Source organism: Euphorbia lathyris, chromosome 5 (genome assembly GCF_963576675.1).
Source record: "Euphorbia lathyris chromosome 5, ddEupLath1.1, whole genome shotgun sequence".
NCBI classification, from domain to species: Eukaryota; Viridiplantae; Streptophyta; class Magnoliopsida; order Malpighiales; family Euphorbiaceae; genus Euphorbia; species Euphorbia lathyris.
In genome coordinates this window covers 56,118,010-56,189,117 of record NC_088914.1, presented here as the reverse complement: position 1 = coordinate 56,189,117, position 71,108 = coordinate 56,118,010, and the positions used below count along the sequence as shown (strand labels likewise).

Sequence of the window (71,108 nt, the reverse complement as noted above, 5' to 3'; positions counted from 1 at the left end):
TAGTCTTATACGTCTCATCCCAAGCATACACACCCCCATGGAAACGAGTCAAACAGCTTGGGAAAATTAGCAAGGTTGATGATATTGTTATCAACCTTGCGAGCTGGATTGGTGGTGAACAAGGGCCTATGTATAATGAACATAGCTATGAAGATCGCATCACCATTGTCTTCTTTTTCCCAACTTCTGCCTTCGAAGGTCTCATATATTTGTTTGTCAGTTAAGCTCAGTCTACCTTCGAAGTACAGATTCCTCAATCTGTCTGCCTTTGTGTAACGACTCATCAGCTTCAAAATTAGTGTCGGATCATCAAATCTCAACCCAGTGATGAGTCTGAATTCATGTTCATCGAATTTTAGTTCAACCTCATTGATGTTGAACCATATCTCTCTATGTTTTGGATTTTCAGGTTTAATCTCTCTTGTAAGGACCCCATGGCATAGAAGACTGGACAACGTACATATATCCATGTCCAACAAATGCCAAAAACATGTTTTCTTCAACATTTCCAATTGCACTGTTGATAATCTTTGCTTCACTTTCTTCATCACCTCATCATCAACTCTCACTGTGATTGATACTCTTGTATTCAAGATATATGGGTACTTGAAAGTGATGCCTTTGATGCCTTTGGTACTATTCTCACTTGATGTCATCTTCCTCTTCTTGGAATCAACCTTAGAATGATCAACTTTCAACAAAAAGTACTTTAAATTAGTCAAATATTGAATAAAATACTACTTCATAGAATCCATGTTTACTTCACAGATTTGAAGATATGCGAAGCAAATCTAGTGTATATGTCTTCGCAGATTCTCAATCTGTGAAGGCAGAAGATAAACTGTGAATTCACAAATTACTTGTAGCTTCGTATTTTTTTATAATATGCAAAACAAAATACTACTTCACACATATGATTATGCTTCGCATATTGCGAAATCTGTGAAGCAAAATCATCTTTGCGAAGTAGTATTTTTTGCAAAATGAAGTCATCACAACCATTTTGAACTATTTCTAAGTTTCATTTCACAAAATGTAGCTATAAACAAACAAAAAAAAAACACATAAACCCTTAACCAAAATCATTGAAACAGAAAAAACGATAAGAGAACCCTAAAACCAAATGGAAATCGCATAAACAAAATAGATACATGCATTCTTGCCGCCTTTTGCCATTGAAATTGATTTGAAAGACTTTGGAAGAAGAAATGCAGAGATTCAATGGCACTAGAAATTTACAGAGATTGGGAACGAAACACACTTCGAGTTCGCAGGTTAAGGATGAAGAAGAAGAAAGGAAAATTTGGCTAAGTTGTTATATATATATGAAGGGTATTATGAGTAATTCATAATGGAATAGTCTAGATATGTAAGTTGTTTTCAAATGGGTCTTAATATGTAAATGAGCCTCTAATTTGGTCCAGTTTTGTAATTTTTCCTAAAAAAAATTGATAGAAACATTATACATACTTTCAGGGAGTGATTGATGGCTATTAGAATAAAAAAAAAAAAATTATTAGAAATATTATACATGTGAAGGAGTAGTTGTAATCAAATGATGAGAAGGGTTCGAGACATCTTGTAGTGAAAAGCATCAAAATGGTATTGTTGGAAAAATGAGCTTTTTGCTACGGAATCAACTATAAGCAATTGTTTTGGTTTATTTACCAAATATTGTTTTATTTGAGCAAATATTAGTTTCAAATAGAGGAAATAAAAGCCCTCTAAATTTAGGAAGCTCGCAATAAATATTTTTTTTCACCAACTTATAGTAATTATGTGAATTTTAAATCTTCTCAAATTGGACTTCAATTTGAAAGCTAAAGTTTATTTATTGCATATTATTATTTGATAAATGTATAATTAATTTAGAGAATTTAATATTTAAATTTTGACTATTAATTTTATAATTAATATAATATCTTAGATTACAACAACACGTCTAAATTGAAACTCAACTTAATAAAATCGCAATCCATAATATATATTTTTTTAAAGTTGTGCGTAATGCACTTATATTAAACAAAGGAAAATTACATTAAAGACAAAAGGAAAACTCTCAACTCATCTCACACATGTGATTCGAACTCATGACCTCTACAATCATAGGTAAGCTCTCAACCAACAGACTAAGAGCTTCAATCCATAATTATATATTAACATACCGAAAAATGCTTAGAGTTCTGTTAAATATAGAATTATTCAATACCTCCAGCCGCAATTATTTTAACTTTGTGTCCCATTGAATAATATTATGATAGTAGTAATTTTTATGTTAGGCACTCGAGCAGATAAGAAAAGGAAAAAAGATAAATGAAAAAAGGTAGTTACAATTAGGATTTTGTTTTCCAAAACCTAGTTACGTACAGACAAAGGAGGAGAAAAGAAAAAGGTTTAAAGTGAGTAGTCATAGATGAAATTAAAAAAAAAAAAAAGATATTTGGGAAGAAGTTTCTATTCTAAAGTATGGAAAAAGGATATATACATAAATATGAATGAAAACAACTCGTATCAACATCGATTTTATTGCAGTATAGAATCTATAATCTAAATACCTGTTTTTACCGAATCTTATTTCAATATCCATCTTTTCTTTTCTTTTCTTTTTTATACTCACACTTCCAAAATTGTCTCAAACTAAAAATTAATGTCACGTGTACAAATGGCTATAATTGGTCAATTAATTATAAGATCTTAATTCATAAAACTAACTATTTTTATTTGAATCTTTTTAATTGAATTTCAATTTGAGAGTTGATGCCATTAATTAATTATAAAATGAATGATTAAGATTTAATTCTTAAATAAATGAATTATTAATTGTTAGGATTTAATAATCAAATTTCAATCATTAATTATAATGGTTAAGGTTACAAGATAAACTCCAAAGAGTCATTTGGCTCAAAGGTGATGGGTATGGGCACATGAGGACTAGAAGCCTTTAGATTTAGGTTCATAGTTTATTTGGGACAGACAGGACAGGATAGAATAGGGTCTTAGAGAATTGTTTACTTTCATCTAGGATGTGCAATAACCATTAATTTAATCCAATAATATTGAATTATCATATAAAAGAAAAACAAGATTCTCTTATATACTATTATATGCTACACTACACCAAACAATCACACGCGGTGTGGGTAATCTAAACGGCGTGTGGCCGAGGCAGTAACCTCAGCCAGCAACTCACACGACGTGTTATTTGGGGACATGTTGCATGTCATCCGTTTTAATTATTATTTATATATTGAATTATTTATGTTTGTATTTATTATTTATTTTGTTATTGGTGAAAAAATGGCAGTAAATGGTTATTAATGATGTTTGAAAAATTGGAAAGGTTTATGGCGAAGGTAAAAAGATATAGGTAAAAAGCATCCTGAGGCCCCTGATCTTTCATTGTTTGGTGCATTAAGCCCTCGATTTTTTATTTAGACACATTGAGCCTCTGATTTTTCACCATTTGGTGCATTAAGCCCTCGATCTTTCATTTAGACACATTGAGCCCTTGATCTTTCATATATGGGTGTATTAGGTCCTTCCATAAATCAATTAATATATAGGTTTATTAAGGACATGTTTGGTGTGACAACAAATGATGTTCTAAAAATAACAAATTCTAAAATAAAAAATATATTATACAAATTAATAAAAATAATTTAAATAAAAAATAAAAAATTTATTGAACACAATAAAACCTTCTTTTTCGATAATTATGTTCTAAAAATAAAAATAATGTTAAAATTGAAGCACATTTTGTGGAAATAAGAAGGGTAATTTTATCAAGGGTAAATAATTTATTAGTCCCCTAATTTTTATCTAACGCACTGTTTAGTCCCCTTATTTTGAAAAACACATTTTAAGATTCCTATCTTTTACCAATATTAACCCTGTGGTCCTTTTATCTATTTTTTTTATTTTTAACCTAACACATCTTAGCTTTTAGGACAACCATAGTACAATACATGTTGACCATGTTACTCTTTTATTTTATATATGTCTATTTATGCTAAAATATAACGGTTATGAGTCTAAAAAAATTAGACAAAAGGACCAAAAGGTTAATATTTGCAAAAGATAGAGACCTTAAAATGCGTTTTTCAAAATAGGAGGACTAAACATTGTGTTAGGTAAAAACCAGGGGACTAATAAATTATTTACCCTTTTATTCACACCAAACATGCCCTTAATAAACCTATATATTAATTGATTTATGGAAGGACCTAATACACCCATATATGAAAGATCAAGGGCTCAATGTGTCTAAATGAAAGATCGGGGGCTTAATGCACCAAATAATGAAAGATCAGGGGCTCAATGTGTCTAAATAAAAGATCGAGGGCTTAATGCACCAAACAATGAAAGATCAGGGGCCTCAGGATGCTTTTTGCCAAAGATATATGGAAAAGAGTAATAGGATTGATGGGAAGGGAGAATAGGATTGACATAAAAAAGGGAAATAAGATTGTTTTGACCTTAAACAGCTTTTGGGAGTTGCATTTCACAACTCCCAGTTATCCACACGCCATGTGAAATTTCCCACACGACTTGTGGATTTCATCATCGTGGCTAAAGCCTCAACGATTTGTCACACGATGTGTTGCTTAGTGACACGCCGTGTTAATTGCGTCCTGAACTTTTATCCTTTCTTTTTCTCTTTTGTTCTCCGTTTTAAAATACTCACAATTTGTGGTTGTTCCACACGCTGTGTGGATTTATTTTCACACTAATTTTTTTGATATTAATGGGTTTTTTCTTTTTATTAATTTATAATTTTTCATTTATTGTTTTTGTAAATGATACGGTAGAAAAAACAAAGTAACCATAGCCTAACCCTATATATATATAAAGAAAAATATGCATAAAGGTTCAAGATATTCAAACCGCTTGCGAGGGGCCGCGGAACCTGACTACCCTTCTATCGCGAGGGATTTCGACAAATAGAGTTTCGTTTTTTACATGTCACTGTCACTTGCCTTTTTAAGGACGACGCTTAGCGTGTTTTTTTCGGTGCATGCATTCTTTTAATTATACTTTAACCTTCTTATCATGTTTTGAATGTTGGAATATTTATATCAGAGTCGCCACCCAATTTTTAATGCTCGTGAACATGTCAAATAATTAGATGACATACGGGTCCACAACATGCCATCTCTTCAGAGTTAGGTTGGTGACTTAAACGGTTCAAGAGTCTGATTAATAAACATGTAGACTTGTCTTTATTAAAATACCATTTTGGTCGAAGGTCTAGATTGAACCTTTGCCAAGTCGGCTTCTACTTGAGCTAATTGATCATTTAGTCTCCTAATTTCAGCTTCCTTCTGGTTGAATTCTTGGCCAAATCTTCGTTGAGAAATCAAAGTGCGAAGATTGTTGTCAACCTTTTGGATCTGTTGGGTAAGATCCTTTTGCGTTTTTAGCGCAAACTCTGTCAAGGAATCAACCTTTTGGGACATGTGATTTTGGGAGGAAACTATATGGAGCTTGTGATCAATCTTTTGGAGGTAATTATTTTGGGCAATGGCATTTTCAGTTTTCCAGTTTAGCACAGACTCAAAGGGTTTAGGTTCTTTAAGGCGGCCAATGTGGGTAACAATATTAGAAGGTACGTAGGGAAAGGATATTGTTTTAGACTGGGTGTTGATCTGTTTTGTCAGAGGAGGGAAATCTTCTGGGGTAAAACTGGTGTTCATTATGCATGGTTGTACAAGAGATGGTAGTTCCGGAGAATGAACATACGAAGAAGGATGACACAGTCTTTTCAGTTTTGCAAGGATTTCAAGCTCCTTTTTGTAGATTAGAAGAGGTTTCAGGTAAGCCGAGGTGGCCTTAAATTGAGGTTCTGGAGTGACATCTTTTCTGGGATGGATACTGATCCAGGATGCATCATCATCATCATCAGGCTTTGTCCGAGCTCTGGTTGAATACGAGCGACAAACTCATTTCTTGGATGGTTTTGTTGTTTTCTTGCGAGAGTAATCATCACAATAATCATCATCAGTATCAAGGTCTTCTACACATGTACACGACGAATCACACATCCCACTACCAAGGACATCCCAGATGAAATGACCATCTATGTGTGAAACATAGGTGTGTCGGCCATCAGGCCCAAAACTATAGATGAGAATCTTCTTTTCTCTAGGAAAAGAAGATGGAGAGATTATCATGGCTTGGTGAAAGGAGTGCCTTGGGGGCTCGAAAACTGTCTTTACCAGTCCATCTTCTCTATTCTGGAAAGATGAAGAAGTGGTTTGGACAGGCTGAGAATTCTGGTGTAATTTCTCATATGTGGTAAGCCATTCAAGAGGCATCAACTGAGTAAGCTCTTCCCTGGAGATCTGTCGAGGGATTTGTACAATTGTTGGATTGTCATCTTCTTCTGCTATAAAAAAACAGGCAAAAAGCATCCTGAGACCCCTGATCTTTCATTGTTTGGTGCATTAAGCCTTCGATCTTTCATTTAGACACATTGAGCCCCTGATCTTTCATTGTTTGGTGCATTAAACCCTCGATCTTTCATTTAGACATATTGAGCCCTTGATCTTTCATATATGAGCGTATTAGGCCCTTTCGTAAATCAATTCATATATGGGTGTATTAAGGGCCTGTTTGGTTCAACTGTTAGCTAATAAATGTTGTTGTTGCTGTTAGCTGTTTGCGGTTGTAGTAAGCTATTTGTTGTTGGCTGTTTGTTATTAGTTGTTTAATTATTAGTGTTTCACTTCAAACTGCAGGAAATATAGCGTTTGGTTAGGTTTATATAACCGCAACGATTAATATTTTCTCTGGACACTGCAGCATTTTGGAGCTTTTCACGAAAAAGCTATTTTTTAGAGCTTTTTCATACACAACTGTTTGTAGTTACTTGTTATTGACAAAATTATCATTCTTATTTCTACAAAATGTGTTTCCTTTTTAACGTTATTTTTATTTCTAGAACAAAATTATCGAAAAACAAGGTTTTATTACGTTCAATAAATTTTTTATTTTTTATATAAATTATTTTTATTAATTTGTATAATACATTTTTTATTTTATAATTTATTTATTGATTAATTTTAAACATGTCCATATTAGAAATAAATACTAACAGCAACAGTTCAGTATAATTTTACCAAACACTAATAATTAAACAACTAATAACAAACAAACAACAGCAACAACAAACAGTTTACTACAACAACAACAATAACAACAACATTTATTAGCTAACAGTTAAACCAGCCAGGCCCTTAATACACTCATATATGAATTGAGTTACGGAAGAGTCTAATACACCCATATATGAAATATCAATGGTTCAATGTGTCTAAAGGAAATATCAAGGGCTTAATGCACAAAATAATGAAAGATCAGGGGCTCAATGTATCTAAATAAAAGATCGAGGGCTTAATGCACCAAACAATGAAAGATCAGGAGCCTCATGATGCTTTTTGCCTAAAAAACAAGGCTTCAATTAATTGCACTTGGATTTTAAAGGTGGAAGGAAGGTTAGGATCATGTAATAATATGTTGAAGTTCGGAAAAAATGTTAAAACAATATTGCCGGCATTTAATGTTTTTAAAACCGTGCCGATGACAACATATTCGAACTTGAAAAATCTAGTATCCAACAGACTCCCTCTTGCTGTAAGGCCCCTCCTACTATGAAAAGTCAAAATAATCGAAATTAAAATTGTACTACACGTGATGGCTCAATTGATTGTTCTAAAGATCTTGAAGCTATTTTTTTGACACTTCATTCCTAAAGTTAAGATAAAAAAAAATCAATGCTCAGGATGTGTTTTGCTATGTAATTTATATAAAGAAACATGCAATAACATTAAAATAAATGAATAAAGAAATGGTAGATAATCCAATGAAGTGGTGAACACATGTGGCCAAATTAATTTGAGTTTGCGATAAAAATAAATAAGTAAAAAAAGTGGAAAATGGTTAGTTGATATATATAATAGTATGATGATGTCATTCCTCATCCCATTGAAGACATCAAAGGCCAACCAAACCAAATGGATTATTTAATTTAATTTAATTTGTTGTGATTACATTAATCATCATCACTCAACTTTCAATCATATTATTACTCTCTTTTTTTCTAAGAAAAACCAATTTACAACTCACAGTACACAAACCAGTGATTAAAAAAAACAGTAACAACACATCTTAAAAAAAAAAAAAAAATCAGTAACAACATAAGTATTAAAAATCAGTCATAAAGTTTCATATACAAGTTTTTTCTAGAATAATTTAAACAATATAATTAAAATTTATATTATATGTTAGCTAATTATATTTACATATCACACTCTTCAAATTTTAAATAATATACTCTTTGTTTTCTTCTCCTCCGACCTTCATTTCCGCTTTGATCTTAGAGGATATGGTGGGGTCAGTTTTCCTAGGATGATCCCGAGTTGAGTGGCTTTCTGTTTGTTTTTCTTTTCCTTTCCTACCAAAAAAAAAATATACTAGCCAATTGAATTTTAATTTTCTATAAAAAAAATATAAAAAAATGTTGCCCAATTTACAAACACACATGTGTTTAGAAGTTTGCAAATAAATATACGTAGTATATTTTATTTACAAAACAAAGTATTTTATTTACAAAACAAAGTATTTTAAATTACACTATTAAGTTTTGATTATAACCAATGGAATCTTTATTTAAAAAATATATATTTACATATCGATAATCATAGTCCTTCTAAAATACAGCTTCCTGAATTGAAACAATATGTCAGATGTAATAATAAAATATGTTTTTGAACCATAACTACCAGCTTAATCTTTTAGTTCGATTGGTTCATTGATATGATATTAAAGCCTCTGGTCGAGGGTTCGAATCTTGATAATCCCATATATTGTTGGTCCCGTATAACAGGACAATATTAGTTCCAAGAGGAGGTTATGAACTATTTAAATTTTTTTTCCGTTAAGGCTGACTTCTTTTCCTGAAAAGACTTTAACTCAGTCTTTAAGCACAGCAGTGCTGAGTAGTTTTAGAGGCAAGCTTAGTCAACTAGTGACTAAGTCTGTTTCTATCCTTGAGTCAGGAGTTAACACTTAAGTCTATTCCTGAACTCAGCTTCCCAGTTCACTCAACTCAGCGTGTGTTCGTTTTAGTGTTTTACTAAGCAGTATTTAAGCAAGCAAAAAGGAGTTAAGGGTTAGAAAGATATTACTCAACAGATGTATTCTGGTTCGGCCTCTCCGCCTACCTCTAGTCCCCGGAATTCCTTCCAAGCTTTTCAGAATCCTCTACTGAGCTCTTTAAAGGTAGAGCACAAACCTTTTACAATATCAGCTGAGTATACAAGAGTACCTTCCTCTATTCCTCTACTTAATCCTATTTCTACCGCTGAGTACTATGACCGAGTACTCAACTTCTTCTTTCTATACTTCTAGAAATGATAAGTGTTTGTTTGTCCTAAACAACAATTGCTAAGACACTTTAGATGAATAAGATCACTCTAGACTTTTACACAAGATTGGAATTGGTGTAAGATTTGCTTTGCTTTTCTCACAGAACTTCGAATATCAATTTGGTCAGCGTTTCGACTTGATTGAAGATCTGCATCGAATGAAGCGTTTGAGTGGCCTATTTATAGTGACACTTGATGCACCGGTAATTTCGAATTTCGAAAAAACCGTTGGAGGGAAACGGCTTCCTGTCGCTTTCACTCAGTACGTGCTCAGCGTTCTCGGCCAATCAAATTCTTGTATCTTTTGTCTTCGGCAGTGCTTAGCAGCTTTTCATCAGGCTGGACAGAATGTTTCCACATTGATGGCAAAGTTTTCCAGACAGCTTCCTGCGTCTTCTGAACTTTACTCAAAGTAGAAATACTTTGTCTTCAAGTTTGTTCAGGTCAGCCGCTGACCTGACTTCCTTGTCGCACAACTCAGCAGCTTCGTCTTGAAGCTTTTGGACGAAGGCTTCTCGATCCTTCTTCTTGCTGGGCTTGCGTTTCATTCAACTTGAGCTGCGTTTTGATCTGCTTGGGCCGTGTGGTTTTGATCCGTTGACTTGGGCTTGACTTTCTCGTATGGGCCTTATAACTTAATGTCTTTTAAATTGAATAACTCAACATTGAACAAACACATTAGTATAAATAAATCAAAGCATTTAAATTTAATATGTTAGAATATTTTTATCATAGAGATTTAATCTTTGTTAAATAATTTTGTCAAATCAAAATCACGTGGAAAGGTGTTTGTCAAACCCATATATCACTTTAACCAAGTACACGGGATCAATCACTTTAGGCTCTAATACCATGTAAAATAATAATAATCACATGGGTTTGTTTCTCAAAGAGGGTATGACAAAGTTTGTCATCTCCATAATCTCTCTATATAGGTTTAAACAAAATCCTCGAGCAAGATTTGAGAAGTTTAGTGAAGTAGTTTTTTGGTTCTAGGTCGAGTTTCCCATGATTTATTATCTGTCTTGTGAGTAGTTTTTTGGTTCCTAGGTAGAGTTTCCCAGGATTTATTATCTGCCTTGTGAGTAGTTTTTTGGTTTCTCGGCCGAGTTTCTCCTGATTTATTATGTGTCGCGTGAGCAATTTTTGGTTCTTTTTGGATCAAATGTCCTATGATTTATTCTATATGGGGTATCTAGAAAAGAACATCATTTGTTCAACCTATATCAAACTGATGGCCAACTTGGATATATCTTCATTAAAGCCTTAAATGGGGTTCGGGTAAACTATATCTGTAACAAGGTGGGCATGATAAATATCTATGCTCCAGCTTGAGGTGGAGTATTACAATGTGAATAGATGTAAATATTCAATAGCCATGTTCAATGATCATAGCCACTAGTCAATAGGTACAAATTTATTAGCTTTTTTTTATTAACTTTCCTTGTTTTTCTTTTTACCTATGTATAAATACCTATAGTTAATGAGTAATAATGTATACAATAACATTTTTCAATATTTTTTTCAAAGATTTGGGATTTTGAGGAGGATTTTGTTTATTGGGGCCTGAATTTGAGAATTGTTGTAAGAGGTTTGATCAACAACAACCAGGTTTTGTGGACGACGAGAATTCTTCATTCTCAAAACTTTCATACAACAAAGGAACAAAAGTAAGGAGAAAGTAACTTGCTGATGATGAGCTCTAGAGAAAATCTGGAAATGGAAAACCTTCTAGAAAATGAAAGAATTAGCAAGATGAAACCATTCATCAACTCCCCTTTTTATAGAGTTTTCACACCAGGGTGATGAAACAACGCATTTAATAGGTTATCAGTCAAGTGGCACTACCCAAAGACCTAAAAACCTTTCACCTATTAGACAATACATTATCGAAATGTGGCATTATATATCTAAGGAGGGGTGGTGGCTATTTGAGGGGATGCCTATAAAGTTGGCATGCTCTACGAAATGATGTAAATTTTGGGTAGTGCACTAGACGTCTCACCTACCATAAGGAAGGGATCAAGTGCTACGCAAGAACATGGTATCATGTTTAATCATTAAAAGACCTAGATTCGGTTAGGAACTCCTACTCCGGTTATCATCAGACCCTTCATTAGCTTTTGGCTCTCTAGCCTCACAACTAAATGAAGATCTAAAGAACTTCAGAGACCGAATGGGGGCATCTGTTATTAGACAAATATACAAAAGTGGACACGTGTTCCCATTAGAGGAAGAAAGGACATGTGACAGGAGAAGAGCCTCTAGATCAAGGTAATTAAAGGTATTTAACTTCTAAGCCATGTGGACCAATTGGAGGAGGATTCTAAAATCACATCAGCACTTATCCCCGATTCCACGCCTTGAATCGCGTGATGAAAGTTTTTGCAAAACACAATTTGTCATCAGTAGCCAGCGAGCACTCCCCACTTAAAGGATGACACGTGTGTAGGGGATAAACTAGGGCATATCTTTGATCGACTACCATATTTATCCCTGACATCCTATAAATGTAACAATTTGCTACACAGTTAAGGTACACATACATTATCTGCTCAAAATCTCTAATTCCATACTTTTCAGTATCAATCCTCCATAACTCTACTAATTTTAGCATTGGAGTTGGGTTGCCGGTCCCCAACCTCTCATTTGATCTCATTTTTTTGTCTTATCCCAGACATCGAAAGAATCCTAACCGACGTCAGAGAACTAAGATGTAATCATATTACATAAGAATGACATCAATTAATTTATCAAATATATTATTCCGAAATTATTGTATAATTCTACCTCCTAGATTATAATAAATAATACTCATTTTGTTTTTGTTTTTTCTTTTCAAAGGGGAAGAAAACTATCATTAAGAAGAAGGATGAACATCCTTAGAAATTACATCTTCTAACCAAAATGAAATAAGAAAACAAACAAAAGGCTAGCATTAGAAAGTTCATTCCTAGCAAAACTATGGGCTACTCATTTGCTAATTTTGTACAAAACGTCACCTTTAAATCATATATATGAGAAAACATATCCCTCACTCCTGAATCAAACCTCCAAACGCAGATAAATCTTGTTTCCTTGAGTGAAATTTATCAATAAAATTTTAACATCCATTTCGAAAATCAAATTATGAAGGCCTTAAGACAAAACCCACTACCCACTATTCTTCAAAGCCATTGCTTTAGTAATATTCAAATCCACCACACATCCCAAGTCGAGTTGCTTGCTAAAAAAGACATATCAACTCTGTGCAAGATTGCACCCTAACCACTAACCCTATTAGTAGAAAACGATGAAGCATCTAAGTTACATTTAAGAAAACACATAATGTGCTTCTACCACAGAACCACTGAAGCTATTCTAGGTGTTGTCCCCATAGAGATGCAGACACACGAGACTTTCAATGAGAGAAAAAGGAACCGCTACGCTGGACAACAAGCGATGGAGGTAGTAAGACTCCATTCCAAACAAGGTTATTCATTTTTCCCATACCGTCCAAGCAATGAAAGCGATTCTATCCACCACTTCCGATGACCCCTGACTACAAATTTGCAGGATATAATCCTAAAGCCCTCCGCAAAATCAACTAGTTTAGATTTTAACGGGAAAATTAAAAAATATAATATTTTTAAAATGGTATAATTTAGTTAGAATTGTTCCTACTACTATGATAGTGTGTGTATATATATATATATATATGAACATAGGAGCCAGAATATGAGATGCATCACACTACTTTTTCATATACACACATTTTTCTACTCCAAACTTATGGGGAAAAATTGAAGTACAGCCTATATGGATTGGATTTAATTTTTGCACTCTAAATAACTAAATGCTAGACTTATTATTTTGACCAGGTCAAATACATTGATGATAAAATTTTACAATTTACTAATTTAGAAGTATTATCTGCACTTCCATTAAAAATGTTAGTAAAATGAAAATTGTCTCTTAGAAGCTTCTCCGACAGACGGCATCAGTTATGTCCCGTCCGATGATATCATTCAGGAGGTTTTAGACTTTGAGTTAAATAAAATTGGAGAAGAAAGTTGGTATGGAGGTGCATAGGTTAAGCAATAGAGTGGAGACAGATACCTGGTGCGCACATTAGCGATAGTGGAAGTGCATGTGCAGTATTTGACTCTCTGTAGCTGACGATAAGCTAAAACCACATATATTTAATCAATAATGCAAGTTTTTTATTATTAAAATTGATGATGGGACTTAGATAATAAGTATATGTTTGTGCATGTCACTGTGTTATCCATTTTAGTTTTTTTTTTTTTTTTTTAATTATACCATAATTGAATCCTTATTTCCAACATAAGTCAACATTATTTTTCATTTCCTTTTTGAATTATCACTTTAATTTTATTAATTAAGAGCTTATAACACATATATTTATTTTTCAAAATAATTGATAATTGGGAGAGAATTAATCTGATGAGAATAAAAGGAAAACAACACTATACAATAAAATATAAATTATTTTTGTTTTGATATGAATTGATGAATATTGTGGGAACCAGATAATTTCTTAAATGAATTGATATGAATGAATGAATGATATGAGAAATAAAATATAATACTAATATTTAGGGGAAAAAAAAGGAGAGAAGAAGAGTTGGAAGAAAGGGGAGTGTCTTTTAAGCTGTCGTGTTGCTATTTGATTCTTGTTGGAAATGATGATGAGAGAATGGATAGTGAGAGAATTCCATTTTCATGAACAAGGAGAATCACCATTAGCATTAGGGTTTCAATTCTTTTTTTCTGTTTTTCCTTCTTCTCTCCAAGGCGGGAAACTGCTTTGACTTTCATATGCTTTCATTTTCTTCAGGTTCGTCTTTTTTTTTTCTTTTTCTCTTTTCTTCTTCAATCTGTATCTGTTTGGTTGCTGTGGAAGATACAACGATAAGAATATGAAATTGGAGTTTTCTTACTGAAAGAAGCAGGCAGGGTCTGTTCACTAGTTCAGCTCATCTTCCAGATTGGATAATCAATTCATTTCAACTGAAATAAGAGCCTAAATACATCTTTTACGTGTCTATATATATACATCTTATATGTATGTACATCTCTCTTATTCTGCTTTCTTCTTTCTGTGCTATAAACAAACGAAGAGGGGTGATTTGATGGACTATTTTTTTGTTACCTGATTTTTAGTACTGGCTTCTTGCTGTTTTGATTATAAAAAGAAGCATAGAAGATGTTTTCTTTTGAATTTCAAGTATTCAGATTGGGTTTTCATGATGAAATAATAATGAATTGATTCATTCGAATGATTGTTGTTGTCTGTATTGATTTTTGTACTCACTTTTTGGGTTTTTAATCGTCTCATACCATGATTTGGATTTTCTTTTTCATCTGCTAAACCTGATAATTTCTACTTCATTTAGAACTTCCTCACTAGACTTTGGAAGTAAAATTTCTTTATATATGATTGCTGCAGTTGGTTGAAATGAAGGTGCTACTTTCTCCCACTTTTTCGAAATACATATTATGGTCAGTGCAAACTGGAAACACCATATTGCGAGCTTGTGAAAATCATCTGCTATTATAGCTTTTTTAAACATGAATCGTCATCTACCAGATTTTTGCTTTGTGTATGCTCTTTCAGTGATAGTTAAAAAAAAACAATTAAATTGTTCGAGGATTTTTGGGGTTTGCTTGCTTGCTTCATTCTGCTTATGATGATTCTCTATGATAGTAACTTAAACATTGATTTTTCTCCATTTGACTTTCTTTTATTCCCATTATCTCTCACCTGTTTGTTGTTGCTCATAATAACTGTTTTTACTGTTATAAGGCTAGTAATGTCTTCATAGGATATGTGTGTTTTGATTGTGTTGTGCTTGTAAGACGAATGGGATCTGTTCCTTCACTCTAGGTGATTGCTTTTTCTTTGTATAAAATCTACGAAAATCTGGGATCCTTTTCCTTTTCATTTCTCCAGGGGCTTAATAGTCTCTAGATCTGTCTCTTTCTTCCTTATCATTCATTTTTGTTTTCAATTTGGTAGAAAAGCATCAAATGTTTGAAATATTCTTTCAATAATGTCAAACTATAAACTTCTAGGTCCACCATAAACAGAGAAGTATACAGTTACATCCAATACGGAAGGAAATGATATGGTGGTCTATGGATGAACATGGACATCATAAACTAAGAAGACTTTTAATGCTTTGTGATCTTTCCTTCCCCTGCAAACTTTATGAATTACAATAGGGTACACTCATGTCCTTTTTCCTGGGAGACTATACCCTTTAGTGGAATTGGTATCAACTAGGCAACTTGGAGAAATGACAAATCGTCCTTCCTTATACAACAAAAATATCATGTACCTTTGAATATCTGTATGTTCAAGTAATGGTATAAAAAGATATTGAATAAAGAAGCTCAATACAGATTTGATTTGTACTTTGGTGCAGTATCAGTTCATTGTGGGTTTCATGTGCTTGGTGTTAGGAAACTTTTGTTCTGAACTGCAGTGCTGTTGAGTTACAATTAGTCAGTCTGCATCTGCCATTTTTCTTCTTAAATCTCTGTTTTCACCCCTACCATAAGATATTATTCAATATGCAAAGCTCTGAGATTTGTATGCATGAATTTCAGTAGATATTTATGTTCTTCTTGTGACCACATATTTGCAGTTATTTGGCAAGCTTATTGAGCTACTTCCAGTATCAGTCAAGAAACATGAACTCTACGTCTACACAGTTTGTCCCCTCAGGAAGGATGGGTATGTATGAACCTATCCACCAGATGGGAATGTGGGGAGAAAGCTTTAGGGGTAATGGAATTCAAAATGCATCTGCTTCAATGTTTATACCTGGCAATCCAAATTCAACTCATTCAATAATTTTGGCAGCAGAGACAAAGCTGGACACGCAGGTGCATACTATCCTTCAACTTAGTTCCTGTAGTTTGGGATATTTAATTTTTACTTGAATGCTGAAGCATGCAATATAATGTCTCCAGTCAGAAGACACTTCACAAGGGACTCTTGGGCCTTCTAGCAAATATGATCAAGAGGCAACTAAACCCATTGATAAGGCAAGTCTAACGGTGTCAATATATCTCTCTGTCTCCCTCGCTTCTATCCTGTATTAATAATTTTATTCCCTCATTGTCCAATTTAAAGTTTAAGTTTTTGATTCTACCTCTACTGCTTTGGATACCTGTCTTTATTATCAAGTCCCTATATTCTACTACTCATGTGTCTATTTTTAATGCAAATAGGCACAAGGTAATTAGTTTGTTTGTGCGCTCTTTGTGAAGTGACATGAGTACATGAGTATTTGGTTCACAAATTTACATTTTAATATATACAGGTACAAAGACGTCTTAAACAAAACAGGGAGGCTGCACGTAAAAGCCGTTTGCGCAAAAAGGTCACACAGATTGCACAGTGAAAATGATCATCTACAATAAATTAGGTTGAGTGGTAATTTAATTTAATTTAATTTGTTTTTTCAGGCTTATGTTCAGCAGTTAGAATCAAGTCGTCTAAAACTAATTCAGTTGGAGCAGGAGCTTGAAAGGGCTAGACAACAGGCATGTGGAATGTCATTTTTTTTAGATAACGAGTTCTTTTCCTGTTGCTATTATTAACCCAATAAAGCACCTTTTTTTTTTTTTTATAAACTCAATTAAGTGCCTTATTGCAGGGTGTATATGTTAGCAGTGGAATAGAAACAGGTCAGCTGGGATATCCTGGAACTATAAATTCAGGTATGCTCATCATGCTGGCAACATCATGAATTTATCTATCTGAATTTCCATGTCTCTCCCACTTATTGGTTGGTCTAGCAATTGATATTTGGGAATTTGTGCTTTGACTTGTCATAAATTTGGTACCTTCCCTTCTGCAATTAGCTAGCATAGTTGTTGTTCTACATGCAATAAGCTTTTAAGTTCAAGTTTGTAGTTGGTTACTTTTCGATGCTTCTCAGTTTAGGTCTTCATTTGTTATTAGGATAAAGGCAACCAAAATATAAGAAACTATCTGATCAGGATAACAGCCTTAACTTGAGGTCATGCGCATTTTTCTTCTGAAATTGAGGCCTTGTTTGGTTGGGAGAAAGAATGGAAAAGGAAAATATATCTGGACATGCATATGTCCAGATTTATGGAGGATGAATATATGCAAGTCCAAATTCAATTTTCCATTTCGTCCATCCCGACTTCCTCCCAAGTCTAGGCAAATGACAATAGAATTCAGCTGACAACATAAGTAACTTTTTTGTCCAAAAATCAAACCTGAGCTACATATGAAGTTTATTTCTCGGTTTATCCGGTGCTGCTTAGCATGAGAGTTTATGCTCGTGATCTGTAAGAGTTGATGTATCAATTTTTTTCTGTTTGTTTCTGATGACATATCTGTCTTCTTTTCTTTTAATTGTTTCTGTTCAACTATAAACATTGAGTAATTTGCAGGGATTGCCACGTTTGAGCTGGAGTATGGACACTGGGTGGAGGAACAAAATAGAAACATCATTGAGCTAAGGTCTGCTCTAAATTCTCATAGAAGTGATGTTGAGCTCCGCATACTTGTAGAAAATGGTATAGGTCACTATTCTGAACTTTTCCGGATGAAAGCAACCGCTGCAAAAGATGATGTTTTCTATGTAATGTGTGGCATGTGGAGAACATCTGCTGAGCGGTTCTTCTTGTGGATAGGAGGATTTCGTCCTTCCGAGCTTCTTAAGGTGATGTCTAAATGAAAGTTATGCGTTGTTTAATTGCATGAGCCTTGAACTTAGATTAAAAAAGTTGCATGGGTCTGTTCTATAACTATAGTGAGCCAGAAATAGAGAAGTGTCCTAGTGAACAGGGCACCTTGCACAACAGGCTCTTAGAATGACTACATCTACTCAGGTGCACACATTAAGAGTTGAAACTATAACATAATTAATCCAATTCTATTGGGTCAACTGATCTGAATTGCGCAACTTCTTTATTTTATAAAAATGCTGTGGTTGGTATTTTTCTTTTGTATTAAGCAATGTTGGGCAATATCCTTGAATCAAACAACCAGAGAGATCTTTTATTGGTTAACGGCATGCTCTTTGATGTATGTCTATTTTAGTCCTTGACATATTCACTTTGCCTCTTTTTTCTTTTTTTTTTTTGAAAAACACTTTGCCATATTTTAAAAAAGGGGTTTTGGGTTTCTTCTAGCACAAGTAAAAATACACTTGTTTAGGCATTTCTTTTATCTTATATGTAGTTCACTAATCATATTACTTCAGAAATTTTGACTGGGCGCAGTCACAAATTCACAAACTTTCCCTTCAAATCCATGAAGTATTTGTTATCAGTATACTTATAAATGTGTGTTTCTTGATCACATTGTGTGTTTCTTGATCACATTGCTTCAGACGTTTTAAAAAAGAATTGGCTTGTTAGTGTTATGGTATTCATATGTTTCGGTTCTTAAATTAAACTGATTCTTGAATTAGTCAGAGTGAATTTAATGTCTTTATGTTGCATTTCTTTATTCGAATTTGCTGTCATATTTTTCATGAATTTGGGATCCAACTTTATTCTGAGATGTATTTTTAAGGTTTTGATGACAGGTTCTTGGGCCTCAGCTTGAGCCCTTGACAGAGCAACAAGTTCTGAATGTGTGCAACCTTAGACAATCATGCCAGCAAGCAGAAGATGCTCTTTCACAGGGTATGGAAAAACTCCAGCAAACTCTAGCTATGACTGTAGCGGGTGATCGACTGGGTGAAGCAAGTCATATGCCACAGATGGATACTGCTATGGAGAAGTTGGAAGGTCTGGTTCGCTTTGTGCAGCAGGTAAATATCAGCTATCCTCTGCTTCCTCAAATGCTTTTGAAATTCTTAGTCACTCAATAAATATCTCTCTCACTTTCTTCATAATTTTCTTAGTCACTCGATGTTTACTGAGAAGGAACTTTTTTTCTTTTAACAAATCAAAATAGGCAGACCATTTACGCCAGACAGCTCTGCAGCAAATGTTGTCGATTTTAACAATACGCCAGGCAGCTAGAGGTCTTCTGTCTTTGGGGGAGTACTTCCAAAGATTACGAGCGCTGAGTTCGGTGTGGTTGAATCGGCCTCGGGAACCTGCTTAATGTGGCATTAGAAGTGCAATTAGAACAAGTGGAAAATCTGGGATAAACATCAACAGAGCCATGTTGTGGCAGCCAAAGGTGTGCCTTTTGGTAATGATGTTGTAAAAACATAAGCATACAAAAATCAAGCTGCTGACATTTTTTTAGCAGCCTCCACAATTGAGGAGTTGTACATGTAAGTAGCCATTTGATCATTGAATCAAATTTTCTGTATCCTTTTGTTTTCAGCCCACTATTATTATAATTCCCTGTATTATTGTCACAATGATAAGTGATGTTCTTAGTTCTTCACTGGAAAAGTTTCATGTAAATTTTTGCTGAATGTTCTCTTCTTTTTTGTATCTTGAAAACATGTCTTGTAAATAAGGTATTTTTTGTTCTCTTTTGTTTCAATCTGTAAATAGCTTCTTTATGTGCTTCCAACCGAAATATTAGTGTAGCCATCAGACCAATAGAAATATGATGAAAATGTTAGAATGATTCAAAATAAGTTGTTAAACGTGTCCTATTTTCATGGTCTTAGTTTAGTTGTTTAAATCAATTTGTCAGTGGAATCATGGTTTGATATTATTGTTGATTTTTTTCCTTTTAAGTTACTTATAAGCTTATATAATAAGCATATGATGCACGGTTTTCATTGTATAGAATGTTGATCAAATAACAATTTTTATTCAAATACTTTTTTTTTATTTTCTAGTCCAAAAAACCCAAGAAATGGTATCAAAGCATTAAGGATCTTGAGGAACTTGTGAGTGTTGGAGAGGCTATTCTTATATCCGATATAATTGAAAGCACAGTAAGAATGTTGTCTGCTGCGGACGTCACTTTGCATTAGCCACAAAGTGGAGATTCATGTGAAAATATAGTGGAGAATGTGGTGATACATAATGAAGTAGCACAAGGAGATAGGAAGACTTTAGTAGGGGCAAGTAATCAAATTTTGGAGAAGAATGATGAAGCCGAGCAAGGAGAAGGAGAAATTGGCGATCGATGCGTGGTTGCAACATTAGAGAAAGTGATATAATCGGGAAAAGCATTGAAGCAAAGGGACAAACAGTTTTGAAATCATATTTAGAATCAGATTTGCAGTTTTCGAGAAACAAGAGAAAGCGTTGGGCGAGGAAAGCTGGTTCGGTTGGTTGGAACAAGCAGACTCAGGAGAAACTTTGTAGGTTCAAGTTCTTTCAGAGATCACTTGATGACAAATGGACTAAAAGTTGATGATAAAATACATCAACAACTATTAATTGTAAAGAAAAGTGCATCGTGCAGTGATTGTGAAGAGAAGTGCTTCACAAATATGATAATAGAGGGAGATGATTTAAGATTGGTGAGAAGTGCATCAACAAAATCGATTTGGAGAGAAGTGCACTAATATAAAGGTTTGGAGAGAGAGATGCTCCAATAATAGAATGATGATGGGAAGTAGTTAAACTTGTCCTATTTTCATAATCTTAGTTTAGTTGCTTAATTCAATTTGTTAGTGGGATCATGGTTTGATATTATTGGTGATTTTTCACCTTTTAAGTTGCTTATACGCCTATATAATAGACATATGATGTACAGTTTTCATTGGGTAGAACGTTGATCAAATAACAATTTTTATTTAAATACTTTTCTTCTATTTTCTAGTCCCAAAAAAACCCAACGGAAAAGGGTTGGTTTACTTATCATCTGACCTTGTTTACTTGTCTACTGTTTAATCAATTCATATATACTAATGTCTTATAAATATGAGGAAATTATATCGAAAATCAGATTTTAATTTTTATTTACAATTATGAAAATCCTTTTTATGTGTTTTATCATTATATAATTTTAAATCTTAAAATATCCGAATATCATAACTTTATTTTTGTTTTTGTAAAATTTTCAGTTAATCAATTGAAGGGAAAAAACAGTTTAAAAAAAATCATCAAATCTGACATTTAAATAAATTTTTTCTTTAAGAGTTTGAGACACTTATAAATAATTTGTTAATCGTGACTATTGTGTAATTTACCCTATAAATGTATCAATCTTATTTAAATTCCCTTGTGAATTAGCGTAAATGAGTACATAAATGTATTATGCATTGTGTCATATGTCCACTGATTATTGGTTTAGCAATCGATTATTGGGAAAATTTAGGATTCAGCACTCCATTACACATTGACGTACAAAAAATTATGCTCCAAATTAAATAAAAGAATCCAATGTGATTTAACTGAATTTCTGACTGAGTTGGATTTAAAATTTCATGTTTGCAAAGTAGGCATGACAGACACCAAAGTACATCTTCCTCACCTTTATTCCATTATTTGTAGAATAAACGAAAAATCTTGTGATCTGAGCAACTGTTAGAACGAATATAGAAATATTAAATGGCCATAAGATATTCCTCCAAATCTTCTTTCTTACAGTTTATATAGATCTTCTGCTTATCATTGACTTTAACAACAACATAATTAAATTCTTCACAGCATATTGCATGTATACACAGAAATGAAAATGAAAAAAAAAAAAGAGGAAAAGGAATCCCATAGACAGGAACAAAAACTATTTCAGGAGACAAGCAATAAGCTATAAATATAATATTCTAGAAAATTGCTTGATTTTATTGAAAATAACATATTTGAGTTGAACATTACATGCTTCTCCCAGCCCTTGCTCAACATTTTATGCTTACAATTTTGACATTGAATAGTCCAATGCATCCACAACAAAATCTGCACATTCGAACATTATTAATGTCATTTTGCTATTAAAATCTGCACATTAATCTATTTTACATCCATTATTTGTTTCTTTTGGTTTAAATTACTTTTTCTTTTTAGAAGTGTACCTGCATCATCTTTCGTGAAACACATAGGTGGTTTTATCCGAAAAACATTGCCATGTAGTCCGCCCTTCCCAACTAGGATGCCAAGCTCTGCAATTACAATATATATGAGAAAAACATTTGATATTTGAAAGTATATCGCTTTTCTATCTTTTATTTGTGAAGCAGTGTCTCAATACCTCTAAGTTTCTCAAATAAAACTGCTGTTTCTGCCTTCGCAGGTGTCTTCTCCTTTCTGTCAGTCACGAGTTCTATTCCAACCATTAAACCCCTTCCTCTTACATCTCCAATCACTGATAGGAAAATACAAAAATATGAAAACACGAGATATTTTCAAACAACAAGAGTTTACAGCACATTTGCATTACTGCAGCAGTAATAATTAAACTGGTCAGGTGTAAAATTCAAGGAAACACCAAAAGTCCTAGGAGAGGTCAATAAGGATCACACTTGTCTTCTTGATCTCAAATGTTCACAGGAGCAAGACTACTCTCGCTCATGGATTCTATAAGGCTCTAAAATGTGCATGTTGATTCTGTTTTTCCCAATAGGTCTTATTGAGATATACCATAAAAATAAAACACTCAACTAGACAAACCTAGAATGCAAAAGGTATTCTATTAGAAAAAGTAGCAAAAAATGCCAAAAATAGAGGTTCACTAGTGTTCTAAAATTTCAAGCAATTTGACGATTGAGACAACAGATGTTTAATAATTAGGCTGAACTTTCTCTCTCTCACTCTCTCTCTCTCTCTCTCTATATATATATATATAGAGTGAGAGAGAGAGCAAACAAAAAAATTCATTTGGAGATGCAAAGTCGAATGAAATTACAATCATGTCTTTGCTGAAGATGTTTCAAGCGGCTAATCAAATGGGAACCAACATTGGCACAGTGTTCTTGACGTTTTTCCTTGTCAATAACTCTTAATACAGCAAGTCCACCAGCAGAACAGACTGGATTCCCACCAAACGTGTTGAATTGGATTTTCTGAGCCATCACATTTGCTATTTCTGGTGTCGTCACTACTGCTCCTAACGGTAAACCATTACCGATGCCCTGAGAGATTCTAGTAATATGTTAAGGGCTGACCAACAAGAATCAGAAAGCAGTGAATGTTAAGACACTCAAACATGGAATATCTAAAGAAAACTAAAATATAAAACTTAAAAAGAGAGATTATACAGACCTTTGCCATGGTAACTATGTCAGGAATGACACCTTGTGTCTCAAAACCCCAGTAGTTGCTTCCCGTACGACCAAATCCAGTTTGCACTTCATCAGCAATGCAGACACCACCAGCCTTGCGCACAATGTCATAAACCATTTTCAAGTATCCAGGGGCTAATTCAACTGTTCCTCCAACTCCCTAAAGTTAACCATTAAATATTAGAGAAAAAGAAGGTTGAATTCATAACTGAAAAAAAAATGGCAACATTGAACGCCAACCTGAATTGTTTCAGCTATAAATCCAGCAACTTTTCCTGAAGTTCCATATTCAATGTGATCTTGCACATCTTTGGCATACCCAGTGGGATCAGATCCAAAGATCCCTCGGTAAGGATCTGGGTTAATAACATGATGAATTTCACCCTGCAACATTTAATCGTTTAGACTTAATGGCATGTCTTACCAATTGCCCCTATAAGGTGAGAATTTCATAATCATAAGAGGTGTAAGAAAATGAAACTTTATGGAACCACATGTCTTGATGTATGGGATCTCGAATAACAAAGCCTAGGACATATGTTCTCTTCTTTTGGGTCTGAACAAGAGCCTTAAACAGTCTCCGTTTTCATACATCGGTTTTCTGAAGGAAATTAAACCACTAAAGAAGATCAATTACATTTTTTTCATTTAACACTTATTTGCAAGAGCAGAGACTAAGAAAGATAGTTGCTGATGAAGAAGAATCTAACAATTTCACAGTTCTTTTTGGCACACAGTTCATCATTAAGCCAGAAATCTCAACCATAGCTGTTTCCGTGTTCCAATATAAGGGTGGGGCAACTAAATCACTTGTGGACGGAAAATCATCAACAATAGACTTTTCTTGGTCAGTATGTGAGATTAAAATGATCTGAATAATCTGTAAACCGCCAGGAAATGTGGAAAACTTTACTGTATGATTCTATTAGAAATAACAACAAATTGCATAGTGAAATTTGACACATAGTTATGACTAGGAACTTGAAAACAAGGGGATCGAGGGGAAGATATGGCTATCAGCAATGCTTGCTCTAGGAAGGATCAAAGCTACACATCCCGATTTTCATGGTTCTCAACATCATATTAAAGGACAAGTTTGAGCATTTAACATGATTATAATAGTGTGCTCCTGCTAAAAGGAATCCCATTCAAAATTCGCCAAATCAATAAATTATAGCATATTAAGAAGCAAACCATATGCGAATATGGGGGATGAATTGTCTTAAGGGTACAGTTTAGAAAATAAACAAACCTGTGGTATAGGGTATTTCCACGTGTTTAAAGCAGTTAATCCAATTGTACTAGAACTTCCACCATGATATGCATTTCGCAAAGAAATCATCTCTAGATTACCACTATATAGTCTGGCCATTAGCATGGCTAATTCATTTGCTTCTGACCCAGAATTCACAAAATACACAACCTGCATCTCCACAAGTAAATTGAAAACAATGAGACCAAAATCATTAATGATTATCTTCCAAAAAAATGAACGATTGACGAAGAGTTTATATGCACATACGGTGATCCAACTTATAAATTTTTTCCATTGCAGTTCATGCCAGAAAAATAGTAATTCTCATTAAACTCTGAACTTTAGGTTTTGGTTAATCAAATGGCTAAAAGTTAGTCTTGCATGTCATTTCTCACATCAACCACCTTAAATAAACATAATGGCATGCCATCCATAAGTCAGATAATATTTCTAGTACAGGAAATGGCTCCATCTAGAGTAATAGAATCCTTAAACCAGACAAAATTCAAAATCACTCTTCAATATGATCTCTTGACACATTCAAATCAGGATTGACAGTGGTGTCTTTCCATTCTGGTGTTAGCCAGATGGCACAAGTTGATTTTTCTTTAATTGTGATTATAGTGAAACATTTATGCAACTAAATGTAGTGCCAATTATAAAGTTGAGATTAACCTTCAAGTTTCCTGGCATCTTGGCGGCTAATTCCTCAGCAAAATCAGCAATGGCGTGGTGCAAGTAGATAGTAGTAGCATGCTGTAGAAGCTTGCACTGGTCCATAATAGCATTCAAAACATCAGGATGACAATGCCCACAAGAAACCGTCACAATTCCAGCAAACGCGTCAAGATACCGCCGCCCATTTTCATCAAACAAATATTGCATTTTCCCTTCTACAATATTCAGCTATACAGTAATAGTCAGTCAGTCAGGCATAGATTGTGATCATAGAAACAGAAAGAAGTGATTGATTATAAAAATGAAAGTGACTCACAGGCTTTTGATAGTAGTGGAAAAGAGAAGGCCCCAAAAACCTCTTCCGTTTCTGGAGAACCTCATCCGCCAATGGTCCCTTGTAGGGGTGAGGTTGATAATCGAAGGGCGGAAGGTGAGGAAGAGAAGCATCGGCGGCAGCAGCAGAAGAGGAAGTAGAGAAAGAGATCTTATGGTGGCGAAGAAAGTGAGATTTGGATTTGTGCAGTGCTTTCTTCAAGAATTGGGAGTTGAAAGCCATATTGAGATTTCACAGAGAGAGAGAGAGAGCAGGCTGCAGCAGCAGTTATAGGAATTGCAAGTGCGTATTTGAGTTCATAGTTGATACATGATTTTGTGTTTATTCCTATCGGATCGTATGTCTATTCATTACATACGCGGACTGATATCGAAACCAGTCATCATAAGATTCCTTCTTGCTGCATCCAAATATTATTTTTATAATCATTTCATCCTATCCTATACAGCTATCACATTTCCTTCAAAACGTATGAATTTGTCCCCATTTACAAGGGCTCATTTATATATAATCTTTTTCTGGTTCCGAGGTAATTATTTTAATCACAGCTACATTTTTATTTTCAGAATTGAAAACCGGATTAGATATTAAACTGATTTAGTATCTTAATCTTTTAGACCACACATTTAGAAATTTTATACTTTAACATATGAACAAGATCAATTTTATTCAATGTTTAAAGAAAACCCGTCTAGACACTCAAATTGTGAATCTGTTCCAATTAGGAGTGTTTTGGTTTTTTTTGGCAGTCTCGGTAACATCTAGACGGTGATCAGAATAAAAAATGTTTTAATTTTTTTCTCCGTTATAATTCACTTTGACCCTTGTTAAATATTTATTGATGAATTGCGTTTATTATTTTCGGATGTTTTTATTTAATTGAATTATTTACTTGATTTAGAGGTCTTTTTGTTTATGAGAGACTTCATTCAATAAAAGGTTAATTCCATATAGATGTTCTGTGATTTCGCCGATTTGCAAATGAGTACTTGTGGCATTTTTTTTTTCAAACGCAACCATGTAGTTTGCAAAAATTTGCATTTGGACTCACTTTATCAGAATCTGACTGATAACAGCCTCGAAATGAAAACTTTCAAGCATTAAATGATATTTTAAGCAAATTTAATTCTTCAAATTTTTAGGTTTGAGTTCATTTAGGTATTGTTTTTTATGAGAGAGAAAGTTAATGTTAGACAGAGAAAACTCAAAAAATGATTTTAAAAAATAAAAAAATATGGTTGTATAGTAAGTATGTTACTAAACAACTTTAATTTTTGAAAATTTCCATTTTGATGTCGTTATCAGCCAATTTGGCAAAGTGAAAAAAATGCAAATTTTTTCAACTAAATGGTTGCATTTGTAAAGAAAAATGCCACAAGTACACATCTGCAAATCCGTGTAATGACATGGGATCTATTTGTAATTAACCCTTCAATAAATGCATTTTTTTTTTGTAAGACGCTTATGTTATGTTTTTTCATTTGAAGCTCTTCATTAGTACATCAATATTTTGTCTATTATTCTTACACGTCAATCCTTCAATATAGACTGTAGGAGATCTTTTTATTTTTATTTTTCTTTACTTTAATTATATAGAAGTGTTCATGTAATAATATTGTGTATCTCTAAGTATTTTTGTATTTTGCTATTTGATTTCATACTTACAATAGTATAACATATATTATTTTTACAATTGCTAATTTACTTATCATTCATAAAATATTTACCACTGTGGTGAATACTTCAACTATTACTAAATAGTATTATCATCGAAAAATTTCATAAGTTAACAAAAACCTATAACATACTTCATATTAGTTTAAAGGATTAAAAAAAAAAACAAAAACAAGAACCAATCACCTGTTGTGGCCGAGCTCTAAGAACAGTAGTTACTGCTGGTAGTGGAAAAAAAACTCACAAATCGAAAATGGCTTTATTAACAACAGAGTTGCTTACGTATGTACATGTATAAGGTGGCAATTGCTCTCCTTAAGTTTTTGAGATTTTTTATGTATATAAATCTTCATTATTAAATTTAATTGTGTTATATTACACCTTTTATTTTTGAACTTTGCTTATTTCATTTACTAAACGAACTTTATTTTATATATAAATTTTAGGGATGATAATTGTCGGGTTAGTTCGTGTTTATGTCTTGTTAAAATAAGTCAACCGTAATCCAACATAAAAGAAATTCTCCCTCATAATCGTGTCAAACTAATCTGATTAATGTCGATTTCGTGTCATGCTTTCGGATCATATATACTTTTATTATTTACATATTTTAATGGAGTTATAAGGATATAATAATATTTATAATATTTAGTAGGTGAATTTTTATCATCCAAAAGTGTGCTAATATAATGTTGGGCTTGTATAATGTATTTACAAATCACTTGTGATTTTACTAACTCTATTAGATATGACATATAAAAATATATAAAAAAAAAAAAAAGTAGGTGTCAGCTATGGTTACTTTGTTTTAAACAAAGTAATCACAGTTGACACCTAAAAAGTTAATGTTGTGTTTGGAAATGATAATAATTATAATTTTATGACCTTTATTAATTAACTTGAGATGTCAAAACACGATACATACGATAATAATTGAAATATTTGTCTTATTTAGTGTCATTTTTCAAGTTAACATGTCAACTCTATAAACCAACCTAAGAAATTTATATGTCAAGAAAAAAATGACTATTTACCTATTAAGCTAAACGCAATGATGTGTCGATTTTCATAACGTGTAATCAGATGATGTGTAATTTTTCTACCCCTAATAAGTGCTTATATTTTCATGCCCTTAATTTGAAATCTTGGTTTTACTACTGCATATGTACAGTGACAGTTAGTATTACTGGTGTGGATGACAAAATAGATAAAAAACTTAACCTGAGAAACATATTAGTTTTTTTTAACAAAAAAACGTATTAGTTTTTAGATTTGTGTTTTCAACTTTTAATTCCTAATTTTTGGATTTGTCAAAGCTCCAAAGGAATTAAAAGGGTGTTTGTTTACCTACTTTTCACCTCCTGTTTGCCTTTTCATTTTAAAAGGCAGAGTTTAGGTGTTTGGTTAGACACTTTCTGTTTACCTTTTACAACTGTAAAGTAGCTTTTTACAAAAGCATGGAATCTCAGTTTTTTGGAAAAACAGTTTTTTTTTTCCAAAGGCAACCAGTAAACAGAAACAACAACCAGCAAACAGGAACAACAAACAGTAAGTAGCCAAACAGATCCTAAGTATTTTTTTTGTGTGTGTGGATCTTATGAATTCTAACTAGTTGAAAGTTGTTTCCAAAAAAACTAGATGAAAGTTATTACTAATTTTCTTTTCCTTCTGATCATTAATTATTTTAGGCATAAGGTGTCAAAATAGGTTTAAGATTTTTGGAAAAGTATCAATATAGATTCTACGTACAAAAATAGTATAAATGTAGGCTTAATGTTTAAAAAAGTACTAATTTAAATCTTGATAACGAAATGTGATACGTAATTCATATTACTCCGTTAAGTTTTGATTTCTCTCCTTACATACAATTGACAGAACTTAACGGAATAATATGAATGACGTGTCACGTTCCGTTATAGGGACTTAAATTTGTATTTTTTTTAATGTTAAGCATGTATTGACGTTATTTTGTATATGAAACCTAAATTGACACTTTCCAAAAATTTATAGATCTATTATGGTATCTTATCTCATTATTTTATTTTAAATTAAAAATTAATGAAATATATATCAATTAAAAAATAATCGAAATTGTTCGCACTTTCGTGTCGAAAATCAGGCTTAATTCATTAATGTTCCGATTTTGGAGCTTGAACCGAGTTCTATCAGGTCGAATTTTGACTCAGCCGATCTCGAAATTTGAAGTACCTTTCTTTCTGCTGATATATTCAATTTCAAAATTTCTGAATCAGTACTCACATTTCTTTCTTATTCTCTCCAGTTCCCAAATTCCCAATTTCAAATAAAAAATCAAATAATAAACTTAGCCAGTTTTTTTGGTTCCTCGTTCATACTCCTCTACTCTTCTCTCCTACGCGACCCACCCATCACACATTCACCATTTCACCCAAGCTTGAAGTCTCCCCCAGATTCCAGTCCACCGCCATTTGTCCATCCCTTGCAATTGCGTATCTTCTTCTCTTCCATATTAGCGATTTCGTGCAATGCCTATCCCTCATAGAGATATCGTCCTTCGTTGAAGCCGCGTGAAGTTTAAGCCAGTTGTTTCCCTTCTCTCTCTCCACAGGACAACCACATCGCCGGTCACTGTGTCAATTTCATTAAGGTAACGTAAAATTCGTTACCCTAAATCTCTAATTTCACTTTTGAGTGATGGGATTCAGTGCAAATTAAATCTTTCCTTAATATATATCCATTGTTTGGTTAGCTAACTCAGATGCGAGCTGGCTATTGTTTTCCCATTAGTGGAATTCTCTTCACTTCTGAATTTGGTTGTTTCAACTTTCTTGATTAATTGATTTACAACAGTGTATATGTTAGGCAAGCGTAAAATTGGAATTTTGTACCATTGGTATAATGGGAATTATAATTTTTTCCTTCAATTTATTCATGAAACAATGGATACTATGCAGAATTTTGAAAATTTTCTGGAATTGGCTTAAAATTTTCAACACTAGGAATAAAATTCGATTATTTCGGTTTCCTACCGAACTGATAAGTTTGGTTCGTTAGGTTAAGTTTTTTAACTTAGGTGCTTAAACTGTGTAAAGAAATTTTTCCTCTTAGTGAACCCGAACTGACTGATGCTCAGCCCTACATTATTGTTCTTTCTGGATTACTGTCCTTTTACTATGATTCCCCTTATGGTCTTGTTGTCAATGGTAACTCAAGTAGATTAAATCTTTTTTTGGCTAAGATTTGTCTTGAAAGATGGCAAGACGAAGAGCAAAAAAGACAGTGAAGGAAACTGCATCTTCATCAGGGCATAGTGCAGATGGAAATCAACCCCAAATTGAAGAAAAAGAAAAGCAACCATCATTGATATACCAAGAAGGTTACTGCTCAAATTCATCCTTCTTTTTTACTTAGTTGCGTGTAATTGGGAGCTTATTAGCTTTTATATCAATTTTGGGCTGTTAAATTATATATTACATCATTTGCTATGTTTGTGATTTCTTGCATCATTTTCTCTCCACTTCATGATGTCACTTGCCTTCTCCAGTGTGTAATTTCTAAATAAATGCTGATGTTCATCTTCCTTGGATTTAGTAGAGCTGCTACTAAATGTTTCTTGTTTTGGCTCTTGACTTTTGCCTGCAAAAAAAAGTTGAGCGCCAAAGTTCTGCAATCAGGGCTATACGAGATATGGAGATTGAACATTCATTAATTAGATTGCGGTTGCTTCGCTCATACTTAAGCGAGGAAAAGTTGCAAACCCCTGCTATTCAGTTCTTCAGAGAAAACCTTCCTAGCATATCTGTCTTAAAAAACTGTGAAAATGGTCAATTTGAAGTGCAGTGGAATGATAAAGAGGATAATATATCAATTAGCCGAGCTCCTGATGAAAAAGATGTACATGCTTCTCTTCTACGTCGCCTATCCATTGCATATCATGACTGCTCAGCTAACCCATCTTTTGGTGGCTTTGGCTTTGCAGGTGATACAGGTGATGCAAAATCTCTCTTGGTTCTTTTTTGCACATAGGGGTTGAATTTGATTTGTGAATTGGTTTTATCTGACTTGGGTTCCATGACTACTTGCAGTGAGGACGAGCCTCTTAAGTGTTGATGATCTGCAGATAAGAGACTTTGTATGTTCTTTATTTATTATGTTTTTCTCTTTCTGAAAGAACAATGGGACACTAATTTTTGAGTTCATTTTAAACCTTGAACCTGCATTACTTGATATGTTTTGGAGGTATTTTTCTGTTATAGTTCTTCTGCCCTCAGTTGGAGGAAATTATTTTCTCCTTGGAAAAAATCATGTTTGTATTCCAAGTGTGGCTGTAGATGAAAAAGCTGAATATAGAGCATATTTCTTTGGTAGTTAAGAACCTCTGCCCCACACAGGAGTTTTCATGTTTAGGATTGTTTCTCCCTTTTATTTTACTTTAATTGTGGAGGATTGAAATAAGTTGAGGTGTAAGATTTATTTCTAATTGCTCTTAAGTGATCAAATTGCTAGAAGGATGCTTAGGTTGTTGAAACAGCCCGTGATATTTAAGATTCAGCATAGTTGGATTTTAATTCAAGTCGAGATGCATTATACATCATTTTGACATATCTATTTTCCAGGGTTTGGAAGGGCCATCTGATTCACAGATGTTCATCGACGGTCTCCATACTCCAGGGGTTTGTATTTTTCTCATTTTACCATTTATTTCCTGATCTATGAGTTTTAAGTTTTGCTATTTACTTTTTGTAGAAAAAGCATGCAATGGATGCTAAAACAGGATAGATAATGTCCATACTCATTTTTCGGTTTAGAATTTCGAAAGACCCTTTTATGAGGGGGCTACAAGTTTTATGATTTTATCTTATTGTGTGCTGGGAAACCCTTCTAAGGCCTACAAATAACTTTTATGCCGGTGTAGTTTGAACTTCAGATAGCGAACAAGGGATCTTATTTGTGCTCGGAACTATTCTTATACTGATAAAACATATTGTGATCCACTTGCCCAGATTAGAAAACGGTAAGGAATAGTTGTTTGCACCATGACAAGTTTTAACCTGTATTTGAAGAGTAAGTTAGTAACAACGTAAAGATGGATGACAGTGTTTTCGAGTTTGTAGGCTTTTCCTGGAAAAGACGACTTATCCAGGCCCAGACGTTACGAAATAGATTCAGAAAGTTCAAATGGTTACTTATTCTTAGAAGCTAACAAGCATTTGTTCCTTCTTTCCCTTTATCACATAAAGTGATTAAGGTACCTATGTTTATTGATGATGCAGGCCAACAGCCAAAGGATGTCTGTGGGGATGACCCCCAAGACATTGAGGTTGCCTAAACCCGGTGAGATGCTTCTCTCTGTACATGGTTCACCTCTTGGTGTCTACAAGGAAGATAACATGGAAGCTATACATGGTAATACAAAGTATATTCTTTTATTGCTCTTTTCTTGTTTTATTCATTGAACATATCATCATTATTTGTAAACTGATGCTTTCTATATGTTGCGTTCTCTCTTAGTTTCGTTCTGACGTGTCAATTTTCCGGTTGCAGAGTCAGAAGAGGGCTGATCAGTTTTGTATGATTGAGTTAGAGTTAACAAAAACTAAAGGGTCGACGACTGGGTAGTGTGAGTCCTGCCGATAATAGAAATGGGCAAGGTGTAATACAAGAAGCTGTTCTAATGTGCAGTTAGCTTGATCCAGAAATGTAATTGTTCTAATGTAGCAAATTAAGTAATTATGTCTCTCTATATCTGCAAAAATGGATGAACAAGTGTTGTTTTATTCTTTGTTTGAGAGACAACTTTGGTCTTACCTATTAAAGGATCCACACTCATCAGTCTGACACGAGAGGGTGTGGACTATGTTGATGCTTCATGAATGTTTCATATCATATCTAGTTACTGGTCCCAGCTCATGAAATGTGGTTATTGTTGACTGACCGATTTGTATCCTTGTTACAACTTGGATGATACTTAAGGTTAGGTTCTTTGTTTTTTTTTGATTGAAATACAGCACTATGGCAAATGTAATTTGATCTTTTTATTTTTTTACGAGTTTAGAGTTTACGGGTGAATCCTCATACTAAGGGAGAGTCCATTACTGCCTCAAACCTCCCATTGCAGATTATCCATATCAGAACAAATATTCTGATTTCTGTGTAACTAATCAATTTGAAACTGAACAAATTTACCCTTTGATATGTTTCTCAGATTATAAATATGAGGCTTGGAAGTCACTAATTGACTTCACATTGCAAAAATTTCACTGTTAAGAGCCGTTACTGTGATCTTTTTAATCGTGAGTTGGTCCTCACACAAATATTTGTCACCTTGAATTCAATTTGTGTGTTGGAGACAATGTTCGAATTCTCCGATCCTTAATTAAACTCGGATTTGGTCTTTAAATTAGCTAGTATGATCAATTTAGTTTAAAAAACTAAATTAAGTTTTGGTATCAATTTAGTACTTTAATTTGACATCTGGTGTCAAATCACCTCAAAGTAACTCTCTATAGTTGGTAATTTTTAAATTTGACCCAAGTAACACTCTATTGTTGGTATTTATTTGATCCATGTTGCTTCCTCATGACGTGTAATTTTAAACTAATTTGTTACTGAATGCCAATTTAAAGTACTAAAATGGCATCCAAATTTAATTTTGGACTAAATTGATTATACTAGCATAAAAGGTAAATTGATCCATAATTAAATTCTCTTCTTAACAGAAGTAGTCTTCTTACAAAGAATGTAGTTTTCTTACTTCGAGGCTTATGTGGCATCTTTTACGGTGAATCCGAACACTAAAATTCGAAATCAAAATCTATAACTTAAGCAATTTAATGCTCTTAACCATTCAAACCAACCTTAATTGGTACAAAACATGTGGATTTGGATCTAATTTTCCCTAACAAACTATATATATATTTTTTTGCACAATCAATTTGGGATGTCTGGAATTATCTTCAAATGGGGTGACTTTAATTCGGTTCAGGAGGTGCAATTATCTTCCTTTGGGAAATAAATGGTTTGGAGATCAACTCATGTCATGGTGTCTTGGATGGATGGTATTGTTTTGTTCATCCTCCTCATTTTGGTGAGGCTTTGACTGGGTATGTTGCTGCTGTGGATAGGAGGATTCTGTCATCCCTACATCATGTATCTTCTTTGGTTGTTTAATCAAAGTGTGTTTGTTTTCAAAAATAAATAAATAAGAAAAATTGAAAAGCTCGTGAATGTCAATACAGTTGTCTCTTGAATTATTTATTTGATCCAAAAGAAAGTGGAAATTCTTGTAATTTCATACTCTACAACAAATGTGTTAGCAAAATCAGTCTTGCAGACCTGTAATGCAAAAAGTCTGAAGATCCCTTCCCTCGCTCTTGATTGACAAATTTTTGCAGCAATTCAATTTGAGCCTTAATCTGTTTTCTTGTACAGGCTGGCTATAAGCAACTCCTGCATATATGCAAGGACATACAATATTTTTATCAAAACGGAACCATAGGTATCTCAACTAAATCAATACTAACTTCCAATCCCCCCAAACGTTCAGGTTGGAACAAGCAAGGATAAAACATATAGAAAAGTAAACAGGGAGGGAAGCAACATTTCATAGGAAAAACACAAATCAACCAGTATACTTCCCAAAACATTGACTAGTCCCTAAAGTTTATATGGTGACATGCACACCATGCTCTGTTAAATTGGAGTTCAAATTTTTTGAACTTAACTTCTCTGTTTAACCTTAAGTTGTTTAGTTAGTATTTAATATAATTCTTCCCAGTAAATAAATAGATAAACCTAATACTCCAGGTGTTACAAGTCAACAATTTGACAAATACAGGGGTCTTTTGTAGTGTTTTGCCAGCTTCCTATGAGCCTGAAAACAAAATTATCAAAAGTCCAAAATCATACCAATAATCTGTACTGCCCAAGTTGTTACTTTCAATGCGCAATTGGAATTCATGACACACAGAACTAAGATGCAAAACACATTCAGAAACTTGAGACAATCTGTGCTTTGAAATAAAAATGAAATTTAAGTATGAATGCTGTTTTAGGAAGAGTATGGACATGGTAGGTATCAGGCTAATCAAAGAGCAAGAAATACATACAGCGTCAAATGTAGTCCAGCCCGCCGTTCATTCCTTTACAAATTGCAATATGAGCTTTACATAGGATGGCTCCTTTCACTGGAAGAAGATAAGAATAATACACCATTGCCAATAGTTTCATCTAAGTCTTAGCATGATTCTTTGGACTGCTTGAAGCAGGAGTCGCAGAATCTGAACTTGCAGGCGAAGACCTATGAACTCCCAATGCTTCCAGGAAGAACTTCTTATTGGGAACTATACCATCTTTGTCCATATGATTTAGCAGTTTCTGTACAAGCTCCTTCCTGTTAGCTTTAGTATATGCCTTATAAAGGAGCTTATAAGTTGAAGAATCAGGTAGCACACCAACACCTCGAGCATTTTCGAAAAGTAAATCTGCTTCCATCGGTAAACCATTCATACAGTAAACATCAAGCATTGCATTTAATGTTGAAGCTTTGACTTCCTTTCCAGATTCAACCATTTGATCAAATATGTCCCTAGCCTTTGAAACGCAATCGCAAAATCCATACATCATGATCAGACTCTCATATGTGATGAAATTTGGTGCATGCCCCATCTTCATCATCTTCTGAAAAACACTCTCTGCTTTCTCACTCTTCCGCGCCTTCCCATAGTTTCTTATCATGGAATTAAAAGTAGGCAATGTTGGTGTCCCCTTCGTATACAGTAAGCTCTTATAAACTTGCTCCATCTTATCAAATTCTTGTTTTTTACCATAGGAGTCAATAAGCAAATTGAAAGTAATGATGTCAGGCTTGCATTTGTTACTTCTCATGAGAGAAAGTACAGATTCCATTTCTCTGATCATCCCATTTTTACCATAGCCATCCATCACACCATTGTAAGTATAAATATCAGGGGAAATTATGCTCTGATCAAGTTCTTTAAACAAAGCATTAACTTGATCTACATTTCGAGCCTGAGCAAAAGCTCTCAAGAGGATATTGTAAGTGACCACATTAGGTTGACATCGTGGGAGGCCTTTCATTTTCTCGAAGTAACTAAGAGCCTTAGATAAAGCCTTTGCTTTATCCTTGGAATGGAGGTGAGCTGCGATGAGTGCATTATAAACAGAAGGGTCTGGTCGGCACCCACTATTTCGCATCTCTGAGAAAAGCCACATTGCCATTCGAGTTTGACCTTTCTTTCCCATAATTGATATCAACTTGGAAAATACACCAGTATCAGCTATATACCACCGTTGTTTCTGCATCCATCTGAATACCTGAATGAATGTGCGACTTTTATGCTAAATAAGACAACAATGGCTTCACTTAATGCATGTAATTGACATAGGACTTGCAAATATGAATAATTCTACACCATTAAAGACCAGAATATTTTTACCTTTTCAATTATGTCTTCATAATGATTGTGATTATGATTATGCATACTCCACACAACAAGGTACAAGAATCAGTGAAAACCATTGCAATTTGTTCTTAACAATGCACAATTAAGAAGTAAAATTGAACCATATGCAAATGCCAGAAATTGAATACAGAAATGAAGTATATTAACAATGAGAAGCTAAAATAAAAGAAAGATTGGACCGGAGATTCAAAAGACATCACCTCAAGGCATTGAAGCCATTTGTCACGTTTACCGAGTTCTTCAAACAGCAAAAAACAGTGCTCAGTCCTTATAATCTTCACATACTTGTCCAGAGTACGCACCAATGGAACTTTATCATTGAAACCCCTAACCAATACCCGAACCAGCTCTTCGGTCTCCGACGTCTCTGTAATGGGCGGCCGTTTCTTCCTGGGTCGGGTCGAAACACAAGGTATACGGGTCTGGTGGAGAAGTTTCCGCGGACGCCATGGAAGGGAAGGATTGTGAAATTGTAGAAAATTGTGAGAAAAGGAAGAAGAATTGAGGGGTGAAAGGTGGATAGAGTATGGTGGCTGATTCAGTATCATTTCTTGCTGCGTTTGGTCCAAAGGGATGTGGAGGAAGTTTATGTTGGGGAATTGAATAGAATATGGGGGCTGAAACAGAAATTGGCTACGTTTGAGGGGTTTATATGTAAAAATTATTAATTAAGAACAAGGTTAAAAAGTTGAAAGGGGCTGAAACAGAAATTGGCTAAGATTGAAGGGTTTATGTGTAAAAATAATCAATTCAGAAAAAGGTTAAAAAATCCGAAAAAATGAACCTGACGTGAATCGAACACGCAACCTTCTGATCTGGAGTCAGACGCGCTACCATTGCGCCACAGATCCACATGTAAGATGCATTCAAAATATATTATTTAAAATATGTCTACGATATTCTAAGGTAGGATTACGGTGAAAATTTTGGAAATCTATATTAATAATAAATTCTTAAAAGGTGAAATGAAAGACATTCAAAATTTGCTACATCAACCTAAATAAAAATAAAATCTACATTTGCAAAAACTTTCCTTCTCCCTAAAATTAATTATCATATTTTATAATATATTTATAATGTCATCAAAATTATGAAAATTAATTAAAAATTATTCCTCATAAACTACTAAAGAATCATTGTTTCATTTTGAGGAAAAAGTAATTTAAATTGTAATAGATTGAATTAGAAATTTAATTTGGGTTTTAAATTATATTATACAAAAGGTAGAGACTGAATTAAGAGGTGTTATGTGAGTTTTCAAAAATTTAAAAATACAACATAAAATATAGAAGATGTTAAAGGTATATGTCTAGAATTTTATTTAATTGAATTTTTCAAATTATAATAGGAATTGAAAATTTCATGAATTTTATTGAAGAAAGATTATACTTTTAGATCTATATAAATGAAAGGTTGTTTGTTTATTTATTTGCATTTGGAGCTGGTAATATATATATATATATATATGAATGGTTGGATGTAATAAGATTTCATTAGGTTTTGAGAGTTAAATGACTTAGATAAAGGATGAGATTTTGTTATTGTTGTATCAATTTGTCGATTACTAATGAATAATGTGTTTCTCGACCGTGGATGTAGGTAAAAATAGCTGAACCATGTAAATCTCATGAAATAATATGACAAAAAATTTAAATATTCGTGTCATTTTTGAGTTAATAGATTAACCTTTACCAATCCAAATATTTGCATGTCAATCTTAAAATGATAATTACTTGCTATGCTAAACTTACGCACTATAAAATTACATGTTCATTTCATGTGATGTGTTCCACATCTTATATATTACTAGTTCTTTGCACTTGTTAAGAAAAGTCAATTGATCTCTTATACAGTAAAACCTTTATAAATTAATATTCGATAAATTAACAAGCTCTCTTTTAAATAATAATTTCTTCTGGTCCCGATTTGGACTATTTCAAAAAATGATCAATTTTAATAAATTAATAAGAAAATAATTTTTTAGAACAATCCTTTATAAATATTTTTTTTATTATCTTTATAAATTAATAATTTCTCAAATACATATGCCAAGTATATATAGATATATACTTAGGATAATTTAGCAAAATATGACTCTATAGTACTTTTATTTTTTTTTTTGAAATTTAAATCTAGTTGAATTTCATCACTATTTTCAGTGCATTCAAAAGTTTTGGTATACCATTGTCAAATTGTAACAAAAAATTGTAAAAAATGATTGATGCTATAATTGTTTCATTTCTTGTGACTGATTTTAAAGGTACTGAATCATCATCAACTTCATTCTCATCTTCATCATTCTATAAATTGACAATTTTATTAATTAACATCTCTATAAATTAATAAAATTTCATAGTGCCAATATTATTAATTTATAGAGATTTTTCAAAATATCTTATTTACTCTCTAAACTTGCTTAAATATCTATAAATAATTAACTAAAAAATATATAATTAATTAATGGAAAAATTACAAAACTAGGTCAAATGGGAGGTCCATTTACATATTTAACCCATTTACTCAACCTACTACATATCTAGACTGATTTTGTGTGACTTTCCTATAATACCCATAACCTTTCCCCTTCCCACAACGCGAATGCCACTCCCCCTTCTCATTGGTTACGCAAAAAGTTGTTCATCCATTAATGATTTGAAGACTCTTGATCTTCATATCTTCCTTTAAATTGCACGAAATCTGCACTATTTCGCCAAATCACAATAAATTTCTCTTTTTCCTCTCTTCATCTCTTGATTCTGCAACTTCCTAATCCTAGAAAACGAAGCCATGGTTCATCTTCCTGTTTCTGCTCGTTACTTGGTTTCTTTCTTCTTGTTACCATCAAAGAAATGGTTATTCTATGTTATTTCATTCATTTTTCTCAGTTTATCATATTGTTATTGTCGCTTTTAAGGGTGAAAGGCACGAAAATGTAAGTATCTGTTGTTTTTTCTGCGTTTTTTCATGAATACACTTCGCGTAGTCGATGATTTCGTGAAGATCTGCGAAGAGAAAGAGCTTGAAACATGACAATCTACTTCGTGAATCAATTAGTTCGCGAAGTCTGCGAGTAGAAAAGTTCATGATTTGACTCGCAGACTTCGCGAAAGCATCGATATGCGACGTAGATCGTCACGTTTCAGACCTCACATACCTCGCGAAAACATCGATTAGCGAAATAAAATCACCTCTTTCCCTACACATTTACATTCGCATGCTTCGCTAATCCTCATTTCGTGAAGCCAAAATCGTCTTTTTCCCTGCCTAACACGATTAAATTTTTCTGAAGGTGGTTGATTACATAACATCCCTTTCTAGAAGGCGGCGTATTGGGCTGCAGGGGAGATAACTCTCCTTCATGTAAAGGGAGAAATTTCCCTCAAGATTGACACATTCACACTTAAAATGGTTGGTTAGGAGAGATTGTGCAAATCTTGGTGTGCACCATGGGACACATCCATCCCAAAAAGTCTGGACTTCCATTTCTCATTCCAAAAGGTCTGGACTTCCTGTAGAGAGAGAAATTACTCATCCGCTTCAAAATTGGTACCGGATTAGTTAGGTTCACTTTGAAGTGATTTGTTAGGAGTTTATTGTGGCAATCTTGTTGTAAATTTTGATAATGTTATGATTTTAATGTTAGAATCCGTTGTTGTTTGCCATTTTTTGTTATATACCACTTCGCGAATTAGCTTCAAAACACATCCAGGCTTCGCATATGCTAATTAAATTCATCAAGTAAACCAAACTTTAGCTTCGCATATGCTAATTAAATTCATCAAGTAAACCAAACATTAGCTTCGCAGGCTTCGCAAGCTTTGTAGGTTTCGCATATGCTAATTAAATTCATCAAGTAAACTCAAACATTAGCTTCACATGCTTCGCATAATATCAAATCTGCGAAGTCAGACGGGAGGGGGCGAGACACGCGTAAATATTGAGGGTATTATGAGAAAGTCACACAAAATCAGTCTAGATATGTAGTAGGTTGAGTAAATGGGTTAAATATGTAAATGGGTCTCCCATTTGATCCATTTTTGTAATTAATCCTTAATTAATTACACGCTATTAATATATATTTTAGGAAAAATTACAAAACTGGATCAAATGGGAGGCCCATTTACATATTTAACCCATTTACTAATCTTACTACATATCTAGACTGATTTTGTGTGACTTTCCCATAATACCCTCAATATTTACGCGCGGCTCGCTCTATCCCATCTGACTTCGCATATTCGACCATATGCGAAGCTGATGTTTGGATTTACTTAATGAATTTAGTTCGCATATGCGAAGCCTGCGAAGCTGAAGTTTTTTTTTGCTTGATGAATTTAGTTCGCATATCCGAATGCTGGATATGACTTGAAGCTAATTCGCGAAGTGGTATATAACAAAAAATGGCAAACAACAACGGATTCTAACATTAAAATCATAACATTATCAAAATTTACAAGAAGATTGCCACAATAACGACATTCAAATCATAAAATTATCAAAATTTACAAGAAGATTGCCACAATAACAACATTCAAATCATAACATTATCAAAATTTACAACAAGATTGCCACAATGAACTCTCCTAACGAATCATTTCAAAGTGAACCTAACTAATCCGGTACCAATCTTGAAACGGATGAGTAATCTTAGTGTGCACCGTGGGATACGTCCATCCCAAAAGGTCTGGTCCAGACCTTTTGGGATGGACGTGTCCCACGGTGCACACCAAGATTACTCATCCGATTCAAGATTGGTACCGGATTAAGTTAGGTCCACTTTGAAGATTGGCACCATGGGATGGACGTGTCCCATGGTGCACCCCAAGATTGACAAAACCTCTCCTAACCAACCACTTTAGGAGTGAATGTGTCAGTCTTGGGGAAGTTCATCCCTATACAGGAAGGAAAATCATCTCCCCTGCAGCCCAGTACGCCGCCTTCCAGAAAGGGATATTACGTATTCAACCATCTACAGAAAAAATTAATCGTGTTAGGCAGGGAAAAAGACGATTTTGGCTTCGCGAAATGAAGATTAGCGAAGCATGCGGATGTAAATATGCAGGGTTTTACTTCGCATATCGATGCTTTCGCGAAGTCTGCGAGGTCAGAAACGTGACTATCTACGTCGCATATCGATGCTTTCGCGAGGTCTGAAACGTGAGGATCTATTCGCAGACTTCACAAACTAATAGATTCGCGAGGTAGATCCATACGTTTCAGACGCTTTCTCTTCGCATATCTTCGCGAAATCAACGATTAACGAAGTAGATCGTCACTTTCCAGGCTCGTTCTCTTCGCAAAGCTTCGTGAAACCATCGATTGCGAAGTGAATTCATGAAAAAACGCAGAAAAAAACCAGATACTTACATTTTTCGTCCCTTTCACCCCGAAAAGCGACAATAACAATATGATAACATGGGAAGAACGGAGGAAATAACGTAGAAAAGCCATTTCTTTGATGGTAACAAGAAGAAAGAAACCAAGCAACGAACAGGAACCATGGCTTCGTTTTCTAGGGTTGGGAAGTTGCAGAATCAATAGATGAAGAGATGAAAAAGAGAAATTCATTGTGATTTTGACTAAATGGTGCAGATTTCGTGCAATTTAAAGGAAGAAAGGAAGATCAAAAGTCTTGAAATCATTAATGCAAGAGCAACTTTTCGCATAACCAAGGAGATAGGGGGAGCGGCGATTCGCATAACCAAGGAGTAGTGGAAGTGGGAAGGTTAGGGGTATTATGGGAAAGTCACACAAAATCAGTCTAGATATGTAGTAAGATTAGTAAATGGGTTAAATATGTAAATGAGCTTCCCATTTGACCCAGTTTTATAATTTTCCCTATATTTTATTGACTAACGTCTCATATAATATACCGCATGAATAACGTGGTGAGACCAACGTATAGTATAATCTCTCTAAAGTGCTCAATCAATGGAGTATAATGGTACAACAGAGTTAACTAAATTGAGGGGAACTCATAGAATTTAAAGCTTGGTAAGAAGTGAATATACCTTGAACATTTCAACCTGTTATCCTTGTAGCTACTAGACAAAATATGGTATTTTGCAATTGTAGGCTTGCTTCTTTTATATATTCCTTTCGGCAAATCTCAGACAATAATACTCTTTGCAGTTACCGTCACATGTGTCTCTTTCTATAAATTAAACCTAAACATTGAACTTACCTCTTTTTTGTTTTGCAATTTGTCACCTTCTATTTATGTACACTGTAACTTATGTCAAATCTCACAATTTCAATGCCTATATATTATCTCATCACTTTTTTTCTTTTGCTACATTAATTATGGCTTTCTTATATACCACACTAATCTTACTTGCCTTGCTTTTTCTACTCCAAGCATGGCTCAGAATTAGAAACACAAATAAGTCTAAGTATAAATTGCCTCCCGGTCCGACCGGACTCCCCGTATTCGGCTGCCTTCATTTGTTAGGGAAATTCCCCCACCGAGCATTGCATAAACTAGCTAAAACATATGGTCCTATTATGCATTTACGCTTAGGCCTAGTGTCGACAATTGTTGTTTCGTCACCACAGGCTGCCGAGTCATTTCTTAAGACTCATGACATTGCATTCGCGAGCAGGCCTCCTCATTCGGCAGCCAAGTACATTTCCTACGAGCAAAAGAACTTAACGTTTGCACCATATGGCGCGTATTGGCGAAACGTACGCAAAATGTGCACCCTGGAATTGCTAAGTAACCTCAAGATTAATTCCTTCAAGTGTATGAGAAAAGAAGAGGTTAATCTGTTGATAGATTACATTAAGGCGGCTGCCTGTGAAGGCGTCGCAGTTGATCTTAGCGCTAAGGTTGCGTCGCTTAACGCGGGTATGAGTTGTCGAATGGTGTTCGGGAAGAAGTATTTGGATAAGGAAATTGATGAGAGGGGATTCAAAGCTGTGATTCAAGAGGGTATGGAATTAGCAGCAACTCCTAATTTGGGTGATTATATTCCTCAGATTGCAGCATTGGATCTTCAGGGCCTCAATAAGCAAATGAAGGCTCTTAGCAAGGTGTTTGATAATTTCTTTGAGAAAATCATTGATGAACATATTCAGTTTAAGGATGATAATAATCGAACAAAAGATTTCGTTGATGTCATGTTGGAATTTATGGAGTCCGAAGAATCTGAATATCGAATTGGTCGAGATAACATCAAAGCCATTATGTTGGTAAGACATTCTGGATTTCTTTTTCTTAACCAAATACAACTTAAATATCATAATGCATCTAAACAATGATCAAACGTGAAGCATGCATTAATATACATTAATGAAATTTTCTACTGAGTAGATCAATATCAAAGCTCCAATCATAGATCTTATATTAAGATCTGACACATCCCCAAAACGCAGATACCTTTTGGGCTTGCTGCGTGCAGCACACAAGCACATCCCGTCATGTGTTTTTAATTCCACAAATTAATGAGGTTGTCAGGACTCAAACTTTCGACCGTTGGGTTCAAGAGACTATGATACCATGTCATTGAACCGATTTAACCAATGGCTCAAGTTGATAGTTAAGCCTAATCATAGATTTTATACTAATCTGTGACGATGATTAATGAGCAGGAAAATATATAATTGCAGGATATGTTAGCAGGGTCAATGGACACATCAGCAGCAGCAATAGAGTGGACACTGTCAGAACTGATGAAACACCCAAGAGTTATGAAGAAAGTACAAAATGAGCTAGAAGAGAAGATAGGAATGAAGAGAATAGTTGAAGAATCAGACTTGGAAAATCTGGAATATTTAGACATGGTTATAAAGGAAAGTTTTAGACTTCATCCAATAGCACCATTACTAGTACCACATAAATCAACACAAGACACAATTGTTAACGGATTTCTGATCCCTAAAAATTCAAATATATTTATAAACGCATGGGCCATAGGAAGAGATACAAGTGTTTGGTCTGATGTTGAGAAATTCATGCCGGAGAGGTTTATAGACAGTAAGATTGATATTCGTGGACGAGATTTTGAGCTCATACCGTTTGGTTCAGGACGCAGGGGATGCCCTGGAATTCAGCTGGGAATGACAGTGGTTCGGCTGGTGGTGGCACAGTTGCTACATTGCTTCGATTGGAAGTTGCCAAATGATATGTTGCCTAATGACTTAGACATGACTGAGAAGTTGGGTTTAGTCATGCCAAGGGCTAACCATCTTCAAGCTTTACCTTCTTATCGTCTACATGTTTGAATCATCTTCATATTTCGTTAAACGAATATCTTAATTTACCATTACGTATACATTGAATTAGACATCCAGATCTATATTCCCTTAGTTTTTGCACTTTTTTTATCAATTTTTATTCATGTTTCATAAGTTAAGATCTAAAACGAGGACAACATGAACTAATAGAAAACCTAAAAAATTGATTTCTAAAATTGAATTCAAATTGAAAAATAAGTTAACAGAACCTGCGCAAAGGGACATGGGTCACAAAGGGTTTGTTAGTGCAGGAACAGGAAAAGCACAATTTACCTAACATACTAATAGGATGAGTCACGAACAAGGTCGCGCTCTTTAAGACGTTCGCAGAACTGTCCTTTAGTAAGTGTAAGTCGTCTCCAGGATAAAACAATCCAATCAATAAAAAATACGAGTTCGTATTGCATTGTATACAACTCTATAACACTTTGAAGACAAAACTTTAAGATTTTTTTTCTTTGTAAATTCAATTTGGGCCAATTGGACTAGCCCAACAGGTTCCTTAACACTCCCCACTACTGGGAAAATAACAAAAATTAGCATTGCCGATGGAAGTATCCTTCGTTAAACCTAAGTATTTCATCTGTAATTTCTTTATTTTATCCTATTTAGATTAATAGTCTCCACTCTTATATAAAGGGGTATAACTCTCTTTATTCATGTACAATTTAATATCTATCTAACACATATTGCTTTCTTTCTATATCAGCTTAATACATCATTTGCCCCTTAACTTTGTCCAAAAAGCTTGATTGGCCTCCTAAATCCTCAAAGTGTCTTGATAGCCCCCAACTTGCATAAAATGTTCAGTTATCCCTCTGAACTTGTGTAAAATGTAATTAATTAATCACTCAAGCAAAAAAAAAAAGTAAGATGCATTCAGAATATGTGTTGCACACATCTTAAAATGTTATTACATAATTCTTAAAATAAATTAAAAACGAAGGTCTTAATTGCTTAATTGTAAAGCTTGTCTTCCCTGAACTCTCAAAATGTCTCGATAGCCCCTCAACTTATATAAAATGTTCAGTTATCCCCCTGAACTTGTGTAAAATGTAATCAATTAATCACTCGGGAAAAAAAGTAAGCTGCATTCAGAATATGAGTTGCACTCATCTTAAAATATTATTACATAATTCACAAAATAAATTAAAAATAAAGTTCTTACTTGCTTAATTGTGAAACTTGTCTTCTTTGATATTAAAACCACATACTCCAACTTTAGTCGTTTTACTTTTTTTTAAGATGCGTGCAATACATATTCCATATTTAACTTAATTTTTTTGCAACTGAGTGATTAAGTAATTACATTTTACGCAAAATTAGAGAGCTAACTTGATATTTTATTCAAGTTGAGAGGGCTATCAGTACACTTTGAAAGTTCAAGGGACCAATCAAACTTTTTGGACAAGTTCAAAAGGAAATGATGTATTAAGCTTTCTATATAATTTCTCTCCCTTTATGTCTGGGTGGAAACCAACATGGTTTATTCAAGCATTTATATGACTTAGGAGGCGTTTGGTTCACAAGGGGTAAGGGAAAATGAATCAAGAAAGGGAAACTAAAGGAAAGGAAAGGAATGAGCATTCATATCCCTATGTGTTTGGATATGTTTAGGAAAGGGAATGCAATTCCACCACATTCCCTTTGTGGATGTTTGGTTTAAATATGGAATCAAAACTATTTTTTTTAATTTCATATATAATTAAAAAAAATTCAACTCTTTTACTATAGTTTCCATAAAACGTGAAATAACTTCATATATAATCTCAAACAATCCAAAACGTCACTCACTTGCTACCCTTATTAATAATAATATAAAGTTCATAAAAGTTAAAATTAATCAAAGAAAATGCATAAATATTATATTTAAAAAGAAAATAATTAAAAATAAATATTAAAACTGAATAATATGATAAAAGAAAAAAATTTGTTCAAAATTATTTTTCAGGGTAAAAAGGTAAAAATAAATAATTATAAGGATCAAAAGTAAAATTAATCTAGTGATAAAAAAATATAAGGATTAAACAAAAATAAAAAAGTAAAATTTAGTCAAAAAAATATTTTTTGAGTAAAAAATTAAAAATATATAACAAAAATGAAATTAATCCAAAGATAAAGAAATGTAAAAAAAAATATAGAGACCAAAATAAAAATAAAAAATAAAATAGGGAGTAAAGTAGAATTTTATAAGGAGTGTATGTTCGAAAAGAGATGGGAAATGGAATAGAAAACCTTAGAGGGAAGTGGGGAATGGGTTAGAGGAGTTAGGGATAAACCCAAAACTAAAAAAAGGGTAAAGGGAATCATTTATTTAGCAAAACAAACACTAACAAATGGAATGAAGCCTCCGCTTTCCCTTACCCTTTCCTGAAACCCCAAACCAAACGTCCCCTAATATTTTGGAATTGGTTTTAATTACAATTTATTACATGGAAAAATGAAATGTACTAGTGTACTGAAAATGAGTGTGACAGTTCACATGCCTTATATAAAACTATTTGTAAAATTTTAAAAACCCTACAACTATATCTTTCTTTGAATGGGCCGGATTACCAACTCTGGGCTCCAACTGCAATTATGGGTTTTTCTCCATTTGTGCTTTGTCTTCAATTACATATGGAATTTATTCTAAACTATTTAAATAAATTACAATGAAATAAAACGACATGTATGCTGATATGAGCATATTTAACAAGATTTATGGGCTATAACATTAATGGAGAAGAGCATAAAAGACCAAATTTATAGCCAAATCCAAGCTGCAAATAGCTATTATGACAAAACAGCCAAAGTCAAGCAAACAATTGTGTAGAAGGATCGAACAACCTGTTTCCATCCAGATTCGGGTCAAAAAGTGGGTAAACAGACTTACATGCGGATTCAGCGTCTGCAAATAACAAAACATCCAAGTTTAAGTGAACAGTTATGCGAAAGGATCGAACAACCTGTTTCCATCCAAATTCGGGTCAAAAAGTGGGTAAATGGGTTTACATGTGGATCTACAAAGGGTGAGAGAGAGATAAGAAGTGGGATACAGTTGTATTCAACCATCTTTCAACATCCCAATACATCTATGTAATCTAATGGCTAGGATTAGTTGTTTTTTACTATTCAAACAATTGTTTGACAGTTTTACCCTTTTAACCTAGATTAGCCTTTTGTTTTAGGATAAATAGATTCATGTTTCTGTTTTGTAAGGATATTATCATCTTCTACCTCCAGCCATATTCTCTTTAGGGAGCTTTTTTTTTATGGCGTTCGAGGTTGTTCTCTCATGAAAATAAGGGAACATTCATCTTAGCAAGTTTAGCCAGCCTTTAACGGTGATCGTAAGTACACTGTTTTATTAATGAAACATGTTTATCTCTGAATGGTTATGGATAGAATTCTTTAAATTCTTATATTGTGATCAGATCTATGTGATAGCAACAAAATCTGACACGACAGTGCTCTTGCATTGTGGAAATGTCTATTTGTATATGTTGTTAGGAAGAGACACGCGGATAACCACATACCGAGGTTTTCATCTGTGAATGCTTTCTGGAACTTAATGCTTGAATATACTTAACACAATGACACTTGGTTATGCTGTATTCTTAGTATCTTTAGAAATGGGACATCGGACCTTAGTGACTTAAGAGAAAGTTACTTGAACCAAGAAATCTAAATATGCTTATCTTAGTTGAAAAGTTATGCGAAGTAATTGTATGTTCTGAATTTGTGCTAATCTTGTTATGTTTATTTATGTATTTATTTACTTTTAGTATAAAAATCTCACAAAACCAACCTCAAATACATTTTGCACATTCGACAGCTATTCATGGTAATCTTTCACATAATTTCCATCTCAATTCCTATGGAATACGACACATGGTCTTACCAACACTACATCCAACCTTGTACACTTGCTAGCATCCATATCATACACACCATATGCCGTATTTGAAAATCACAAACCAATTGGAAATGAGGTCATGAATGCACAATATAATCAATTACATTTTAATTATCTTATTTTAATTTTATATCTTAGCCGATTTAATTTTAATTATCTAGACGGTCAGTAACATGCTATTGAATTATGTTAGGGGATTCCTTGATTTTGTGAAAATCTAAGAAGCAATGTACAATTACAAGAAGTTTAGCTGAAGCTGAATATAGGGCAATAACAACTAATTTTTGTGAGTTGAAATGGTTAGTTTTTCTATTGAAGGAGTTCGGTATACAACTGTTTTTTCCCATATCATTGCATTGTGACAACCAATCAGTAATTTACATTGCTTTAAACTCTTTATTCCATGAGCAAACCAAACACATAACAATTGATTGCCATGTTATTCGTGAGTGTTTGCAGGCTAGGTTTATTTCTACACCTCATGTTACAAGCTCAAAACAGTTGTCCGATGTGTTAACTAGACTCTTAAGTTCGAATCAAATGAAATTAAGTTTGGTCAAGTTGGAACTAGTTGAGCTACCACTCACAACTTGAGGAGGGGTGTTAAAATTAAGAAGTGAAAACAAAGAGTTAATATAGACACACATGTATAGGATTTAAACTTAACTTTTCTATTATTATTGTTTGTTTTGTAAGAGCTATAAAATCTCATTTTGTTTGTAATGTTTGGACTAATAGGATTCAATAAGAAAACTATCAAATGTTTTGTTAACCATTTTAACAACAATTGTTATTCAATTATTCAACACATTTAGCCATTTGTTTTAATACGTCAATAGACATATAAATTGTCATGCCACATAATTTCGTAACTATTTTACTTTAAAGGAACAATAATATCCTAACAGTTTTACACATGTTAAACGAGATTTAAAGTATTCACATAACTAGCCCATTAAATTGGAGCTTAAAAAAATTATTAATCAAGGACCGATATATTCATTTAAAAGATCAAAGCTTAATGCGCTAAAAAATAATTGATCAAGAACTTAATGTATCCATTTGAAAGATTCATGGTTTAATCAATAAATTAAAATGAATTGGTTAGGGGTTCAAATATTCATTTTACTTTTTTTTTTGTATTTTCCCTATTTTAGGAAAAAAAAAATATAAAAATAAACCTTATGTTTCACCGATTTATTATCAGGATTTAAAAGTTTATAAATAAGTATGTATGGTTTGTGTAGTTTTCAAACTCGGACATTCCGTCAAAAAATGTTGTAATCAATATTTATTTGAAAATGCAACAATTTATTAATTTATTGCAATTAAAAAGACTCAATTTGCAAATTACCATACAATTGTTTTTACGAATTGGCCGACTCACAAAATTTATTTTTATGTTTTTTTTATCTATTCTTTCTCCCTCGCAAGCTTTCTACATATATTTATATATAGTTTGTCATTTTTTCGGTTCGAGACTCTCGAGACACCATTCAGGTAGATCATTTTTCAATTAAAGTTTTTTACATGTATTAAACTTCGAACTCAAGATCGCTAACTTAAGCGGTTTGAGACTCTTAACCACTCGAATCTATCTTAACTGGTAGTTTTCTATGTATTTGTTAGCTTGTTCTCTTAACATTTTTTTTATTAAGATTTCACATTCAAATGATAATTAAAAAAATATTCATACATTAATATAATTTCCATTACGCGTCGGTGATTATGGATAGTTCGGAGAGATAGATTTGTTCTGAAGGTGTAATCGATTAAAGCTATGGTTAATTACAAATAAGTACTATGTGGTTTGGTCGATTTGAAAACCGTTACTTGTGGTATTTTTTTTTTTTTTTGCAAACACAAGATATTATAAAATTTTACATGTTTTTTTACTTTGCCAAATTTGGCCGATAACGACCTCAAAATGAAAATTTTTAAGAATTAAAGTTGTTTGGTATCATATTACTATGGAACCATATTCTTAATTTTTCAAAACCATCATTTTTGGAGTTTTCTCTCTCTAAATATTATCTTTCTCTCTCATAAAAAAAATACCTAAATGAGCTCAAACCTAAAAAGTCGAAGAATTAAAATTGCTTAAAATATCATTTAACTCTTGAAATTTTTTATTTCGAAGTCGTTATCCACCAAATTCCGACAAAGTGAACTGAAATGCAAAATTTTACAAACCACAGAATTGTGTTTGTAAAATTTTGCAAACCACATGGTTGCGTTTGCAAAAAAAATCACAGGTAAAGGTCTGCAAATCGGCCAAATGCAAGGTAGTTATTTGTAATTAACCCTTAAAGTTAAAAGGTAGAGTATATATTTGATATGACTAATGCACATCATAGGGGTGGTGGCGTAGTTGGCTAGCGCGTAGGTCTCATAGCTTCTGAGTTATCCTGAGGTCGAGAGTTCGAGCCTCCATAGTTCAAAAAGCTAATAAAGTAAAACAATTGTTCAGTCTAAGATTAAACTAATCCTAGCCAGTGGATACAAAAGAGTAATGATTACATTTAGAAAGTTGTTGTTAGTTGTATTGCAATCCATCTCTCTCTCTCTCTCTAGATACGTGTCTAAAACCCCAACCCGTCCAAAAGATCTGATTCTGGACTGTTGTAGACTATTCGACCATTGCATATAACTGTTTTGCTCCAAACTTATTCTGATTCCGATCTTTTCCATAAATGTTCTTCTAATTAAATCTTGTCAAATATGATTTGTATACCTTAGGTTCCATAGATTTGGAGTATTTATATAGATTTTTGTAACCTTTTGGCATTTAATGGATATATAGCTGAATAGTTATGCCTTCATTGCTTATTTAATGGCTATTGATTGCCATGTAACCGTTTTCAGCAGCAAGGACATTTGTTTAGTTTAATCCTTTACTGTTCTTGTAATAGTCTAGGGATACGATGACAAATCCTAACATTGAGATGGTGGATTCTTTAGACGTATCTCCTTTTATGGATCTTGTCGTACCTCCTTTTTTGGCGAGTCCTTGCTTCATTACACGTGGCTGGTTATAATATTGGCGACTCCTTATTTTTTTTGTCTTTTTATATTTTTGCCTCATGGATTAATTCGGATGTTATCAAACTTGATTAACAAATTATAACTTAAGTCAGAATGAATCCATTTTTACTTGAAATATCATAAGTATATCTTCAATAAAATTTATAATAAGTTAAGTTTTAAGAGTGCAATTATTTATTAATAAATTATATCCAAAGTAGAATCACACATTCTGAAAAATTTGTAAATCACTTTTGAAATCAAGTAAAATTTATTAAAATTTAAAATTTAATCCGGACAAAAATAGTTATCAACATATTGGACACCCAAGACTCTAGAAAGAGTTCTGGTTTCTTAGAAAAAGCATCCTAAAATAACAAGTCTCCTCTAATTTTAAGGCTTCAAGTTGTTGTTTTTTCTTCTATGATTAATAATATTTTGCTCATTAGTGAAATATTTATTTGATAGTATTCAGAGATACAGACAATATTGATTGAACCTCGTTACTCGTTAAATTTTAGTGTACTCTCTATTTATTTTATGCTTTAACTTTTAAATTGATGATTGTTTCCGTATTATATATTTTACAGGTATGAAAATGGACATTATCTGTAACTCAAATCGGCAACATGATTATTTGTAACTTAAATCGGTAATATAGAAGACCGGATATTTAATATAAAAACTCTATAGTATAGAGTCTGATGAGAGTGAATTATGTGCGAGTGTATAAAAGATTAAAAGTGAAATTTCATTTGTTTTATAGATGAGTCAATGAAAGGTTACTTAAAGGTTTGATACACAACTCATATTGCTAATCTCATTTTCGAAAGCTAGGTTGAAACTAACCCTTCAATTGTATATAATTTCTTCATAATATAATCTCATTTTTTCATATTCCAACCACATTAATTAATTAATTATCCATCACTTATTTGGAAAATTATTAGAAGCATTCGATTCTCCATATTAAATGAATGACCTCTCATACATATTTTGTCATGTGTAATATGAATCCATATGTATTATAAAAGGTTCCACTATTTAATTATTAAGTGGGATCATAATATACATATCTAAATGTGAATTGGAAATCCTTAAATTCAAGTAATATAGAAGATCAAATTCTTATTAAGAACTCTACTTATCCGGCGCTCATGCCTCCTTGTTACAAGGAAATGACAAACATTGTAGCAGTACAATGATGCCAAACTGGCCCAAAGAGTACCACAAACCATACTCTTTTCCAAATTTCATTTTTTACTATTAGTTGAATTCATATTTTTGTTCTAATATATCAGAGATTTCCTTAACTTGGTCCAAAACCCGAATTGACTTCTTGAACTTATAAAAATATCGCATTTATCTTCTGAACTTGCTTAAAATGATATATTGATTAATTGAAATTGTTTAAAGTGGTTAGTTATCGTCTTAAAAACATATTAACCTCATGATGATGAACTTACTTAAAGCGATATATCTTTTAAATTGTTCAAATTCTTTATTACCTTGACACGTAGACTAGAGGGTTAATAATATCATTTTAAACAAATTCAGTGGGCTAATGAAATACTTCATAAGTTCATGAGTCTAACGGGTTTTTTGGATAAGTTTAGGTGACTCCTAATATATTAAATCTTTACTCTATTTAATTATATTTAGAAAAACCTCACCTCACCCCAAAGTGATTTGAATCTATGACTTCTACATTCATAGATAAACTTTCAACCAAGAGGTTAAGAGCTTCACTACTAAAACAAATATGTAATTATAAAGCAGATAAATATAAAAAATATTATAGATATATATATATTTTTTTATAGAAGTTGGTAACTAAATAATTAAACTAATGGGTGACTTCTAGATTTACAAGTTAAAGTTTTCTTATGAATAAGAAAAAAACATGGTTACTTATAATACTAATATTGTCCCACAGTAATCCAATCCAATAAGAAAGCAAGAAACGTATAATTAATATTTAATGAATGTTTGGTTGAAATAATGAGAAACAAAAGGCTTAAAAAAATGAGCAGCCTGAGTCTCCAAGTAATCCAACTGCTCTTTGAAAAGGTGCATATACAATACCCAATCACCATTTCCTTTACTACTTCCCATTGGCATAACATACCCTGTATTTCCTCCCCATGGAAAATCATACGAACCAAACACTGCCTTACCCCATCCAAATTCCACTTCCCTTACCGGAAATCTTTGCCCCGATGACACCACCACCGCCGGTCCCTCATCCCTACCATTCGTATATATCTTCGACACCGCTGTTTCTGGCCGGTGTGCCTCCACCCAATCTATCAGTCCCAAAAAATGTTCCTCCGTCCCCGCCTCTTCCAACATTTTATGAACCTTGTTCCAAGATGATAAAACATTTTACAAGATCATAATTAAATGTACATGATAAAACATTTTATGAACCTTATTTATTCCAAGGTTAAAAATAATACTAGTACCTTATTCGCCGCCCAACTCAATTCGTTATAGCATATTTCATCAATTCTCCGGCTATCATATGGAATTGACAGCACATTTCCGAAATAATTACATAAGTTATCGCTTATCCGACACCTTCCGTTCACAACAACGCCGATCTTCGAATGCTTCATTTTTCCAATTTGGGGATTTTTATTGTTGTAACATTTGGCAATCAATTGCCATAAGAATGCAGTAAACGACTCGAGTTTGGTCCTCTTGTAGCCGTTAGAGCTAGCAATTGATTGAAGATGGCAAAGTTCGGCGGCTTTGACGTAATATATCCGGCTAATTAGATGATCGGCGGGATCAGGGAGAGATTCCGGTGGAGGTTTGAATGAGGAAATAGGAAGATAGAAATTATCGAGAGAAAGATAATCGGAAGTAGCCGGACGTCTAGGGTTGAGCAAAGATCGCCGGAAGGATGGAAGTTTTGAAAGTGGTTTAGATTGAGCTGTTTCAGCCCATGATACTATAAACATGTCGGTGGTGTGTGCGTCTGCTATGCGGTGGTCGAACGTCAGCGCCACCACTATGCCTCCACATTTTAGCTCTGTTGCCTGAAAAATGTTTCACGTAGTTTAGGTTAATTCAGTTGCCTTTCTGATCTTGATTGATTATATTAAAGGGAGAACAATTTTTTGGCCCTTGAAATTTGTCCTAATTTGACTTTGAGTCAGTGAATTTCGTCCAACTTTCACTATCGGTCCTTGAACTTCAATTTAATGAGATTATCACCTACATCTTGTTTTTTCTTTTTCTTTTTCTTTTTTGAGAAATACATCTTGTTTTTTCTTAAAATCCAACTTTTGTGGATGAATTGTATTCCTTAAAATGTAGAATTTTAATTTTCTACATTTTAGATGTGATAATGCGTAGCCATTCTATAGTTTGTGGAGTCATTTTTTTTTTTTTGACAACGTTTGTGGAGTCATTTGATCCTACTGATTTAGTATATAAATATATATATTTATAGATTTTTTTTTGTCATTCCCATAATCATTAAATTTTATAGTATTCTATGTTTCTACCATTATGTAGTACTATATTATTTCATTTGATTTCATATATGAAAATATAAAATTGCTTCTAGTTATATAAAATTTATTTTTTAATTTTCATTTTTAATTAAAATCTTAATAAAATTTGTGTATATTGTATATACACCGATATAAATATTTCTATACTTATGTGTATTAGTTATAAAATAATAAAATAAAATATTTTTTTTTATAGAAATTGGGACGAGACAGAATTTGGATGGGGTGAGCACCCATGGCCCAAGAACTGACAAACCCGCAATAAAATAAAATATTATTCTCTTAAATTTTTAGTTCTTATTTATTTTATTATTTAGTATAATATATTTATAAACTAATATTAGATATGAATTTTCGTGGAGACACAGTGCCTTTTACGGAGCCGTCTCAACGAAGTTTTATAGCAAATCATCCGTTTTTGTTTATGATCAGAGATATGAATTTTCATAATATTTTTAAATGTTTATTTTTATTTTATTCGTAAAATTTATTAGAAATAAAAAAATTCACGTTTATATTTTTATATTGCTCTACTTCTAATTTTATGGTTTTCGAAATATTTTTTATTAAATAAGTTCTACAACATAAAATTAAAATTTTATAATTACATAAATATTAATATGTAATCATTTAAGTTTCGAAAAATTAAAATTATGCGAGAAAAAAATATAAATATTAAAATGCGAACTCCTTCACCATTATTTTATTATTATTTTAGTATAAGATATGCTGTATGCTTAGGTAGTTGATGTAAAAGGTCACCAATAATCTGGAAACTAATACAATTTATATAGTTAAAAAGGGGGAGTTCATCTAAACAAGAAAATAATTGAAACTAGTTCAATCTTGAATTTCGGGGCAGTAAATATTAAAATATGTTGTTATTTTTATAATGAAAGAATGGACAAGCAGGTAGGATTAAATATTTAGGGTTTAAGTAATGGTAGACATTTCAAAATCTTCAACATTAATTCTTAGGAAACTTCTTTTTTTTTATATATAATCCTTTTTGGGGGTAAACATTAGTAAACGTTTTGAGACCAAGTTGGCATCCACCAACTACGGAAAATTATTGGGGTCATATCAATATCAATATGTGTAATGAAGACTTGTTGTATTTATCATGAAATTCCAGAAACCATAAAATATTTATGATAGATTTCTGGACGCCACAAATAGTTACAACACAAGGGTCTTTTTTGGATTCAAATATTAGTAAATCAAATTGAAACTTAGGTTAATTCAAACTCATGGATATTTAGGTTAATAGTTTCCATTTAGATTTAGGTTTCTAAAATCTATTACCAGAATTAATTGTATAATTTAATTGGTTAACAAAATCTAATATACATGTTAATATTTTCTAAAAATAAAAAAGAAAATCAAATTTAAGAGTGTTTGTTTCGGATTTTCAAGGTATGGTTTAACGTTTTAATTCAAACCGCATGAAATTTGGTGTTTGGTTAAGTTTATACAACAACTGTTTTGGAGCTTTTTCATGAAAAACTTCATTTGGTGTTGACAAAATTATTATTCTTATTTCCACAATACATATTTCATTCTTTTTTCTAACGTTATTCTTATCTCTATAATATTGCTGAAATCATAAGGTTTTAGCTTGTTAAATAAATTATTATTTTGATTAAAAAAAATAATTTATTATTTAATTTTTTATATTAATTATATTTAGTTATTTAGATTAATTTTATTAATTTGTATAGCAATTTTAAAGTCTAATAATTAATTATTTAATAACAAACAGGTAAGAGCTAACCACAACCTCTAACCAAATAGGTGCTCAATTTAATAAAGTGATTCACTATGTGCAATAACAAAGGTTAGTGTGACTGCATGATGGATTTAAAATAACATATATAAAGTGAGAAATAGTTTGTATTTCAGTGCAAAATGAAAAATAGTTTAGGTTTCTTATCCCCAAATGTGTAAATAACTCAAACTTTTAATTTCAAGAATAGAATAGGAATTATATGTGAATTTCTAATATTTTTTTTTGTAATTAAACAATACCTAAATAATTTTAAAAAAAAATTAAAAAGTTAAGAATTAAAGAAATATCATTTTCATCAGTTTTATAATAGAAATTACTTACTATTAGAGTGCTCATCTTGTTCAATATTAAAAGGATTGTAATATTTTTAATAAAGTATAAAATTCATGTTCATAATGTCCAATATTAAAATTGAGTAACTAAGTAAAAGTAAAATTCGAATGACATACTTCACTTTTATGACCGCTCAAGATATTATGAATTTCAAGATTGAAAATTAAGGATACACTGCATACATGGGTTAGGCTATGCTTACTTTGTTTCTAACAAAGTAAACATTATGGGTTAGGCAGTGTATCCTCACTTTTCTATTATAAAGTAAAACTTACTTTGTTAGAAACAAAGTAAGTATAGAAGACACGCGACACACATATATCACTCAACTTCATATATACTAACATTATAACCACTTAATTATATAATTATATAAGAGTCTTTGATTTAAAAGATGTCATCCGGCGATAAGAGCTGGTGTGAGGGTGCTAATATTAATTTGAGCTTGAAACAATGTTAAATCATTAAATCTTGGACAGCTAACATAACTAGGGGTGTGCATCGGTTCGGTTTAAACCGCATACTGAACCGAACCGAACCGAGAGAATTCGGTTTTTCAGTTCGGTTTTTTTAACAATTCGGTTCGCATCGATTTTAATTTTAAGTGTATTTCGGTATTTGGTTTGGTTCGGTTCAGTTTGATAGAAAGTGTAAAAAAACCGAGCCGCACCGAATTACACATATTATATATATATATATATATATATATATATATATATATATATATATATATATATATATTTGATTATACAAGTTTACTTTTTTTTTATTATTGTTGAGATAATAACTCAATATAGATATATTTTTTCAATTTTTGTTGTTGTTGAAGTAAATTTAATGAGAAAATATAGTGATTTTTATTTGTTATTTTTAACTTAATTCCGTTTGTTCGGTTTAAACCGAACCGAACCACATATTTCGGTTCGGTTTTAATTCGGTTTTACCTATTATTTTGATCATTTCGGTATTTGGTTTTTTAGGTTCTGTTCGGTTCGGTTTTGTACTGATGCACACCCCTAAACATAACAGTTACTAAAAAAAATTAAATTTAGTTCTTGCAGTTCCCATTTTGAAATTGTTTGGAAATCGTTGGGTAGTCATTTTAAGTTCCGTTTAGTTTTAAGAAGGGCCGTAATCTTAATAAATAGTAAAATTAAGTGAGTAATTTAGTGAAAGTGAAAGTTACAAACCTGGATAGAAAGTGCAGCTTGCTTGTTTTTGGAAGGGACAAGTTTAGATTGAACAGTTTGATCAGGATTATAGAGATTAAGATGTTGAAGCTCAATATCACCATACGCCTCTATAAATTCAACGCCATGGTTATTGCACAGAAGCTCCGGCTCACCCATACAATTAGCCACAATTTCTCCGGCAAAGGCGTAGTAGGAAACCAGAACTTGAGCCATGGCTTTCTTTAGAATACTAACCATAGACCCATAACTCATATTTGGTTTATTGTAACAGAAAAAAACACCAACATCAAGTGGAGGAAGAAGCAAATCTAGATTCGATAGTGGCAGCCAATGTTCCTGCATCGGTAGCACCGCCGCCACCACTTCCTTCTTCTTCACTGTCACCATGAAATCGCCGTTACTACACATTTTCTTTCTTTTTGTGTGCTAAATTGCAGTTAGATTTGGCATTAGATTTGTGTCAATTTATATACAAATTTATTGGTTTTAAAATCATTACTTAAGTCGTATAAAATAATTCATTTTGACTACTAGCTACCAGGTATAGTATAGTTACGTGTTAAGCTTTTTAAGTTTTTTTTTAAATGCCAATTTGATTGAAAATTCACGCAATTAGTTTGTTTATTTATTTATATAGATGTCATCAATAGTGCCGCAGATGCTAAAGGATTCGGATTATTCATGTATATATTTCTCATAGTTTCAATTTGACTCTAAAAATGAGATAAAACAAAAAGTTGGATAATGCATCACCAAGTTTTGAGTTGAATTAATAGTTCATCTAGAGGTTTCAAAATTACGTTCCATTGACCAACAAAAATAATAACAAATAATTACTGCTATTATGTAATAAATTGTAACATGCTATACTGAATCGATGATACTATAAGATAAACCACTTCTTCTTTCTTCAATATTTTTATTTTTTAATCAATATATTGTTATATGGGTTTCATAGATTCTCATTTATTTTGATTCTGATGATTGTGATATGTCTTCCTATATAGATAGTTTTGATCTGTCGCCTTCTTATATGATTTGAAACACCATGGAGTCATTCTTAGAGTAAAAGATTCTAAATTGATTTTGGATGAAATTTCCACCGTTGTGCCAAAAACAATTTTAAGCATTGTTTACTATTTCTCTATCACGACCTATGAAAATGGAGATGCTGATAAAAGCTCATATGATGTACTTCTAAACTTGCTCTATCACGGCCTATTAGAATAGATAAGAAGATATAACTAAATAGAGAGATGGATAAGAATATGATCTGATTAATTGTGACGTTAAGCCTAAATTGGTAATATTTTGTAAATGTTAAGCCCAAATTGGTATTCTCTAAAAATCTTAGACCTATTTTGGTACCTTATCCAACGTGGCATGTTAAAATGGTGATGTGGTACTGAGTTCGCAAAACTTAAGAGATGACATGTCACGTTCCATTAAATTTGTGTTATTTTTGTAAATGATAAGCCTGTCTTAGTGTTATTTTAAACGTGAAGCTTAAATTGATACTTCCTTGATGACTCGTGGAGAATTTCCGATTAACTTCCGTCTCTGTGGGGGCGTCGTTGGGTTCGACGGGGGGAAGCTCCGATGCCAAAGTCAGTAAGGAAGAACAAGAGAGCAAACTGAATTGACAATGGGTAAGTGAATGTGTACCTTGATAGCCTGAGACATAGGCTATATATAGTCATGAAGTTGTAACTTTCGGTAACTAGAAAGTCTCTATTAATGTCCCATTAATGGCGGTTACAGGTTACCTTTAAGTTGGCGGTTAGCTAATTGATAGCTCATTAATGGTCTTAATTGCCGGATCAGCCCAGCCGTTCTAATGGCGGATTGAGTGTTTATGGAGATTCGCCTTATAGGTTCGCCCGCAGGTCTCTTTTGGTGAGTCCTTGGTGATCCGCCCGCCGGATCTCTTTGTTTCAATACGCCGTGGTATTCCCGTATCAAGTGACCAACACGTGGCGTTCTTAGGCGAATATCTCTTTTGATCATTGGGATAATATTACAATGTTATCAGAAGCCCCCCTAAAGTTCTCTTAAAGTCCTTTAGGGCTTTTGAGCTTCTTTGCGCGCAGTCATGATTACCTGCATTAATGAGCATTCTGTTCGATGCCAATCGTGGAGTGACACATGTGACAGGCGCACCGCCCGAGGAGAGAGAAGACGCCTTCTTCATTTTTCCTTTTCTCTTTCTTCCTCATTCGTTCTTCCTCTCCATTTTTCCTTTGCGTTTTCTTTGCAGAGCTTCTTCGGAATTTCAGAATCCTTTAAGCCTTTATTTTTCATGTAAGTTCATCTTTTCATTCTATATATTGTGTTTTTGAATGTTTAGAAGCTCTTCTTCATCCTCCGGGTCAACCTCTGAACTTTTTAATTTGACCTCTCCCTCTGAAATTGCAATTAGTTGGACCTCTTCTTCGTCGGAAAATTCTCTTTCCTCCGAAGGTACGGTTAACTCCGATTAGCTGAGTTGCTCGACTCGGCGTGTAATCGCGGTCAAACTCGTTTAAGTAGTAGTAGTCAAAACCTTTCTGTTCCTATCACCGGTATTGCTCCGGCCATAGATTCTAGGCGTTTTTCCAGGATGGCGTCCTCTTCTTCCGTTCGGTCCAGGAAAAAGGCACCTCGTGCGGAGTCTACCTCCTCTCGCATGAGTGCCGCGGATCTAGCAGATCTGGCGAGTAGATTTCCATGGATAAATAACTACGAGACCCAACTGGCGGATGCTCATCAACGACCCGTCTGTCCGCCAAGCGGATTCTTGTCTGTGTACTGTAGTCACGTAGAAAGAGGATTCCGACTGCCTCTTCCCAAGATGATGGCGGACATCCTTGCTTAATTTGACATTACCGTTAGCCAATTACATCCAAATGGCTGGTTAGATATTGCTTTAGATTGTTACCTTGCCTCGAACTTAGGGGTAATATACACTCCTCGTATCTTTCGAGCTTTTCATAAACCGTCAAAGCGAAAGTCTGAGTCTTTCCTCACCTTTGCAAAGTTTGGAGTATATTCGCCATTTAGTGGCAAAATGTCCAATGTCCATTGTTGGGACGAAAAATTCTTTTACGTAAAGATAAACGAGAGCGAATCTCTAGGCTTCCCAACATACTGGAATCCCAAACCTTTGCACATGGCGGGAGATATGCGTATATTGACGAATAGTGATGAGGTAGTGGCGGAGCTCATGAAGAGTGTCAAGGCGGATGCCTGGACATACGCTGACGCTTTAGACTTCATGATGAATGATATTCCCCTGATTTTCCGAGAAGGGGACAAGTTTATTTACTCGAAGATTGCCCAGTTTGATCAAGGTAACTTTGTGTTTTCCTTCTTGGAACCTTGATCGCTTTATTGTTCTCTTTGGCAGGGGTTTATCTAAGGCCAATCACGCTCTTGCAGAGAAGCGCAGGAAGTTGAAGGAAGATGAAGCTCGTAAGAAAGATCAGACGGCGGATCCCCAAAAGGGTGCAGGGAAACGCCTGGCTGATACAGCGGCCGATCCGCCTCTGAAAAGGAGGAAGCCTGCAGCTTCTGGCGGTCAAAAGTTTATGGCGGATGCTATGAAATCCGTCGCGCCTTCGATGGAGGGGGAACAGGCAAGTTGTTCTTGCTTTTAATCTTTTTACCATACTTTGGATCTAAGTTTTGATCATCTCATCTTCATGCAGACGGCGAAGCCGGACCTAGGCGGTTATTGGTTCGCCAAGTATGGTACCAGGGGATCCTTGAGAAATGAATCTGTTATCAATGACCTGGACGAGGCTCTAGGTCAATTGGGCGAGGTACAGAAGAACCAAAATCAGATCCCAGGATCAGCCCATGTTCAAATGGGAAAGATTGAGCTTCTAACGGTCAGTTCCTTTTATCCTTTGGCTATAAGTGATTCTCCTTTGACAGCTTTTGAATGAACTGTTTCATCTTAACAGATGTATACTCGCTTATGCGCCATGGAAGCGGAGCTCCTTCAAGGTGTAGCGGACAAGGCTACTATAGAAAAGTTGGAAAAAGAAGTCGCTGATGCCAACGCGAAAGCTGCGTCCGCCATTGCCCTCAAGGATGCCGAGATCCAAAAGCTAAAGGAGAAGATTGAAGCAGATGCTAAAGAGCATGAGGATGCTTTAGGAGATGCAGAGTACATGGCTGGGGAGCAAGCTTTCTATTATGGCGAGCTTATTATGGCGTATTTCCAGCTGGCGTATCCCGAGATCGATTTTACAGATTCGCAGTTCGTCGTTCCTGGCCCAGAGGATGTTTTTAAATATAACAAAATCCCGGAGATCAAGGACTACCTCCGTGATTATGTTCGAAAATGGATGAAGGGACCCGTCGAAGAAAGCAAGCCTTCCACCAATGTCAAACTAGTGGATCTCGAGGAAGTATCTCCAAAGGCGGGTGAGGAGCCGATAACCAATGGCACCCTTCTTCCTGAGGGTACACCTTCTGTGGAAAAGGAAGTCTCCTTGGTGGGCGTATCTGGAGCTGTTGAGAAGGAAGCTTCTCAAGCAGGTGCCTCAGGCGAGAAGAATGATAAGGAGAATGCTCCTGTTAATGTTTAGTTTTGTTGTTTGTAAAACTTAAGTACAATTGTTTAATCCTTACGGTTGCTATTTATTTTACCTTTACGTTTGCGTAAGTAAATATATAAGCTTTTAGGATTCATTCTGGAGTAGGTGGCCAGCCATACTCCATTGTGCGAACCTTTGTGAAGGTTTTGAAGCTATTTTATTCCTTCAGAGGAAGTAGAGCTGCCTTTAAGGATCAACTTGCTACCTATCTTTGAGGTGAAGCGATCCGCCTTTAGGACTTGTGAACCCTTCTTTGGGAGGGTGCAAGTGAGTGTAAAGACCTTGCGTCCAATGTATGTTTTAACTCCATCTCGAATGGTGATCATCTAAAGATGGATCCGCCCATGAGATTGTTCTCCTATCTTTGAGGAGAAAAAGTAGCTATATGATAGCAGTACTTTTTAGTGTGGGAAGCGCTGGATGCCCCCCTTCTTTTTGAGACTGGAATATTTATATTGCTGCAAGAAAATACTTAAAAAGAATATGGACAATATAACAATTGCTTTTTATTGATAGAAGATATGCTTTATTACAGCCAGCGGGGCTTATATGGGAGCCTCATTAAAACCTTTAATAAAAAAAACCTCATGGGAAAAAAGCTTATTAAAGAAAAAAGAGTACTCAAGACCTTGTTTACATTCTATCTTCTGGCGAAGTATTTGCGGAGATTTTGGAGATTCCAAGTGCGCGGCAATGTATTTCCTTCCATGTCTTGAATCTTAAATGTGGCGAACCAAATCTTATCTACTATTCGATATGGACCTGTCCAGGTGAGCCCTAGCTTGCCCTTCCCTTCTCTAGATTGGATTTTGTCTGCCTTGCGGAGCACGAGATCTCCCACATTTAGGTCTACAAGTTTGGCGTTTTTGTCATGATAAGCTGCGATCCGCTGCTTGTACGCCGCCATACGTACATACGCCTTGTCTCTCCTATCCTCCACTTGATCAAGACTTTCTTTCAATCTCTGACTGTTTTCATCCTCGCAATAGAATGCAACTCTGTCACTTGGAACCAATATCTCGACTGGGATTACAGCTTCCACGCTATGAGAGAGGGCGAATGGGGTCTCGCATGTGGCCGTTCGAGGAGTCGTACGATACGCCCATAAGATGCTTGTTAACTGATCCGCCCATTTCTTATCATGTTCACCCAGTCTCTTCTTTATTCCCTTTACGATTGTCCGATTCGTGACTTCGGTCATACCGTTGGATTGTGGGTAATATACGGAGGCGAATCTGTTCAGAATGCCCAATTTTTCACAGAAAGCTTTGAACTCACTACAGTTGAATTGCGTTCTGATGGGTGCCGAATCCACCATAAATAATCCCAACTTTCCCTAAACAAATAAATTGCGATAGAATAAGTAGAGGTCGAACCCAAGGGAAAAATATTGATTTAAAACCTCTAATGGCCTAACAAAATAATTAAATGGGGGGTTGAATTTGTGAAACTTATTAAATTAAAGGTAGTAATTGAAAGATATTGCAAAAACAAAACAGAGCTTGAATTGGGTTTGTGAATAATATTTGGAAAAGTTCAGTTAAGGGGAATCGTGGGATAATTCTTTCGTTAACGGTCATTGACAGACAAGGTTACATTCTCATGTTTAAGCCGGGTCAGTTTGAATGTTCTTCCTCAATAATGAACTAATTAAGCACTGCAAATAACTTGTTCCTAATCAATAAACAATCCTATCTCAGCGCCTAGGATTTAATTTACTGACAGCTTTAAGAAACAGAAGAACCTGATCTTAGTTAATCGTCTCTCAGCGTCGGCGATTATAAACTAACTTATCTGTTCATTCGACTTAGATAAGCCTAACTTGATTCGTGTTAATGTCACGTGGAATACGAATTCTAGTTTGTCAGACTTGAATCCATTCTTCCAAACACAAACCTAGCTTGGTTCAAATAGTCGGTAGCTACTTAGTTCGGTTGTCCTAGGTGAAACTCTAATAAACCGAATCAGCCTTATGATTATTCAATCTAATAAACGATCCTGCAGTAACCATTCATGGAACAAATAATCAATTGAGAATAATACTCTGAACATAATGAACAAATAAACGACTTAATAAATGAGAAGAGTGAAATACAACGATCTCACGATAACGGAGAAGAATCCCTTGAACTATCCCTTAACCGAAATTAAAGAAATTAGCTATCAATAGCCATGGAACGTATGTGTTTTTCTGCTGCCAAAAATAAAAATGTAAAAATTGATATATGAACTTGGAAAATCTGCCGTTCTTATGTTGATTACGGCTCCTCAAAATAGGGAACTAAATCCCTTTCAATTGCTTCAGAATCTTCTTTCAAATTTGAAATTGGTTGCTTCCTCATTTTTCTCCTACAATTTCGTGCTTCTGGTGAAAATCTTGTTCTCAATTTGTCCAATCCGGATCAGGAAAGCAATCCTATTCGAACTAGGAAACTGTCAGCCCGCAACTGCCTTAGTCTTGTGCAAGACTAACTCTGACTCAAACCAATATCTGTCCAATCAGCTCCGGATCACGACCCAACATCAGCTCGGCCCAAATTAAACCCAATTTATCTCCCTTTAGTCATCATTGGCCTGTAGAGATGAAAACACCAAGAACAAACAATAAAACCCGCAAAAATAACAAAACACGACAATAATAAAGCATAAAAGCGGGGTTAATTGTTGTTGAATTACGCACTTATCAAACACCTCACACTTGCCCAATGCTTGCCCTCAAGCATACCAGATCATGGCATTAACTTCGCATACTCTTAGGTTGTCTTGTCATTCGTTCCTAATTCCCCTAAGCGTTATAAAGACATTGACTACCAATCATCCAAGTCAAGAATCTTTCGAATTTAAGAATACTTCTAACTCCCAAAAATGTCTCAACAACACCGCACGTAATGTGTAAAACAAGAAACTAGAAGCAACAACACCCTCACGTGATCACTCTATGCACTCTTGTGTTTAGGCTTATAATTCATTTTAGAGGATTCACTCAAGTCACAATCATAGAATGTAGTTACCATAAGCTTGCCAATCAATCGAATCTCCACCACATAGTATGAATTCAAACAGAAAATCAAAGGGACTTACAGGGGTGTAATGTAGGTTAGGCTCATGGGTTGGAAAAGAGAGAGGGGAATGAAACTTTAGGGGATCCGAGAGTAGTAAAATAGTGCAAACTACTCCAAACTAGGCCAAAACGAAAGTAAAATTGCATATTTACAAGACGACAAACTCGTAAACTCACATGAATATCTAGAAAACAATTCGAGATAATCATGGACACTAATGAGAACATAAACAAAAGAAACTGAAACATTAAACGAACTAGGACAGACAAATGACTGTATCCTAATTATCTCCTTTTTTTCTATTTTTTTTTCATTGAGGCTTTTTCTTTTCTGCTTTTTTTTCATTTTTTTTTTCTCTGCCTCTATTTTCTCTTCCTTTTTTTTTTTTGGATAACCACAATAAGTAATTATAGAGCACAACGGTTTGTTGTCTCTTCTTTAAAGAGCTTGTGGTTCGAAATGTGACACGAAACATAAATGACTCAACACTTTGTACAAACTTCAACTGGACTCTGAAGGCTTAAAACTTATCCTTGGCCAAAGGAATAAACAAGGTATCAAAAATGGGGAAAAAGGCTCAAATTGGCAGTCTAAAGGCTGGTTAAATTTTGGTAAATTTTTTCTTTTTCAAGGTTCAAAAGTGTGGAGAGGTTAACAACAAAAGAAACCTAATGCCCTTATCATTTTAACAGTTCAAATTCATCAATCGGGTCTTGAAACGTATGTCATGGCAAGTTCTAGAACTATCATGCTATGTAGACGCACTCAGAAAAGAAACAGAGCAAATGCGTAATGTGTTTGCTCTTTCCATTAGGCTCAAATGCTTACCAGAAATGGGGTGTAAAGTGGCGTTGCTGCTTCTAAGTCAACTTATTAAAACGATTTTTCATGCAATGTTGGAAACAATTCAGTTCGTCAGCGTGTAAGCAAACATTTACTTGACTCCGACTATTCAGAAAGGTGATCGCAAGACTCGATAACACTTCAGGGGACTCAGTACTATAACAACAAGCAACTTTATCAAAGCATTTGAAAGATAATGGGCTAGCAATGGTAGAATCTCAAAGGGACAAGGCAAAGGGCAGCCACCTCACACTAGACTTATACCAACAGTTGCACAACTTTTCAGCTTAAAGAATATGTTAATCATGCGCAAAACTACTAACAAAATAGACATGGACAGCCAAAACTACTAACAAAATGGACAGCAAAACATCTACAGAAATCAACAAAAACAACCATATTCACATGTAAGCACTTCTAGAATATCATCCCTCCCCCTCCTTTCTCCTCGCACCGTCCTCGGTGCGGAATTCAATCAAATAGGGGCAAGGGCAGCAATCTTAACAACTAAGTAAATGAAAAGGTAAAATATTAACGAGTGATTGAGAAGCTTACTGCCCTTGTTAGGGGAGGGGACCCCGAGCCTCAATCTTTCCGAGGGAAGGGTGGGTCAAAATTGACCGTCTTGAAATAAGCCTCTTGGTTGGCACGCATTTCTTGGATTTCTTGCAGTATACGCTCCTGGGTGCGTTGAGATGCTTCCACGACAGTTGTAGAATCTTGAACTAGTCCTCCTAAGGATTATAATTGCCTTTGCAGAAACTGAAGTTCCGGAGGGGGCAACTCAGTTGTGGCTTTCCTTGCTGCCGTTGCCTTGGTGAAACGAGGACGTTGGCTTGTTGTCCCGTTAGTACCGTCATCTGGCAGTAGCTCCTTATCTGTTGCCAATCTCCCTGCATCCACAAACACAAAATTTTGCCCTTCTCTGCGTAATAATTGCATGTTCTGTAGGACTTTTAAGTTAAGGGGTGGTGTAGAGCATGCAATATGTTTGTCAGTGTGTGCAACATCAAATCCACATAGGTGTACAACCAGTGATGTTATCAAATGTCCTAAATAGATGCACTTGGGTTTTTGGACTAGCCTTTGGAATTTGTCGGCTAGCCAATAACCCAAGTTCACCTTTTGACTTGTTACCATACACCATAAGAAAAACAGTTCAGCTTTTGAGACTTTGGTTGAATCCCTATTTCTGGCCGAGTAATTAACCGCCAAAAACCGATGCATAACCCTAACAACAGGATTGCGAAAGTAGTGGGCCGAAGTTTTAGACGGGGAAAATTCTGGTGCAGACTCAATCGTGTATTCATTATAAATATGTGTGTCATCAAAGTTGGAGGGATAGTCACATAGCAGGTCAAGGTAATCGTCAGAGGCAGCATAGGTGGCATTCATTAGTCCTAATGCAACATTAAACTCAGTTATAGATAAATGATGATCCTTATCTAACAACCTAAAACGAATGCATTTAGAGTGTAAATCTAACTTCCTCGTGTCACAATGAAATGCATATGTACTATAGAACTCATGAACCAAATCGACAAACACAGGAAATTTCATGGCAAATAATTCCCTCCAACCAATCCCATCTACTAATCCATAAAAATTAGCATGCATTTTCAAATGAGTCAAAGCATTCTCATCAACACTGTGGGCATGGACAATTCGTAGGGGTTTTAGAAATTTATACCTCACTGTGTGTTCAGGGCTGGAGAATTTCAGGTCACTTACGTAAGGAGTGGTAAGCGAACCGTATTTCCTCTTCCCGTGCCCGAGCCGAGCACGTTTCTTTGATGGAGCTTTTGGTTCTGGACTTGAGTTGTCTAAACTGTCAGGCTTGTCTGAACCGACTGAACTATCCGAACTGTTTGAATAGTCTGAACCGTCTGAACTAATCGAAACTTCTGCTGTTTCGTCGTCCGAACTCGAAGCTGGGGTTGGCGTTTTTTCTTTTGCTGGCTTTGGCTTGTGCTTCATCGTTTCTTTGCCAGACTAGGATCGAGTAGACCTTCGGGTTGACGAGGAGGGGGCGGAACTCGACTTCTGCTGTCTCGAGGTCGTCTGAACCGTCTGAGCAGGAGGTTTTCTGTGCATTTTTGCCTTTTCTGTTGTTGTCGCGGCTTTGGCAGGGGGCTTTCTTTGTGATTTTGCCTTTTGAGTTGGCGGGTTGGTCGGTACTGGGGAAGGATTCTTCTTCCGCTTTTTCAAAGTTGTTACGGCTTTGGCAGGGGGCTCTTTTTGCATTCCGGCCTTCTCCGTTTGAGTTGGCAGAGTGGTCGGTTTCGGAGAAAGGCTCACGGCCGGGGCAGGTTCGCGATAAGCCACCATGCTCAAGTTCGCCGGCGATAAGTCTTCAGGAGATGGTGGCACTATTGACAGAGGCGGCGGCTGGTCCTCCATTTGAGGTCGATGATGGTGATTGGAGCGACGGAAATGAAAATGAGGTTGGCGGTGGTGTTTTGGTGATGGAGGCGTCGAATGAGAGGAAAATGAATGTGAGTGGTGGAATTTTAGTAAAAGAAGATGGCTGTGGGTTTGTGAAGGAAGGGAAGAAAATCAAGAAAGTGGTGGCGAAAGTGGGAGATGGAATGGAAAACGGCGGTGGTTCTTGGTGATGGGAGGGACGACGTAATCTTAGGGTAGTGAAGGGGTGAATGAAGGTTGGTGTGAATTTCGAATGGAAGATGAGGGGGTTTAATGGGGGTTTTCTTTTATTTGGTTTGGTCTTAAAGGTTAAGTGAGCTATTGACCCCTTTAGTCCTTATTTTCTCAATGTTGGGCCCCCTTTTTTTTCATTAAACTTAAACCACCTCTTAGCCCATATATTTAAACCACCATTTTTTAACCTGCAAAAAGAAATTACCAAAAGAAGGACAGAGCCCACTGAAGAAGAAGATGTCAATTAAGTTAGTTAGTCCAAAATAAATAAATAAAAGAATATAAAAATAAATGACAAACATAAACAAGAACAAAGGATACGTGTTAGTCTTGAGCAAGACTAACTCTGGGATGCCTCCCAGTAGCGCCTTTAGTTAACGTCTTCGGCCAGACGCACCCGAGCACTAAGGCTCGTCTCCTGTGTCAAGATACTGCACTGTTTCAGGGGCTTCAACGGTGATGTTCTCGTAAAACAACTTGAGTCGTTGACCGTTCACTTTCTGCACTTTACCATTCTCCAAACTCTGAATTTCCACAGCTCCATGCGAATAAACTTGGACAACTATGAAAGGCCCTATCCATTTTGATTTTAATTTTCCAGGAAATAGTCTTAATCGAGAATGGTATAGCAATACCTTCTGTCCTATCTGAAACTGTTTCCGGACAATCATGTCGTCATGGAACTTTTTAGTCTTCGTCTTGTATATCCTTGAGCTCTCATAAGCATCATTCCTCAGCTCTTCAAGTTCTTGAATCTGAAGTTTCCGGGCTTCCCCCGCTTCATCAAGGTTCATATTACAGCGCTTTATTGCCCAGAACGCTTTGTGTTCGAGCTCGACTGGGAGATGACAGGCCTTCCCGTATACTAGTCGAAATTGGGTGGCTCCGATGGGCATTTTGTACGCTGTTCGGTAAGCCCATAAAGCTGCTTCTAGTCTAGTACTCCAATCCTTCCTAGTGAAATTCACTGTCTTTTCCAGGATGGACTTCAATTCTCT

General features: G+C 34.3%; 6 protein-coding genes and 1 non-coding gene across 10 annotated transcripts; 3 read left to right on the top strand and 4 right to left on the bottom strand.

Moving 5' to 3' along the window:
• The first annotated feature begins 13,877 nt into the window (after positions 1-13,877).
• On the top strand, positions 13,878-19,913 carry LOC136229588 (transcription factor TGA1). Of its 3 annotated transcripts, XM_066018470.1 has the most exons (10): positions 13,878-14,265; positions 14,878-14,930; positions 16,079-16,319; positions 16,407-16,481; positions 16,760-16,819; positions 16,905-16,982; positions 17,096-17,159; positions 17,865-18,136; positions 19,007-19,234; positions 19,381-19,913. In XM_066018470.1, the coding sequence occupies exons 2-10, from the start codon at positions 14,887-14,889 to the stop codon at positions 19,531-19,533; spliced, it is 1,215 nt and encodes a 404-aa protein (XP_065874542.1). In that variant the 5' UTR covers positions 13,878-14,265; positions 14,878-14,886; the 3' UTR covers positions 19,534-19,913. The 3 variants fall into 3 exon arrangements, with proteins under 3 accessions (XP_065874542.1, XP_065874543.1, XP_065874544.1); XM_066018471.1 differs by lacking the exon at positions 14,878-14,930 and having other exon boundaries at positions 13,882-14,265; XM_066018472.1 differs by lacking the exons at positions 13,878-14,265; positions 14,878-14,930 and adding an exon at positions 14,293-14,493.
• Positions 19,914-21,884: 1,971 nt separating this feature from the next.
• Positions 21,885-26,293, bottom strand: LOC136230026 (alanine--glyoxylate aminotransferase 2 homolog 1, mitochondrial). Its single transcript, XM_066018951.1, has 9 exons — positions 25,813-26,293; positions 25,494-25,724; positions 24,816-24,986; positions 23,804-23,947; positions 23,544-23,723; positions 23,188-23,413; positions 22,534-22,647; positions 22,358-22,444; positions 21,885-22,241 (listed from the first exon to the last, which is right to left on the bottom strand). The coding sequence occupies exons 1-9, from the start codon at positions 26,050-26,052 to the stop codon at positions 22,198-22,200; spliced, it is 1,437 nt and encodes a 478-aa protein (XP_065875023.1). The 5' UTR covers positions 26,053-26,293; the 3' UTR covers positions 21,885-22,197.
• A 3,446-nt stretch (positions 26,294-29,739) lies between these two features.
• On the top strand, positions 29,740-33,532 carry LOC136230894 (uncharacterized). Of its 2 annotated transcripts, none has more exons than XM_066020090.1 (7): positions 29,740-30,130; positions 30,736-30,859; positions 31,133-31,471; positions 31,569-31,615; positions 32,100-32,156; positions 32,757-32,889; positions 33,028-33,532. In XM_066020090.1, exons 2-7 carry the CDS (start codon positions 30,736-30,738, stop codon positions 33,042-33,044), a joined length of 717 nt encoding a protein of 238 aa, XP_065876162.1. In that variant the 5' UTR covers positions 29,740-30,130; the 3' UTR covers positions 33,045-33,532. The 2 variants fall into 2 exon arrangements, with proteins under 2 accessions (XP_065876162.1, XP_065876161.1); XM_066020089.1 differs by having other exon boundaries at positions 29,745-30,130; positions 30,722-30,859.
• Positions 33,533-34,677: 1,145 nt separating this feature from the next.
• LOC136231021 (pentatricopeptide repeat-containing protein At4g39620, chloroplastic) lies at positions 34,678-37,571 on the bottom strand. Its single transcript, XM_066020249.1, has 3 exons — positions 37,169-37,571; positions 35,592-36,819; positions 34,678-34,932 (listed from the first exon to the last, which is right to left on the bottom strand). The coding sequence occupies exons 1-2, from the start codon at positions 37,514-37,516 to the stop codon at positions 35,713-35,715; spliced, it is 1,455 nt and encodes a 484-aa protein (XP_065876321.1). The 5' UTR covers positions 37,517-37,571; the 3' UTR covers positions 34,678-34,932; positions 35,592-35,712.
• A 176-nt stretch (positions 37,572-37,747) lies between these two features.
• TRNAW-CCA (transfer RNA tryptophan (anticodon CCA)) lies at positions 37,748-37,819 on the bottom strand. Its single transcript has one exon. It is a non-coding gene; the product is annotated as a tRNA-Trp (tRNA).
• Positions 37,820-43,271: 5,452 nt separating this feature from the next.
• Positions 43,272-45,191, top strand: LOC136228650 (cytochrome P450 71AU50-like). Its single transcript, XM_066017097.1, has 2 exons — positions 43,272-44,159; positions 44,577-45,191. Exons 1-2 carry the CDS (start codon positions 43,272-43,274, stop codon positions 45,189-45,191), a joined length of 1,503 nt encoding a protein of 500 aa, XP_065873169.1.
• An 8,896-nt stretch (positions 45,192-54,087) lies between these two features.
• Positions 54,088-59,388, bottom strand: LOC136230452 (coniferyl alcohol acyltransferase-like). Its single transcript, XM_066019516.1, has 3 exons — positions 58,962-59,388; positions 54,591-55,169; positions 54,088-54,486 (listed from the first exon to the last, which is right to left on the bottom strand). Exons 1-3 carry the CDS (start codon positions 59,370-59,372, stop codon positions 54,097-54,099), a joined length of 1,380 nt encoding a protein of 459 aa, XP_065875588.1. The 5' UTR covers positions 59,373-59,388; the 3' UTR covers positions 54,088-54,096.
• Between the last annotated feature and the right edge of the window lie 11,720 nt (positions 59,389-71,108).

Excerpts from the sequence above, each read along its gene's own strand:
- LOC136229588 (XM_066018470.1), top strand. The coding sequence starts at position 14,887 with ATGAAGGTGCTACTTTCTCCCACTTTTTCGAAATACATATTATG. Across the intron at positions 16,320-16,406 it reads AGACAAAGCTGGACACGCAG|TCAGAAGACACTTCACAAGG; the intron begins GTGCATACTATC and ends TAATGTCTCCAG. Across the intron at positions 17,160-17,864 it reads TCCTGGAACTATAAATTCAG|GGATTGCCACGTTTGAGCTG; the intron begins GTATGCTCATCA and ends AGTAATTTGCAG.
- LOC136230026 (XM_066018951.1), bottom strand. The coding sequence starts at position 26,052 with ATGGCTTTCAACTCCCAATTCTTGAAGAAAGCACTGCACAAATCCAAA. Across the intron at positions 23,724-23,803 it reads TTATAGCTGAAACAATTCAG|GGAGTTGGAGGAACAGTTGA; the intron begins GTTGGCGTTCAA and ends GGTTAACTTTAG. Across the intron at positions 22,242-22,357 it reads TTTCACGAAAGATGATGCAG|ATTTTGTTGTGGATGCATTG; the intron begins GTACACTTCTAA and ends TCGAATGTGCAG.
- LOC136230894 (XM_066020090.1), top strand. The coding sequence starts at position 30,736 with ATGGCAAGACGAAGAGCAAAAAAGACAGTGAAGGAAACTGCATCTTCA. Across the intron at positions 31,472-31,568 it reads TGGCTTTGCAGGTGATACAG|TGAGGACGAGCCTCTTAAGT; the intron begins GTGATGCAAAAT and ends GACTACTTGCAG. Across the intron at positions 31,616-32,099 it reads ATCTGCAGATAAGAGACTTT|GGTTTGGAAGGGCCATCTGA; the intron begins GTATGTTCTTTA and ends TCTATTTTCCAG.
- LOC136231021 (XM_066020249.1), bottom strand. The coding sequence starts at position 37,516 with ATGATACTGAATCAGCCACCATACTCTATCCACCTTTCACCCCTCAAT. Across the intron at positions 36,820-37,168 it reads AATGGCTTCAATGCCTTGAG|GTATTCAGATGGATGCAGAA; the intron begins GTGATGTCTTTT and ends ACATTCATTCAG.
- LOC136228650 (XM_066017097.1), top strand. The coding sequence starts at position 43,272 with ATGGCTTTCTTATATACCACACTAATCTTACTTGCCTTGCTTTTTCTA. Across the intron at positions 44,160-44,576 it reads ACATCAAAGCCATTATGTTG|GATATGTTAGCAGGGTCAAT; the intron begins GTAAGACATTCT and ends ATATAATTGCAG.
- LOC136230452 (XM_066019516.1), bottom strand. The coding sequence starts at position 59,372 with ATGTGTAGTAACGGCGATTTCATGGTGACAGTGAAGAAGAAGGAAGTG. Across the intron at positions 55,170-58,961 it reads AAGCTGCACTTTCTATCCAG|GCAACAGAGCTAAAATGTGG; the intron begins GTTTGTAACTTT and ends AACATTTTTCAG. Across the intron at positions 54,487-54,590 it reads TGAGTTGGGCGGCGAATAAG|GTTCATAAAATGTTGGAAGA; the intron begins GTACTAGTATTA and ends TCTTGGAACAAG.